Genomic DNA, 72,089 nt, shown 5'->3' with positions numbered 1-72,089 from the left:
GCTGACATTGCTGACGGTGTAAGATATCTATGGGAGCTATATCCAAACCTGAACCGATCTTGATACAATTTGGCAGAGATATTTCTGTTCTGTATGTGATATCTAATACCAAATATCATTCTTGTGGAGTGCATATTACGCATGTGAGGTACTTAAACACCAAATCGAATGAGACATTCAGGGTGAGATGAAAAAACTGCAACCAACTTCAGACTGCTGTCATTTCTAAGTCACTTGTCCGACAGCTGCTAAAATTATTCCAGTGACAGCTCATTATATTGTTTACAAGCGTTCAAAAGCATTTAGGTGAGAATTTTCCAGAGAAAAATTATCCGTGATGGAATTCAAGGGTAATAGTGTTATTTCCTTATATTTGGCTGGAAAACAACAGGTGACTATCGTTAGAGCATTCCAGCATTTAAATGTGAATAAATCTTTCATACCATCAGTCGTTACCGTGATACTGGTAGCGTAGCCCGACGTCAAGGAAGTGGACGGAAGAAAACAGCAACAGCAGCAGAAATGGTTCGAAAAGTAAAGAAGCGACTTGATCGAAACCCGCGTCGCAGTAGCCAAAGAATGGCTCGTGATCTAAATATTTCGCAATATTTCATTCGGCAAATATTGAAGAATGAGCTCGGAGTAACGCCATTGAAATTCCAAAAAGTGCAAGAACTTACACCACAACAGAAAGAAAATAGACTCAAAAGAGCTAAAGCGAATTTGGTTTTCTCCGATGAGAAAACGTCGTTGTCCCGCAATTTGTAAACAAACAAAATGATCGTCTTTACTTGCCAAAGAGGTCAGCTGAAAATGTGCACCTTCGCTTGGCCACCAGAACTCAAGCGACGGCCATGGTGATGGTATGGGCGGCCGCCATAACAGCCGATGGTCGCTCTCCGCTCGTATTAATCAACCGTGGCATCAGAATAAATGCCGAATATTATCGCGAAAATATTCTGGGTGGTGTATTAAAGCCTTAATCACGCAAACATTTTGGCCGCAGACCTTGGACATTCCAACAGAACTCAGCAACATCGCACTCAGCAGGAGCCACCCAAGAATGGTTACAAAATGAGTTTCCTAGCTTCATTCCCAACGTAGTTTCCTAGCTTCATTCCCAAAATCTCCGTATACCAATCTGTTGGGCTATTGTGTCTGGAGTATTTTGAAAAGCAAAGTTGGCACTAACAGATTCCAAAGTGTCGATCACCTCAAGCAAGCGCTTCGTCGGGAATGGGCCAAAATACCGCAGAGCACCATTCGGGCAGCGTGTGACGGTTTCATTGGCCGTTGAAGGCCATAATTCGTGCCAAAGGTGACCAATTCGAACAAATCTATACTTATTCTAAAATTTGATGCTATTTCCGACATTTTTTTCTTTCATTCAATAATATTTAAAAAAAAAAAATAAAAATAATGGCTTTTGACTTTGTTGCAGATTTTTTTTTATCTCACACTGTACATATATCTGGCATGTCCTTAAAAAATATTTTCTGTACTTTCCCTCTTTTCCAAAAAAAAAAAAATAAATAAATAAAAAATCCAGGACTTGCACAAAAAATTCAAAATTACATAAAAACAAGTAAGCAAAGGCTACAGTCGAGCGGGGCCGACCGTTGAATACCCTACAACACTATAATAAATGATACAGTTTATATAGGCCATATACTCGAAAGAATTCCACAAGATATTGTGACAAATAATAAAAGAAAACCATCAGGTTTCGTTCTCTAATTTTCGAATAATAGCAACTTAAACTAATTTACTCATTTCCAATTTATTGGTAGATGTTGCACGTAAATGGTCTTCCTAGATCTGGAACCAATATTTCCCAAAGACCTATAATCTCTCAGAAGTGGCATCTATATGAGATACAGACATTTGACTATATTCTTCAACGAAATCATCGTTAACGAAATAGTCGGAAGTGCGTCTTTCCTGTATTTGTGAATTCTCCAAAAAGTCACTGGAATGGACATTTTCGTATTTTGTCTACAAAAGTTGGCAAACTATTTCACACATTGAATATTTTTGGATGGCCATCCAAAACTATTTGGCTTTTGCAATGTCCGGTGACCCCCATAATTACAACCTGTTGACAATTTTGCAGTTTTTTTGTTCATTTCAACCCCTAAATATATGGCGATCATCTCCAAAAAGAGTAGGCTTCTATTCTGACCCTCATCTTATCCCCATGCAAAATTTCATAAGGATCGGGTCATAAATGCGATCTGTATATGATATCCTGATATCCTAACTACTTAGTTTTGTGAGCTGTAGAAATATTACCAAATGTTTAATTCAAAATGAAAATATGCCAAAAATATGACAAAATTGAAAAAATATGAGAAAATTTTACAAAATCAATATTTTCTTCTTTAGAGAGATATTTTTATGCAATTTTTTATGCGTTTTTTCTTTCCTGCGAAGAGGCCATTCTGAATTAATGAGAACTGTCGAAATCAGTTCAGCCGTTCTCGACATATAAGAGATCTTTCAAGCATATCTTCTTTGGTAGACATATATATCGCACATATTTTGCTATATATCCGATTTGTTGGATGTTAACATCAATGTAAAGGTCAGAAGTAACCTTGTCATGGCTTTTGATTTCGCCGGGATTTAAAATATTCGCGGTTTAATGAAAAATTTTGATTTTTTTCAACACAAAAGATATGGTCTATTTTACCCGCTAAATATTATCCGATGACCACCCAAATTGGTAGGCTTCTTCCCCGCCATAAACTCTAGCTACATGCGCAATTCCGCGTCGATTGGTCTATAATTGCGACCTGTAGAGCAACTGCAAAATCAGGAATTTTTTCAGTTTTTGGTCCATTTCAACCCCTAAATATTATGCGATCATCTCCAAAAGAAATAGGGTCCTATTCTGACCTTAGCCCCACCTACATTCTAAATTTCGTGAAGATCGGGCCATAATTGCGACCTGTAGAGTGATTACAAATTAACATGGACAGACGGACGGACGGACATACATAGCTAGATCGACTCAGTTCGGCGAGCTATATGGGAAACCAATATTTCGAGGTGTGACATAAATTCTGGCCCCATCAAACTTATAATACCCCCAACACATAGTGTTGTAGGGTATAAATATCCACTAGACCGAACTTGTAGAAAAAAATTAATAAATCTATCCTTTTTGTAAAATTGTTAAAAATGTGTTTAAAAAACACGATTTTTTAGAAAATAATCTTCCAAATTCTTAGAACCTAGGGAAATGCTGCCAATGGTATAGAGATATGCAGCAAAATTTGACGAAATCGAATATATCATTCGCACTCTACAAGACTCATACCTTTAATTAAGGTCCGACCTTGCGCTCGAACAATTATTTAATTTGTTAGAAGAAGAAAGGTAGAAAAATGTACTTATAATTGAAAATTCATTCATACCTTTTCCATAGTTTAACATTCTGTGGGAAATTATGCAAAAGAAATAGGTCTGCGTTTTTAATTTTTATAAACACCGACGAAAATTTTGCCGATAATATTATGATGTTCTAACTTTAGACGGATATGGTTCATATGGAACATAATATTCATGTAAAAATCGTACAAAATTGGACCAAATTTCAAATTTTTTGTTATTGTCCAAAATGTTGAACTTTTGCGATCAATATTGCCCATTTCGCGCCTGTCCTGAGCCTGACCTAAAATATTAATGTAGTTGTTATGATCATTTTCATGTATATATATGCTGACTCTTAGACTCACAAATATCCTGAAATTTTCAATTATACAAAACTCTTAGAAATATGTTTGAAGGTTTCGAAATTAGCCTTCCAGAGTTTTAAATCACACCAATAAATAACTTTTATTGTAATATTTATATAATACGCCTGATCATTTCAAAAATAATTTTAAAATATGTTTTAACAAAGGCAGCCACACCAAATATGATGATGTCTCAACTATGAATGACACACCATGCGACAACCCTGTGAAACGGTACAAAATCCCTTTGTACTTCGGTGTTATCACCAAAACTGTAACCGCCTACTTAAGATTGATGGAAACCGTTTGAACGGAGATGACTGAGATAACATTCTTCATAAAACTCCACCGAAAGATGTAGGTGGTACTGTGTGTCTCGACTACCTTTACGCCCAACAACAAGAAATATCCAGCTATTTTTATGAGGGTATCACCCAGACCTTCAAAAAGGACTCGTGAGAAACATTTGTTTAACCAGTTTAAGAATTGATTTGTCAACTGAAGGAGACAAGTTAATTTAACTCTGTGTGGCAGGCGTAACTGTTGTCCAGACACAGTACCTCCTTTGGCTACTTGTCGATTTGATTTTTTTATTAAACATTTTTTGTGGCATTTTTGTAACATGACATTTCATTGACAGATTTTGTCTAGCCGATTGTTATCTAATATTAAAGATCGTTAGATATTTTATTTGATATATTGACATTTTTGTGGATACTGGTTGATACAGGTGCAGTGAATCTGATTTGTATGTCAAAAAAATTAATTAGGATTTTAACCCTTTACCATGGATACAAGATGACATTGAGGTATAGAAATAAGTCATATGAGAAGACCTGTAACTCGACTATGAGAAGACCTGTAGCTCATTTATGAGAAGACTTTCTGGCCTTCTACTGAAGACCCCCTGGTCTTCCATGAGAAGACCTACTGGCCTTCTATGAGAAGACCTTCTGGCTTTCTATGAGAAGACCTTCTGGCCTTCTATGAGAAGACCTTCTGGCCTTATATGAGAAGACCTTCTGGCCTTATATGAGAAGACCTTCTCTTCTATGAGAAGACCTTCTGGCCTTCTATGAGAAGACCTTCTGGCCTTCTATGAGAAGACCTTCTGGCCTTCTATGAGAAGACCTTCTGGCCTTCTATGAGAAGACCTTCTGGCCTTCTATGAGAAGACCTTCTGGCCTTCTATGAGAAGACCTTCTGGCCTTCTATGAGAAGACCTTCTGGCCTTCTATGAGAAGACCTTCTGGCCTTCTATGAGAAGACCTTCTGGCCTTCTATGAGAAGACCTTCTGGCCTTCTATGAGAAGACCTTCTGGCCTTCTATGAGAAGACCTTCTGGCCTTCTATGAGAAGACCTTCTGGCCTTCTATGAGAAGACCTTCTGGCCTTCTATGAGAAGACCTTCTGGCCTTCTATGAGAAGACCTTCTGGCCTTCTATAAGAAGACCTCCTGGCCTTCTATGAGAAGACCTTCTGGCCTTCTATGAGAAGACCTTCTGACCTTCTATGAGAAGACCTTCTGGCCTCCTATGAGAAGACCTTCTGGCCTTCTATGAGAAGACCTTCTGGCCTTCTATGAGAAGACCTTCTGGCCTTCTATGAGAAGACCTTCTGGCCTTCTATGAGAAGACCTTCTGGCCTTCTATGAGAAGACCTTCTGGCCTTCTATGAGAAGACCTTCTGGCCTTCTATGAGAAGACCTTCTGGCCTTCTATGAGAAGACCTTCTGGCCTTCTATGAGAAGAGCTTCTGGCCTTCTATGAGAAGACCTTCTGGCCTTCTATGAGAAGACCTTCTGGCCTTCTACGGAAGACCCCCTGGTCTTCCATGAGAAGACCCTCTGGCCTTCTATGAGAAGACCCTCTGGCCTTCTATGAGAAGACCCTCTGGTCTTCTATGGGAAGACTCTCTGGCCTTCTATGAGAAGACCCTTTGGCCTTCTATGAGAAGACCTTCTGGCCTTCTATGAGAAGACCCTTTGGCCTTCTATGAGAAGTCCATCTGGCCTTCTATGAGATGACCCTCTGGCTTTTTATGAGAAGACCCTCTGGCCTTCTACGAGAAGACCTTCTGGCCTTCTACGAGAAGACCTTCTGGCCTTCTACGAGAAGACCTTCTGGACTTCTACGAGAAGACCTTCTGGCCTTCTACGAGAAGACCTTCTGGCCTTTTACAAGAAGACCTTCTGGCCTTCCACGAGAAGACCTTCTGGCCTTCTACGAGAAGACTTTCTGGCCTTCTATGAGAGGACTTTCTGGCCTTCTATGAGAGGACCTTCTGGCCTTCTAAGAGAGGACCTTCTGGCCTTTTATGAGAAGAAGTTCTGGCCTTCTATGAGAAGACCTTCTGGCCTTCTATGAGAAGATCTTCTGGCCTAAATGACAACATGTAACGATCTTTAGATTTCTTACGAATATTGGCAGATTTGTCTTCCTATGAGAGGAACATTTCCGATTATTTTATAATTTTCGCAGTTTTTGTTTATGTGAAGTTGATTTTGAATTTATTCTGTCACCTGACATTGACATCTGCACCCAAATGTCAATAGGTTGTTTAAATTTGATGTTGTTTTCAAACAAATTTACAAATTACGTCTTTCACCTGCCGCATTTCTTACGATTATAATCAATTTGTAAAGAAGACCACAAGCAATTTCTTCTATGTCATATATCATTGAAACAATAAATAAAACAACTACAACGATGGAAATTTTAAAAAGTAATAAATATAAATGTCTGTTCATTTGTAAACATTCATTTATGACCTAATTAAAACGCCAAAATAAAAAAACTCCTCGAATTGAGATCGCAGCAGATGCCAGAAAATTGAAACATGCGGACATAGAGTGGAAGGCAAACAGCAATAGCTGCTAAATCAGTTAAAAGAGAGACATTTAACCAAACTTGCTAACAAATCCACATTGGCTACAAAAAATTATATGAGCATTGGTAGTGAACTCTACCCAGAGTTGAAACAACTGGAGCTCCAATGTTACGTACGCACAAAAAAATGTATTTAAAATTATTTTCAGTCATATTTCAATATTGACATAAGAAACAATATTTGACTTCATATTATTGCCCGCATCAAATAAATATTTTCGTTGGTGACTAGATCTGGCAAAACATAATATTTAATCAAGAAACAGGTAAATTAAACAAACACAATTTGAATTGGGTTAAAATAAAAAGACCATAAGTAATCATCACAACATCAATTCAAAACAGATAGAACTGAAATTAAAACGAAATTAGAATTATTATTTAATTATTCGAATAAAGGCACCGGAAAGCTTTCACAGCTGAAATCGAATTTTGGCAAAGTCAATAAAAATTTATTGATAGAGTGTGGCAATTGACGTAATAGGTTGTGTATACATAATCTCACTAAAAGGAAGGAGAGTCGTGCTGAGCAAGAGATGGGGGTGGGGGCTATAGTTGAGCTGAAAAGGGAAGTCTGGAAATATTCATATAGACAGGAAATTGCACATAGACAAGCTACAGGAGGAAGTCTTCAACTGGATGAGCTGAAGGAAAGTCTTTAAGAAGAGAGCTAAACATAGCTAGTCTTTATAAAAATAAGTAGAACTAAACGAGTTTTACAAATGACAAAAGACCAGAGGTTATTTTCCTAGAAGACCAGACAGCACACCGAACACCAGAAGGTCTTCCGATAGAAGAACAGAAGGTCTTCCGATAGAAGAACAGAAGGTCTTCTCCTAGAAGACCAGGAGGTCTTCTCATAGAAGGCCAGAAGGTCTTCTCACAGAATACCAGTAGGTCTTATCATAGAAGACCAGAAGGTCTTCTCATAGACGGCCACAAGGTCTTCTCATAGAAGGCCACAAGGTCTTCTCATAGAAGTGCTAAAGATCCTTCATAAAAGGCCAGAAAATCTTCTCATAAAAGGTCAGAAGGTCTTTTCATAGAAGGCCACAGGGTCTTCTCGTAGAAGGCCACAGGGTTTTCTCATAGAAGTCCAGAAGGTCTTCTCAAAGAAGGCCAGTAGGTCTTTTTATAGAAGACCGAAAGGTCTTCTCATAGAAGGTCAGAAGGTCTTTTCATAGAAGGTCATAAGGTCTTCTCGTAGAAGACCAGGAGGTCTTCTCATAGAAGGCCAGAAGGTCTTCTTATAGAAGGCCAGAAGGTCTGCTCATAGAAGCCCAGAAGGTCTTCTCAAAGAAAGCCAGAAGGTCTTTTTATAGAAGGCCGAAAGGTATTCTCATAGAAGGTCAGAAGGTCTTTCATAGAAGGTCTTCTTATAGAAGAACAGAAGGTCTTCTCGTAGAAGACCAGGAGGTCTTCTCATAGAAGGCCAGAAGGTCTTCTCACAGAAGACCAGAAGGTCTTCTCATAGAAGGCCAGAAGGTCTTCTCACAGAAGACCAGAAGGTCTTCTCATAGAAGGCCAGAAGGTCTTCTCATAGAAGGCCAGAAGGTCTTCTCATAGAAGGCCAGAAGGTCTTCTAGACCGAAAGGTATTCTCATAGAAGGTCAGAAGGTCTTTTCACAGAAGGTCAGAAGGTCTTTTCACAGAATGTCATAAGGTATTCTCATAGAAGGCCAGAAGGTCTTCTCACAGAAGACCAGAAGGTCTTCTCACAGAAGACCAGAAGGTCTTCTCACAGAAGGCCAGAAAGTCTTCTCATAGAAGGCCAGAAAGTCTTCTCATATAAGGTCTTCTCATAAGGTCTTCTCATATAAGGTCAGAAGGTCTTTTCATAAGAGGCCAGAAGGTCTTCTCATAGAAGGTCGGAAGGTCTTCTCATAGGAGGCCAGAAGGCCTTCTCATAGAAGGCCGGAAGGTCTTCTCATAGAAGGCTGGAAGGTCCTCAATTAGAAAACCCTCTAGTCTTCTAAGAGGAGACCCATGAGAAGACCAAAGTTCCTGAATTCTTTTGCAATTTTGCCAATTTTAAGCTATTCTGAAAATCTGAAGTTTCTGGAATAACTTTGTGGTGGTGAGGGGTATTGAGACTTCTTTCAATTATTTTTAATTTTGTTAAAATCTCCATGCTACACATGTCCACATGAGAGTTCCATATTCCATCGATTAGCTTCTTAATTCGAATAATGATGACATCCATTATTAATAAAACACCAACAAAGCAACAACGTTCCTTTCATCCCGCACCACTGTAAATCGAATGTACCTGTTCTGCGTCTTATCATTTATCAGCGGCCCATATCGTTGCCACTGACGACGATGATGACGATGCGGATGATTATTATAATTTTGTTTTCCACTTAATTTTATCCGATTCCCTTGCGAGAGTTATGTTCTCTTATCGGGAATTGGGTGTTTAGAGTGTTTGTTCTTCATTTGTTCGCTGGTGTGCAACTCGAAGTAATGATGACTGGGCAACAACACCGCGTAGCACACACAACTGCCTGCCAACCAGTCAGCGGGACAGCAACACGCCAAGGATACGGTAGCACTCTTCAGGTTGTGTAATATTCCAGTTGACATTTTTAATGATCTGATAATCTGATGTAATGAGAGATAAGATTTTCGAATACGAAAACACACACACAGAGAGAAAAGCGAACGAGAAAAAAATGATGTGGACAGACGGCAGAGAGAGCGGTAAGTAAACACAGCTAATGAAGATATTAATTTTATTTTGTTAGTAGGCCATTAAAAAAGGGTCGGACTGCTCATGGGCATAACAACAAACAACCTGGCGACCCACACCCAAACGCTTCTGTTTTTCTTGCTTATTAGTCGTAATTCCTCCAGGGATATCAGTCAAGATCAATTTATGATGTAATTCGTTATAATTTTCCGTTTTTTGTTTTCCTTCTTCTTTGTCAGATCTTAAGGGTTAACACGCTGATGAACTGAATTTTTATGATCTTATTAAATTATGGTAAGCAGATACGCATTTGAAAGGGGTGTTACCTCTGGGGAATAACCCAAATTCCAGAAACATTTTGTGGCATTCATTTTTTTGAATTGTAAAATGTTATATATGTTATGTGTAATTATACGCTCAGCCATTTGGCTACAGAGGGTATTTATCATTGATACGGCCAAAACATGCCTCATGAAAATAACGGTTTTAGACCCTAGGTTTCTTTGGATTAAATCCGTTTCAGGATATTTGGAGTCGATCTAGTGATGTCCGTCCGTCCGTCTGGGTGGTACGCACGATAACTCTAGAAGGGAGTATCCACTTCGGTTCAAATTTGCTACATCGTAATATTATTATCAAACTTAGATCGAGTTCGGAGATGGGCAATATCGGTCTACTCCTTCTTGGAGCACAGAAAGAAAATCCGATTTTGCTCCAACTTTATAAAATCCTAAAATTTGCATTAGTGGTAGGTCATGAGAGAAAATAGGCAATATTAATGCACTCCAGCAAGGGCCAACATTTTGAACAATTATAACTCTCATAAAATGTGATGTAATGGTCCGATTGCCTTCAAATTACACACATAACAATATTTTCATTAATCCAAGGTAAGATCTAAAGATGAAATATATCGGTCCACTCCTTGTGGTATCTCCCCCGCAAAGGGTCAAAATTGTGAATATACATGAAGCTCATAAAACACAAAATGAACATCCGATTCCATTCAGACTTGGGGCATCTTAATATTTCTGTCGACAAAACATCTATTATAAAGATGGTAGAGAACGGGCCATTCCTTCTGGTACCTCCCCCACAAACGGTCGCAGTTTTGAATAACCAAAACGATCATAAAATCCAAAATAAACATCCGGTTCTCTTCAAATTACACAAATCCCAATTTTTTTTATTAAGCAAAGCTCAGGTGTGAAAATGGAGTATATTGACCCACTCCTTCTGGTGCATCATCCACAATGGGTCAACATTTTGAATATCCATGAAGCTCATAAAACACGAAATAAACATCCGATTCCCTTCAGACTTGGCACATCTCAATATTTCTATCAACACAAGATCTTTTATAAAGATGGTGGAGATCGGACCATTCCTTCCGGTACCTCCTCCGCAATGGGTCTAAGGTTTGAATAACCAGTTGATCATAAAATACGAAATAAGCATCCGGTTATCTCCATATTTCACACACTATTTCCTCTAATACAAGATCTGCTGTGAATATGGGACATATCGCCTTCCACACCTTCTGGAAACCAAATAATTTTATTGAACAATTTAATAGAAATTGCACCGATACTTTAGACTAAACGGTAAATTGAAATTTAGAAAGGTCTAAGGATTATGAATAGAAACAAGTAAAAAAGTAGCCGGGCCGAACATATTATACCATCCATCATTTGGAAGAAACTTGAAATTTTTCAAAAAAAATTCCGTCGAAAAATGCCGCTCAAATAAAAACCGTTATATGGAGGCTATACGAAGACGTGGTCTTGCAAAAATAATTTGTGTCATAGTCTGCAGTAACGGTTCCGAACTTTATATATGAAATTTGAAACAATTCCGGTGAACAATGTCGCAAAAATCATGAAAATACCGAATATCTGGGGGTACCATTATATAGGCGCTATACCAAAACGTTGACCTATTTAGACAATTCTCACAAGGAACTCCTTATGTGAATTTTCAGACAATTTCGTTGAAAAATGTCGCTAAAATCATAAAGAAACCGAATATAGGGGGGTACCTTTATATGGGGGCTATACGATATCATGGACCTATATAGAAAATTATATTTCAGGGGGTAAGGTACTGACAAAAACTCCTTGTGTAGAATTTCGGACAATTCAATTGAAAATGTGGCTAAAATCATGCAAAAACCGAATATCTGGAGGTACCGTTATATGGGGGATATACGATATCGTGGAATTATATAGATAATTCTCTACCAGGGGATAAAATATTCACAAGGAACTTCTTATGTGAATTTTCAAACAATTCCTTTGAAAAATGTGGCTAAAATCATCAAAATACCGAATATCAGGGGGTACCGTTATATGGGGACTATACCATATCGTGGACCGATATAGCCATCTTCCAACTTGACCTGCCTGCAGACAAAAGGCAGATCTGTGCAAAATTTTAGCTTCCTATCATAAATCGTTTTGACTGCAGCGTGATTACAACAGACGGACGGACAGGGCTAAATCGTCTTAGAATTTTACGCTGATCAAGAATATATAGACTTTGTTGGGGCTAAAATTATTATTTCGATGAGTTACAAACGGAATGACGAACTTAATATACCCTCCATACTATGAAGTATAAAAATGGACGTATTGGTATGTTCCACATATAAACGGCTTAAAGATTTTTCCCCAAATCGACACAATCTGAAATCTCTTGAAATTTATTTCACACTGCCCCACATAAATAGTTCTTAGTCATATCGTTTCACTAAACTAAAGGACGCTATCGATTTTTCTTGGAAACTTATCAAAATTATATAACAATTAAATTTTCATGCATTTTTATTCAATATTTATTATCAAATAAAATAATGGTCCTTGAGCACATAAAAGAGATTACAACATAATCCGACCAATTGCTTAATAAATTAAAACCAATAGCCCAAAAAAAATACAAAAAATCAATGAACAAAAAATGAAAAAAAAATGTCATTCATTGAAGATTTATTTTAAGATCTCAATGAAATTTCAAAACAATTAAAAACAAGGCAAATCAAAGAATTTAGTTATGGATTTTTGCACTTGAAAGAACAAAAACCCAATTTTTATTAGGTGTTACAACACAAGGACACACAACTTGTTTGAAAAAAAAAAACTCAAAAGGAGATGAATGGCCTGGTCGAGAATACAAGGATATGAATGAATTGATTTCATTCATAGTTTGTGGAACAATTGATCCGAAATTGAAATAAATGCTGCGTTATTGTTTTCGATATTTTTTTACAATTAATAAAAGAAATCAGTGCAACATTGAGTGGTCTTGTGTGAAATTCTTGAGAAATCAAACGCACAAACAAGAGAATGACCAATTAAATGAAGTCCTCAAATCTTTCCCATATCAAGGTTGAATGGGTGTTCTTTTCCCTGCTTTTCATGGCTTGTTTCTTTTGTGAACAATTTCTTTCTCTCACCGTCTGGTAATCAATGGACAACCTGCTTCTCAACTGACTGTGGGCAATAATCTTTGAAACACTATGTGACAAAAGTACCGAACTTTAAACGTTATGCGTGCCAAAAGGCTAGATAAGACAGGTACCACTTGTGTAATCTGTGTCACAGAGAGATAGTGAAAACGTATTTCTTTCACGCAGGTCTTTGTAATTATCGTGTTCATAGCTCGTAAAAATTCCATGCTTTCGAGATAAAGACCACCGGAGAGTTTTTCTTTAGTTGGAACACTTTCGAATTTTAATAAGTTCAAGTGTTAGAAGTAATCGAATTTTAGAAGTAATTCGAAGCTTAGCTATAATATTGACCTTTTATTAAACATTTTGCCTACATATTTTAAGCATTTTGAAGTTTTAAGAAGCATTTTCCAATAAAATTAGTATTTAAACACTTCAGGTTTTCAGAGAATATAAATCTATATAAAATGACCGCTACATAGCAGTATCTATTGATTTTGGATATTTTGGGTTCAGATAGGATGGAAACTTTCCATATCAAAGTGGTTGGATAGAACTCCATTTAGATGTGTTGGTCGATTTAGGAGCGGAGTCACTAATTTGATTTTCTATACTCAATCAGAACAAAAAACATTACTGTAAAAATTGAAAATAAATGACAAGTAAGCAAAGACTATAGTCGTGCGGGGTCGACTATGTGATACCCTACAAAACTACAATATGAAAGAAGCCCCCTTATGTCCAAATCCATATTGGAAGATTTCGCTTTTGAAATTAGGATTTTGACTAAGGACATTTGCCCAATATTTCTGCACTCCGTCGGGCTGTTAGTTGTTGTAGTCCATTTTACAGCTAAATATAATCAAATGGTCATCCAAAATTCTAGAATTCTTCCCTGTTCTTAACTCTCTTCACAGGCGTGTCGATTGGCTTCAATTGTGTGATCGGAAAAACATTTCTGTTTTGTGGTTAATTTGAACCCCTAAATATTTTGCAATCATCTCCAAAAGCAAGAAGCCCATCCGTATCTTTATTTAGATTCATCTATATGATTTGGTTGTCTACTATATTTCTATATTTGTCAACGTAATCAGCATAAATACGCCAGAAGTTCGCCTTTTGTGTATTTCAGATATCGCCCTTAAGTAATGCTGGTATTATTCGCATTGATTTGCATTTGTTCCCGTACAAAATTCAATTGACGCAAAGAATGTTCCCTGCGGATAAGCAACCGCAACCTGTACGTTGTACATATTTCGCTATATATCCGATATATTTACTATCGGCATCTACGTAACAGTCAGAATTGATCTGTTCGTCTATTTATGATTTCGCCGGCATTAAAAATATTCGCGATTTAATGGAAATTTTGACTTTTATTTAACACAAATGTTGTGGTCTATTTAAAATTTTTTGAAAATGTTAAAATGTGAGTGAGCTACCAGATACAGGGTGAGATAAAAAAAACTGCAACATAGTCAAACGCTATAATTTTTATATTTTTTTAAACTTTATTGAATGAAAACAAAAAATATCTGACAAAAACATAAAATTTTAGAATAAGTTTAGATTTGTTCTAATTGGACACCTTTGGCACGAATTATGGCCTTCAAACGGCCAATGAATCTGTCACACGGGTTTTTGGCCCATTCCCGTCGAAGCGCTGCTTGAAGTGACATTGGCATTTTTTGCCTTGCCACCCTTGCTCTCCAAAATACACAAGACACAATAGTGCAACGGATTGGTATCCGGAGATTTTGGTGGCCATTGTGCGCTGGAAATGAAGCGAGGAACCTCATTTTGTAACCATTCTTGGGTGGCGCGTGCTGAGTGCGATGGTGCTGAGTCTCGTTGGAATGTCCAAGGTCTGCGGCCAAAAATTTTTTGCGTGCCCAAGGCTTTAATACACCCTCCAGAATATTTTCGCGATAATATTCAGCATTTATTCTGATGCCACGGTCGAACAATACGAGCGGAGAGCGACCATCGGCTGTTTTGGCGGCCCACACCATCACCGTGGCCGGCGCTTGAGTTCTGGTGGCCAACCGAAGGTGCACATTTTCAGCTGACCTCTTTGGCAAACTGCTGGACAACGAATGTTTTCTCATCGGAGAAAACCAAATTCGGCAGTTCACCACTTTAGGCCAAGCGAAGCAACTCTTTAGCTCTTTTGATTCTATTTTCTTTCTGTTGCGGTGTAGGTTCTTGCACTTTTTGAAATTTCAATGGCTTTACCCCGAGCTCATTTTTCAACATTTGCCGAATGGAATATTGCGATATATTCAGCTGACGAGCCATTATTGGCCATTTGGCCGACTCGTTTCGCAAGTTATGACAGTTATTTCGCTTTATTTGAGCGTTTTGTTTTCCAAAATCATGAACACTATGTGGGGGAGGTACTACGAGAAATTGTCCGATCTCTACCATCATTATATTAGATCTTTTGTTGATAGAAATATTGAGGTGTACCTAGTCTGAATAATATTCAAAATGTTGACCCTTTGTGGGGAGGTACCAGAAGGAGTGGACCGGTATATCCCATCTTCACAGCAGATCTTGTGTTTGTAGAATTACTGGGATGTGTGAACCATGAAGAAAACCGGATGCTTTTTTTGTATTTAATAATCGGTTGGTTATTCAAAACTGTAATCCTTTGTGGGGAAGGTACCAGAAGAAATGATCCGATCTCTACCATCTTTATATCAGATCTTGTTTTGACAGAAATATTGAGATATGGCAAGTCTGAATGGAATCCGATCTAAATATAGTGTTATATGAGCTTCATGGATATTCAAAATGTTTACTCGTTTGTGGGAGAGGAACCAGAAGGAGAAAACCAATATATTCCATCTTCAAACCAGACCTTGAGATAATAAAAATATTGTGATGTGTGAAATTTGAAGGCAATCGGACAGATACATCTCATTTTATAAGATTTATAATTATTCAACATTTTGACCCTTTGTGGGTGAGGTACTTCGTGGAGGGGACCGATATTCTCCATTTTCGCACCTTACCCACCAATGATGAAAATATTAGGATTTGTGAAGTTGGAGAAAAATCGGATTGTCCTTTCTTTTTCCGTGCAGAAAACATTTATTTATTTATTTTTTTATTTTTTGAAAATATCGACCTTTTTGGGGAAGGTACCAGATGGGGTGGACCGATATATTCCATCTTACTACCAGACCTTGGGTTAATAAAATTATTCGGATGTGTGTAAAGACAATCGGACACTTACATCACTTCTCACTTACATCATCGACTCCAAATGTCCTGAAACGGATTTGGTCCAAAGGGAGCTAGAACCGTTATTTCGATGAGGCACGTTTTAGCCATATCAAATGATATATACTCTCTCTAGCTATTTGGCTGTGTGTATAAACAGCCAAATTCTTCGGCATGAAACATATATTCTTAGAAGAAAACTATATTATTACATTTTAATTAAAATATCTTGGAAAATTATATAACATATTTTCTTGTGTATTGAAAACTACACAATTTCATTGGGAAGTTCGATTCATAAAAGAAAGGTCAGTTTTATGGGGTGTTAAAATTTCGGGCAGGTCAATTAACACCACCACTCGAGTGGACAATTCAATTTAAACAATTCATTGAGAGAATACATGAATGAATCCAATTCATTCATTCAATACTCGAGTATTGTTGGTTATTATATTGAAAACAATTGTCAAAATATGGAACAAATGATTGGATTTTTATTATTATTTGTTTAAACAATGATAATAGAAATCAAAAACAATAAAACTGGACACTAAGGAAAAATTCCTGGGAAATCAAAAACGCACAAATTTCTATAAATGATCAATGGGAAAAGGCCAATCATTTCAATTGAGTCATCACAAGAAAATGTTCAAATAGTTTGTTCTCTTTCTTTGCCTTATTGTATCTCTCCTACTTTGTTCGATTCTAACCAATTAACCTGTGTCCTAGTAGCTAGCAATGCGAGCGCCTAATCTTTGAAATTGTGTGACAAAAACACCGAACTTTAAACGTTATGCGTGCCAAAAAAAAGAGACATTGAGATAAGACAAAAAGAAGGATAAGAAGAAGTCATAGAGTGTGTGTGCGTGTGTTCGTTGTGTATTTGTAATCTATGTCATGTACTGCCGAATGTCTAATAATTGATTTACAACCCGAACATGGTACAATGTCGTACGATAGACAAAACGTTTAAACGTCAGCTATGTCGGGCCTTAGTAATTAACTTGTTCATAGCTCGTAAAAATGTCAGGTTAGATTGAGTCATAAAAGAGTGAAACGATTAATATCACGAGAGAGATATCATTGGTAAAGAAATGAATGTAGTCTTTTTATGGCGGCAGTTATGCATGCACGAGTGTGCATTTGTCAACCGAGTACACCTTGCATTTGCGTGAATGTTTTGAAGGAGCCATGGAAGGTCACCTGTCCTGAAACATTTTGTAGAAAGTTCACAGAATATCTGTAGAAGATTTTCCATTCATGCAAGAGGGGAAGATCTTCAATTTATAGAAAACTTGCAAAAGCTTTCAGGGTGAGATGAAAACGCTGCAACCAACTTCAGGCTGCAGTCATTTCTAAGCCTATAGTCCGACTGCTGTTGAAATAATTCCAGTGACAGCTCTTTATATTGTATTTATTCCATTCGGCAAATATTTAAAAATGAGCTCGGGGTAAAGCCATTGAAATTCCAAAAAGTGCAAGAGCTTACACCGCAACAGAAAGAAAATAGACTCAAAAGAACTAAAGAGTTGCTTCGCTTGGCCGAAAGTGGTGAACTGCCGAAATTGGTTTCCTCCGATGAGAAAACATTCGTTGTCTAGCAGTTTGTAAACAAACAAAATAATCGTGTTTACTTGCCAAAGAGGTCAGCTGAAAATATGTACCTTCGGTTGGCCACCAGAAATCAAGCGCCGGCCATGGTAATGGTGTGGGCCGCTATAACAGCCGATGGTCGCGCTCCGCTCATATTAATCGACCGTGGCATCAAAAAAAATACCGAATATTATAGCGAAAATATTCTGGAGGGTGTATTTAAGACTTGGGCACGCAAGCATTTTGGCCGCAGACCTTGGACATTCCAACAGGACTCAGCATCATTGCACTCAGCATGAGCAACCCAAGAATGGTTACAAAATGAGGTTCATCGCCCATTATTTCTAGCACACAATAGCCACCAAAATCTCCGGATACCAATCCGTTGGTCTGGAGTATTTTTGAAAGCAAGGTTGACACTAAAAAAAAAAAAACAAAAGTGCCGATTACCTCAAGCAAGCGCTTTGCCGGGAATGGGCCAAAATACTGCAGAACAACACTCGGGCAGCGTGTGACGATTTCATTGGCCGTTTAAAGGCCATAATTCGTGTTAAAGGTGACCAACTCGAACAAATCTAAACTTATTCTAAAATTTGATGCAATTTCCGACATTTTTTGCTTTCATTCAATAAAATTTAAAAAAATTTAAAAATTATGGTGTTTGACTTTGTTGCAGTTTTTTGTCTCACCCTGTATATAAGGTCCATACAAGCTAATCGGTCCATAGATGGCATGTAAAAGATCTAAAAGAAGACCTTTTTACCTGTGGAAGACACCTTTGTTTAGGTTACTTTGCGCTGTAAACTTTCAAAATAAATTAAATGAATGTTTCGACCTATTATAAAAGAAAGTACAAATATATTATACCCACCACACACATTATGCTAAAGTTTTTTTTTAAATTGTACAGAAAGTACCGATAATACTTTCAAATGTACAAGGCACTAAAAATATAACCCTCAATACACAAATACTCTTTCTCTCTCTCTCTCTCTCTATCTGCCTCTCTCTCTCATTGCAGCACCTTGCATTTTACACATAATTAATAGTGAAAATCATAAAATTACATGATTTTTCTTTAATGATAATAACATTTCCAATTATCCTTTGATCTCATAGACGAAAAAAAGATATCAAAGACAAACAGGTAGCTATGGTAGTCGGTGACAGTTACCGCCCTCATACAAATTTACAGCATCCCAAATTGAAGCCAAGACAGTTTAACCCTCTGAAGATCTAACATCTCATCATAGGGGTGGTCACTGGTTTTGATAACATTACTACCACCAACCACTGTTTTATTGTCGGCCTTCTATATTGAGTTTCATTGATAGGACTGACGTCGTATTTTGTCCACCACTTGTTTTGATTTAAGAGACATTCTCTTCAAAAAAATGTAGAGGTAACCACCCACAATGTAATAAATAGTTTTTGATGTAGCGCGTATGTACATGTATCCTTTTCATAGTAAGAGAGTCGACAATCCACTGGTTTATTATCTGATTATTGGTATAATTTTTATAATTTTATTTGTTAAAGCATGAAGCTGTACGATTAATATATTACAATAAAATGTTAAACATCACATATTTTATTATTTTAACTATAATTTTTCTGTTCAACAAAATAACTTAATGTGTTGTACATTTTACTTTTCACAGTTTTCACGTTTCAATGTATTTTTAGTTATCGATACACGAATCGATAACACATCATTCAGCGCCACCATACGTTCATAGGAATGACTAACATCCCAATTTAGTACAATGAGACATTTTAGTATAGAACACAACCAACGGAATTAAAAACAATAGTGCCATTAAGAAAAACTATTATACGAAACAAATCTAGATGGAACCTGTAAAAGTCAATCAACATCTTTAAATACGTTTATACCAACATGAACATCATGTTTAAGTGCTGCAAACGTCCATGGTAGAAAAATACAGGTAGATGCATCAACGCTTGGGAACATTGATATGACAAAATTTTAAAATTGTTTTGCCAAAAATTAGTAGATTTTTATATAATTTAACGATGCAAATCGGAAGTTGTTAAAATATGAATTTCTCAACAATTTTTACAAATTTCAATAATTTTTCATTCAACATTTTCATTTCCAAAATCGATTTGACAGTTCATTGTCCCAGCAGCTGTGTCGAAGCGACTACCTGTATTTTTCTACCATGCAAAAGTCGTTTGCTGAAAACATTTACAATACAATAATTATATTTTGCAATAAATTGCCCATGGTAGAAAAATACAGGTAACAGCAAGTATTTTGTACAACAATCGTAAAAACAACCACATACAGATTTGTTTTTGTACGTAATACAAGTGTCAGAGTTATGTCCAAAAATGTACACAAAATAATTAGTTTTCAATAAATTATTTTAATATCAAAAATATACATTTTTTGGAATTTAGATTATAAAAGTGAAAATGCAGAAGAATATTTCTTAAAATATTTAATTTGAACGCTTTCACATCATTCCCCTGAATGTAAAGTTTTTAGCTGTTGGTCCTAATCTATCAACACTTCCAGCAATTGCTAGAAAATCGCGGAAAAGGAAACATCACTTTCAAGTTGAAACCAAACAGCATACATACATAAGGTATTCTACATTTTGCAATTTAAGGAAACATGAAATATACGAATATATTATCTAACGTGGTATCGCTGTTTCTTAATAGCAAAAAAGTCTCCGAACCGTCGCCTTTGGCGTTTTGTTAAGTACAACGGCGATTTTTTTCTATTATTAGGCAAAATATATGTTCACATTGCCCTGCAGTGAAATTTTATATCAAAAAAGGGTATACCTATCGTATATCAAGAAATGGAATTAAATCGCAAACGTCATATCGAGTTTGACACTAGTATTACTATAGAGTCAAATCAGCTGGGACTTGCTGTTATCTGTAATAATTATACCATGTAAATTACCCTATTTTGAATACGAAAACATTTGAGAGATTTCACTAGGAAGCGAAACTTACAAGCAAGTTTTTTTATGTGGGAACGCGTCCGAAATACCACTCTTTGAAAAATTACATTAGGAAACGAAACTCTCAAAATAAAACAACAGTTTGTTAAAAAAATTGTTTTTGTATGCGCCAAAAAAACTGATTTTAAAGTTGATTCCATCCGACATGTTTTACAATTTTTAATTAAATTTTGGTCCTTTTTGACCACGCTGTGCAATTTAAGAGATCATCATAAAAGTCCCTTTTGACGCGAAAAAACCGGGACCTTCGGCAAATTTTCTAAAACAAAACACATATGAGTCTTCCTCTACTTTAGTTTGATCATCTTCAACCTTTTTCTGATAGGTCATAACGTCTTGGAATTGTGTTTTAATCATTTATTATCATGGTAGAAGAATACGGGTAGTCGCATCGACACAGCTGCTGGGACAATGAACTGTCAATGATTCAAATTTGTTAAATTTGTTAAAAAAAAAAATCATATTATAACAACTTCCGATGGGCTTCATATAAGAATAGGAATACATATACAAATCTACTTATTTTTGAAAAAAACAATTTTTGATTTTTTTTTTTTTGAATTTTTGATGTCAATTTTTTCAAGCGTTGATGCATCCACCTGTATTCTTCTGCCATGTCCATTACGCTATGGCCGTTCTTAAATCTTTCCTTTATAGTCCACTTTTGTTATCCATTACTTTAGGAAAAGTGAAGTATAAAGTTCACACTATCGGTTTCTTATTATTACATCTTTCCTTTAAAATATATGCATTTCTTACAGAGATATGACAAGGTTTTTATAAAAGTAACTAGCGTTCACTACATTTTTTTCACAATGGCATCTTCATTTTATTTTAAAAATAATAAACAAAATGCGAATTTGTAATTATTTTCGTGAAATAAATTTATAGTTCAATTCTTCAATGTAAAATAAACGATTTGCGTTGTCCATTATTTTATTTAAATAATTTTTGCTGTTATTGCCATATTATAAAATATATCACTGTTTCTAGGTGTCACAAAATACTTTACACAAATCACACGTTCTTGTAAAACTCATAGGCCTGTTCTTATATCTTTCCTTTATAGTCCACTTTTGTTATCCCTTACTTTAGGAAAAGGGAAGGATAAAGTTCACATTATTACATACTTCCTTTAAAATATATGCATTTTTTACAGAGATATGGTAAGCTTTTTGTAAAAGTAGCTGGAGTCACAGCATTTTTTTCACAATGGCATCTTCATTTTAGTTTTGAGTGTTGTCTGATTCTACTGCAACAAATCATCAAAAACATGTAAATCCATGGCTCAATAAGAAAGGTTGCTTAACTTCAAAGAAAGTAGAAAAGTTCAACTCTGTGCTGGAGTCTTATAGTGTCAAATAGACTTTTTGTGATATATTATAGAGGGATGCCAATGTCGCTGTCGAATCCTGCCGACGTTTTTCCTTTTATTTTGGAATTAATATGCTTAACCATGATGCTAAATTGCTTATTTTCTCACCTTAAGAAATTTGCATTTATTTCCGACCGAATATTTAATCATTACATACCGTCCATGGCTCAAGAAGAAAGGTTGATCAACTTCAAGGAAACTAGCAAAATTCAACTCTGTACTGGAGTCTTATTATATAACACTATGGCCCGTTCTCATATCTTCCCTTTATAGTCCACTTTTGTTATCCCTTACTTTAGGAAAATTGAAGGATAAAGTTCACATTATCGGATTATCATTATTACATCTTTCCTTTAAAGTACAGGGTTGCCCATATTCGACGGACCCATCTGGCAACGCCAAAACTTTTGACAGATATGTGACATCGCTTAATGACATACCGCGTCCAGTCGCTACTCAACAACTGTTGATGCTAGACTGCGCTTTTACTTTCGTTTCGCTTTGCGTTGCAAAAACAACATATACACAAAAACATATCAACAAAACGAACACAAACACACTTTTGTTTTGCTGAATATACGACATTTTAAAATCATTTTTTTTTCTCATTGAAAACTAATTTAAAAGCCATTTAAATATAGTGCTTCAAAAATGGATGCGGATGGGGATCCGCCACCCCAACCAAAACCACTTTGGGACCCCAACAAACGCCGTGCAAATATAATTGCAAATTTAAACAAAAAATTTATAAACAATGATGGTGAACCTATTAGTACAAATATGTCTCAGGCTTCATCCAATGAGTCGGAATCTTCCCAAAAGTTTGAATCAAACTATAATGCCATGAAGGCAAACACTTTTTACCCACAACACCACCCAGGGCCTTTTTACGTTATGGTCACGTCAGAGACTCCTATAAGTTCCAGGAGGAAAAACTGTGAACTACATTTATATGTCCTTTTGCAAAAAATTAATATGCCAACTACATATGTTTGCAAAAACGTTGGCTACAATACTTTCCGTCTTACCTTCAACAACTGCAATTTGGCAAATTCATTTGCACAAAACAAAAGACTGCAAGAAGTTGGCCTGAAAGCCGAAATTCCTGAGAGATTTATCCAAAAATTTTACGTAATCAAAAATGTTCCTAAGTCAATTGATGGTATAACCATTAAAAATTCTATTGAAGAGAATAATGATATAGATGTGATATCGGTCTACCGTTTTACCAGAAAAAACGAAAATGATTCAATCGAAGAAACTGAAACCATAAAAGTAGGAATCATATGCGATGGTGTTCCTCAGTACATTTTTATGTGTGGTACTAGAGTCATACCCGATCTATATGTTCCCCCCGTACGTCTGTGCAAAAATTGTGGTCGTCTTGGTCACATTGCTGTGCGTTGCAAGTCTACCAAACGTTGCCTTGACTGTGGCAAGTTAATTATTTGCCCAAATCAATGCAAGGAGCAAAAATGTAAGGAATGCCTTTCTACGATTAAATGCAAAGAAGTATGTGACTCAACCAAATGCATTTTATGCAATAGTGTTGATCACAACGCTATGGATGACAAAATATGTCCAAGATGGAAAACCGAAAGGAGTATTAAATCAATTATGACTCTTTCTAATTTGAGTAGGAAAGAAGTTATACAAAAGTATCCCGAAACCCAAAACTTTTACGCAATTTTGGCAGATAAGAAGTATAATTCAGATTTTCCTCCATTAAAAAAAGCTGCTAATCAATCAAAAATAAATTTTAATGATGAAATAAACAAAAGGATCACAAAAATTAAATACAGTAAAGTAGCTGCTCCTCGGATCAAATCTAATCATCCGGTTGCTAGTCCCATTACTATTACGCCTTCAGTTCCAGTGTATGAACAGCCATCCTTCTCTAAAGTGTCTGAGCTGGAAAAAGCTATGTCAGCATTTACAAACCAAATGTCTCAACTACTCACCTCCTTAAACTGCGCGGAAGGTTTAGACATCCTAGAAACCTTCAGAAAAACAGTCTTATCTCGTACTGAAAAAAATATAAAAAAGATAAACAATGATCATGAAAACAGTGAAATCCCAATATCAAGCTCTTCCTTACAAAACTAAAACTATAAAAAGCATTCATGAATATCTTACAATATAATATACAGAGCCTTAATAAGAACAAGCATTACCTTGAATTTTACTTAAATAAATTCAATATAGATATCTGTGTCTTAAGTGAAATTTTCAACATAGATGAATCTCAAAACAACACAAATATATATAATTATAATATAGTGTCAAAAAAGAGAACAGACAACTACGGTGGAGTTGCCATCCTTTTTAAAAAGAACATCAAGTTCAAAAAAATAAAATTTCAAACACCATTGGATATAATTATCTGCCAAACAACAAATATCTCAAACAATTTGACAATAGCGTCTGTATATTTCCCTCATTCCATTAAAGCCAGCGAAATAAAACATGAACTTGAAAAACTGCTATCATTTCTTGAATCACGATCCGATGTACTAATTTGCGGCGATTTTAATGCAAGACACACATTTTATGGCGATTCTTTTGACTCATATCGAGGTAACATCGTAAAAAGTTTCTTTGATCCATCTAACTTCTATCATCTCAATAATGGACATTTTACTTTTAAAAAACGTCTCAATGATAACACTGGTTCTGTGCTGGACCTGTCCTTTACAAACACGGCTTTAGATACCACTTGGAAAGTACAACCGTACACTATTGGGGGTAGCCACCATTACCCCATAGTCATAAGTATTGGCAACAGTAAGGTCAAAAATCAAAAGTTTCTAGCTAAAAAGAAACTGTTAAAATCGCTCAATAACACCACTTTTACCGACTCATTTGATGAAATGCACGCAACTTTCAATGATGAAATTAAGAAATCTACGTACATCATAAATCCCAATAAATCACCCAAAGTGTGGTGGGATCCCATTGTGGAAAAAACACACAGACTTCAAGTTGCAGCACAAAAGACGTATGACATGTTCAACAACAACATCAACGCCTCAAATCTCATTAACGCTAAAAAAGCCTTCCAAAATGCTGTTAAATTTGCCAAAAACAAAGCATTCAAAACGAGAATTCATGATCTCAACAGGGAACCAAATTCAAAATCACTCTTTAAATTTGTTAGAGGATGCAAAAACTCTTCAACAACGATCTATCAAACCAAATGGTCCTCCGATAATGATAAACAATTCTTAATACATCTAAGGGACCAAGTCCCAAATAATTCCCCTATACTGCTCCCGCTTACCAGTTCCAATACACCGGACTCTTTTTCCTATGATGAATTTAACAATGTTCTAAACAAAAAGAAGAAACCATCTGCAGCAGGCACAGACGGGGTAACATATGAAATGATCAACCATTTGTCAGAAATGGCCAAAAAAAATTTGCTAAAAGCCATGAACAATGCGTGGAAAAAGTGCAATTTTATGATGGAATGGAGGAAAATCAAAATTGTTCCTATCCCAAAAAGAGGTAAAGACTTGGAAATCTTTACAAACCACAGGCCAATTGCATTGATATCGGTTTTCGCCAAAATTATTAACCTGATGGTGAAGGAAAGACTTCAGGATTTTCTAGACCAAAACAGAATTTATCCACAAAACACATATGCATATAGAAAAAACCTATCTGCCTCTATGTGCATAAACGATTTGTTACATACAATTAACTGTCAAAAAGAGCAAGGTGATAAAGTCATCATTGTATCATTAGACATCAACAAGGCGTATGAGTGTGTCAAAATAGAATTACTTTTCCGAATTTTAAATGAGCTCTCCTGTCCTAAAGAAATTTCTATGTGGATCATAAATTTTCTAAAACAAAGGACTCTAGTCATGGGCAAAGAAAGTCTGGAAATTTACAATGGTCTCCCTCAAGGCAGCTGTCTAAGTCCCACACTCTTTAATATATACACACTCGGTTTACATGGCATAAACAATCAACATACGAAAACATTTCAGTTTGCAGATGACTTTATAATTCTGTCAACACATAAAGATTTTAATATCGCCAATGATAACCTTCAGATAAAAATGGATGAATTTTGTGGTATTCTTAACAAGTTAAATCTTTCAGTCAACATCGATAAAACAGCGGTAATGTATATTGCTAAGGGTGCTAGAAAAATACCAAAAATTACACTTCAAGGGACTTTAATAAACGCAGTGGAAAAGATAAAATTTTTAGGAAGACACATCAAAAATAGTCTGACTATTAAAAATCATTACGATGAAGTAATCAAGTCTTGCAACACAACTTTAAATGCTCTAAAAATGATAAATTCTCTCAAAGGTGGAATTCATCCCAAAATATCAATAAATCTGGCAAAATCACTCCTCTTCTCTAAATTGGAATACTCTATTTCATCTATGGCACACATGCCTAATCATGTCAATAAAAAACTGAAAACATGTCAAAACCAAATTTTAAGGAAAAGCCTAGGATTAACGCCTTCAACACCTATTCATGTAATATACGCCTTGGCAATTGTTCTGCCTCCAGAATTTCGCTCGCAATACCTTGCCGCCAAAGAGCTTCTAAAATTCAAAATATTTCAACAGGAAACATATCAAAAATTCACGTCAAACCCATCGAATAAATCTAGTCTTGGTATGATATACAACAAATTCAAAAACGTGTTTGACAATACTATGATATGTCCGTCCGAATCCCCAGGGGAGAAAGTTTCATTTGTTATGAACATGTTTAATGCCCCAAAACAATCACAAGCTAAAGAGTTCTTCAATAGCATATATCTTCAACATCTCAGCCAATTCAAATCAAATGGAACATCAGTTTGGGCAACCGATGCCTCGGTCATTGGCAACAAAACTGGCTGCGGAGTTTGCAACATTTCATCGAATGAAAACTTTCTTTTCAAAATAAACTCTAAATGTTCCTCCCTGATGGGTGAGCTTAACGCCATTAACAAAGCCGTTGACCTCATGATTGAAGACGGCATACAAAAAGCAGTAATCTTCACCGACAGTAAAAATGCCTGTTTGCTACTAAAGAACAACACATCACACAATTACTTAGTCAACATAATCAACAAAAAAGTTAACTCCTCAAACTTAAATCATCTTACCCTGGTGTGGGTCCCATCACACGTTGGAATCTCCTCAAATGAGCGTGCTGATTACTTTGCTAAGCAAGCCGCTGATGTTGGATGTGTTATTCCATCCAGTCTAGCTATCAAAGACGCCTGTTCGACAATTTACGATGCCCTATGGAATGAATGGGTTAACAAATACAGATTACTATCAATTTCAAAAGGCACTTACTTTGCGCAATTTTTTCCATCGCCTCCCAAAAGGTACTGGCATTCTGATTGGCACTTAGAACCTGGAGAAATAAAACTAATTAATCGCTTACTTGCTGGTCACACATACTCAAAAGTATACCTTCACCAAATAAAAGCAGCAGACACAAATCTCTGTCCAGTTTGCAGTGTTCCTGAAACGGAAAATCATTCAATATTTATATGCAAGAAATATGACCACCTGAGAAGTGAATTCAATTTTTTCAACAATTACAACAACTTACCTGATCTTCTGAAAAACCTCACCAAAAATATTATCAACGAACTTTGCAACTTTATCCACTCAGCACATTTAGAATTGTAAACAAACCAATACGTCATCACTCTTCTCAAATCATCAATCAATATATTCACAAAGTGAACCAACATGATTACTCATTTTGTAATACTCACATAACCAAAATAACCAGCCTTGGTACATAGGTACTACGGGTACCTATCCATCAATCAACCAAAATCCAAAAAAAAAAAAAAAAGACATACCGCGTTTGAAGCGTCAGTCCAAGCAGATTTTTACCATGAACCAATACACGCAGTTGGGCATGGCTCGGTCCACTTTACAACGGATTATTCGCATTGATTTGCATTTGTTCCCGTACAAAATTCAATTGACGCAAAGAATGTTGCCTGCGGACAAGCCTCGTCGATTGGAATGGGCCCAAAGGTCCGTCGAATATGGGCAACCCTGTATATGCATTTCTTACAGAGATATGGCAAGCTTTCTGTAAAAGTAACTGGTAGTCACAGACTTTTTTCACTATGGCTTCTTCATTTTAGGTTTAAAATAATAAACAAAACGAATTTGTAATTAATTTCGTGAAATAAATTTATAATTCAGTACTTCAATATAAATAATTGATTTGCGTTATCCATTTCTTTATTTAAATATATTTTGCTGTTATTGTCATATTATCAATATAAAATATGGCAACATGAATTCAGTAAACTTTATGTTAAAAGATAAAGGGAAGATGGTCTGGCCTTTTGCTCATCGGACAGTTTTTTATTTAAATGAGACTTGTAATAACGAAAAACGATTTATGTGTCCAACAACATCACTTTTTTATCTATCGGAAAGATGTAATAACCGGCCATAGACTTTTTAAACATGCAACAATTTACATTTTATTGAACATTTTTCACAAAATATTTATATTGCAAAAAAAAAAAAACATAATACATGAATGGAATATTGGGCTTCCACCACAAAATTGAATCTAAAATAGACGGACAACATTGTTTTATCCCAAAATTATATATTTTGTTACCCGTTAACGTGTAAAATATGCATTTCTGCTGTCACTAATTTGAAATAATTTTAATTTTTTTCCTTTTTATTCAAAACAATGCACACATGCAAGCTGTGTATATGTTTTGACAGAATAATAGCACCTTCTGTAGTTGTGCCATGATACCGTCTATCAAGGGAGAATATAATTTTAATCAGAAAACTTAAATATTAGCCCGATAAGTTATGGGGACTTGATTATGGTTTAATTTTGCTTTGAAGTATAATTTTGCTGCAGCTAAGACAAATATAAGAATTGACAATATCGCGAATTGTTTACTGATAGAAGATTGGCATCTCTCATTTTCGGTCGAATTGGCATTAACTTCATCAAAAGTCGTTGAAGACTTTGGTATTTTTCGGCTGCTTTTTCTGGGGTTCTGATCCGAGAAATTTATCTTAAGATGAAGGATATAAAATCTCCATTTTTTTAAGTCATAAGCTCAAGAAGAGATAAAAATTAGGTATTTTTTAGACTGTTGTTTGTTTGAAAAGGGTTGCCATATTTGATTTTGTGACATATCATAAAGGGATGCCAGAGCCTTAATATCATTGTTTAAAATAACATACAAAGTAATTTTGAAACTTCCATATTTTGTTGAGATTTTGAGAGAAAATAATTGTTAGCGTTTTATAATGCAAAAAGTATGTAATTATATTAAAAATTCGATACTCTGAAAAATCCGTGAAGTTCCACATATTTCGATTTTCTCTTATGTTAAAATAGTTTGAGAATGGTGTCGAATGAAAAAATGTAATTTTTACTATTTGAGATGTGTTTTTAAACCCTCTTTTATAATAGTAACATGAAATTAAATATCTCAGAAAATGACGCAATATTTATACTCAATGACCTTATATAGAAAATATATAGGGGCATTTTGAAAATTGTACGTAAAACAGATAAAATTGTGAAACATTTAAAGTATGTGTTCTCAAACGAAACATGTGAACATGACATTAGACGGACATTGCACATTTGACGCCGTTCACAATCGTGGTTGCCGACTTAGACATCGCACAATTGTAGCCAATACTTGGTATAGTATTATGGCTCGGTTCTTTGCTGAAAAATCGAATTGGGTAGAATTAATAATAGTAGAAAATTTTGCAATTTTTCCTTGAATTTAACCAAAAATTCCTTATCAGTGTGTGCAAAATATAGAATAAATGTGCGGGAAGACAACTGTGTAGAGTACAGAGAAAAAATCGCAAGAAATCTGGTCGCAAATTTGGACCACAGAAACGTTTTGCAAGAAAAGAAGAAAAAAGGCAAGTTCCAAAAGTGTAATAACACAATAGAAGCAGAAATACGTTTCGTTCGCAGTATTCATTGTTGTATTGTGTGTTCGGTGTTATTATTACTATAAAATAAGCAGAGGAGTCTCGTTCTTTGTGTAAAATTAACAATTCCGTAAGAATATCCAGAAGCAAATGTTTACATTTGCCCTACAAGCCAGCCAACCGACCAGCAGCTAAAAATTAACCCGCAGCAAGCGAGCGAGCCTATCAAACGGTGGTGAACATAACCAACAAAATTCTTTCTTTTGGCTGAAGTGATTCGCGTAGTTTGTGTGTGCGTTCATTAGAAGTTCGCAATCCCTTCGTTCTGTCGGTGTATTGTGCTGTTGTTTGACGTTAGAACGAATGAAATATGCAATTATTGGTATAAAAAACGTTTTTCAATACCGTTCTGGAAGGAGCGGGCATATTGTTTATGTTTTGTGCGCCTTGACGATGATGATGAGTTTTGCTCTTGGACTAAGAAAAATATAATTTGTTTGTTCAGAAAGAAATTGCGATGTTTGAATGTGTGGTTGCTGGTGTATGTGTGTCATTGCTCCGTTTATACGTTTTTGTGTTGGTTGTCTGTGGAAGAGATGGGGGTCATCAAGAACAAGGGGGGCAAATGTTTTGGGAACACTGCTGCTGCTGCCGCCGTAGTTGCCTCTCAGTGTATACAAATATATAATAGAAAATATTCCTTGCAAAACAATGCAATTTTGTGTATGTTGTCATTATTTTTTTCTAATTTTAGAATGACTTTTCTGCAATGATGCTAATGTAGCTGTTTTTAGAGTGGGAACGATACCTTGTAGCGTCGTTGGCGTTTAATATTGAAGAGGCATACCTATTTGGTTTGTACAGTGCTTAAAATAAGCGAAGTTTGCGAATTTTTTATACCCTCCATCATAGTATGGAGCGTATATTAAGTTTATCATTCCGTTTGTAACACCTTGAAATATACATTTTAGACCCCACAATGTATATATATTCTTGATCAGCATAAAATTCTATGTCGATTTAGCAATGTCTATCCGTCTGTGGAAATCACTCTAGCTTCCGATAGAAGTGAAGTAGAATGATAAAATTTTACCCAAATGTCTGCAGGACTTTTGGTATTGAAAATGGGCCATGTATGCCCACGTTTTGGTATGGCCCCCATATAATATTACCTCCCGATAGTCGGTATTTTGATGATTCACCGACTCACCGGAATTGTTTCAAATTTGGTATTTGAAGTTCGTAATGGATACTACAGCCTAAAATAGAAAATTGTCTGTGCAGGCCCACGTCTTCGTATAACCCCCATCTCCCGATATTCGGTATTTTGATGACAATGTTCACCGGAATTGTTTCAAGTTTGGTATTTGAAGTTTGTAATGAATACTACAGCCTAAGACAGAAAATTGTCTGTGCAGGTCCACGTCTTCGTATAGCCCCCATATAACCTTCCGATATTCCGTATTTTTATGAATTTATAGACACTCATATAACAGCTACATACGGAATTTTTAAGATTTTAACCGAAATTTTAACGGATTTTATTGTTTTTGAGAACTGCTAAATCCGTTTCAAATGGTGGAGGGTATTCAAAGTTCGACCCGGACGAACTTACAGATTTTTTACTTGTTTTTTTTTATAAATTTTTTCATGGCACAATCTGATCATCTAGATGAGTTGTCAAAAGAAAAAGAATCTAGACTTCTCATATGATCCGCCATGAGATGTTCAACCATCATTAAAACATATTTTATATAGAGTGGAAATATCCATGACTATATCTTGAGGATGTGGAGATTTTACCGCGTCGGGTAATATTTTTGCATTTTTCATGTTTTTCTAAAATTTTTATTTTATTATTAGTATTTTTAAAAAGCTATAGAGTTGGAGATTATTTCATACAACTTTCCCTAACTTGTCATACCTTGTCTTCATTTGACCATGGTATGGGCAAATTGACCAAAATTGTCTTCATTGTATCATGGTTTGGACCATCTACGTTCATTACGTTTATATCGTGTAGCCTTGAGGCATTTGACCAGCAGGTATATATATCGACCGGCTACAAGAGACGTCAGAAATGTGGTACACCTCTTTTAATTGAACTCTAGGAATTAGTTTTCCCGTTGTTGAGAAAGTAAGGTGTTCGGGTATGAAATCTATTATATCTACTTATATAGTGGAATATGTGGAGATGGCCGACACTGAAAAAAAACTTATCATAGGTTAAATCGATTTTGCGCTATATATTTTTGGTTGAAAAGTCAATTTTTACAAGGCCGTTGTATTGTTACGAAACAGTGTATTTCGCATCTTGATAAAAATGTTAAATTTTTTAAGCTATAAAAAAAGAAATTTAATTTCCTGTAATGAAAAATGTTTTCATGGTGATTTTTGAACGTTTTTGTGTTATATTCGTAAAGATAAAATATCTCTTTTTTGACTCTGTGTAAGCTGCTTTAAAAGAAGTAGGTGAAGTGCAACTTCATTTTGAACCATGTTGCCGTAAGATGTTTTATTTTCTCGTACTCGATTTGAATGCAATAATTTCAAATACTTTCTTCACTGATACAGATTTGATGTGTTTCGCGTCAATCCGGTACGGTAGAAACCACAGACCCACTTGTTACCAAAATTGCCGTCGTTTTTGCCTTGATGTTATCCCATTTCTTTATCTTTTCTAATACCTGTTTCTAGGATGTGTATATTATCAGGATATTTTATTTGTGTTAAAATTTGTATTATATAGTATCACGGTTTAAATCTGAACCGATGTTATCAGATATATATATATTTAAACCAAATAATGATTTATACGTTTATAGTAAATGCATGATGCAGATAAGGATCTATATCTGTATATTTATATATGACGTTGACATCACTGTTTTTCATTGAGTTCATCTCGGTCTCTGTCTCTCGCTCTCGGTTGTTTTATTTTACCCAGAGAGCCTGCTGGTGGCAACGCTCTTCATTGCAAACGTTATTTGGCGGTTTTTTTGTTTTGCTCACTTGCATTTTCTTAACTGTCACTCTCGTTTGTCTCGTTTTATTTCAATTTGTTAATTTTCTTTCCTTTTTCCCGTTCAATGGCGCTAATTTCAAAACAATTTCGATGACGCAAAGTTTATAATTTAATACCACTGAGACTACAATAGCAGCGATACTGTTGTTGTGACCGACCAAAACAAAGGCGAAAATCTTCAATTACATAGAGTTTTGAAATGTCGTCGTTTCATGACTAAACAAATTGCTTCGTATAGAACAGAATTACGCGCGCGCCCGTTCGCTTTAAAACAATGCAAACAAAATAAAATATTACTTTGTGATTCACACAAGTCCAAATTTGGGATACCCACTAAAAACAAACAATAACAAATACAATATATATACACACTATAAACTACAACAAAATATCTACTTTGTTTTTATTATTAGGTGGTTTTTGTTGTAGTTGTTCTTGTTGTACTTAGTACTCTGATAGTGAATAAATAAAATCAATTGATAGAAAGGTAAATATTGCAAAAATAATGCTTTAAGCATTTTATTTTTCTAGGAAAAATTTTTAAGTTTTATTAATGTATATTGTGTTCATAACAATTATGGTTTATCTTCAGTTGTGAACGATTGGATTTAGAGTGAATTGGGCGAGGGTTAAAGGGGGTAAGGAGAATATAAAGAATAATAATGAAAACATTCAGAATTTGGTAATGTATATAAAAATAAAGCTTACTTCCAAGATAGAAGTAAGTGGAAATTTTAAAATTGTAGTGTTCTAAAAGAGTGACATAGTTATAAAGTTTTCCGAATCAAACATGTTATTTTTGTTTACATTTCACATTTTTTCCCTTTTTATTGTGTGTTTCACAGTGTGTAATTAAAATTTTGCAGTTCATATCGATTTACCCCTCACCCAAGATTTGTCATTTGTTTTGACCTTAAATTTAAGGATAGACTCAGGTCCTGAAGCATTAGGAGAAAATTGGTGTAATGAAACGATTTAAAGGAATCTGAAAAAATCGATTTAAGAATGTGTTTTATAGAGAATTAACAATCAAATTCCAATGTTCATACAATATCAGAATTGTGGGGTAAGATATTTTTTAAGATAATCAGATAATCTGACGTTTAGCTTTAGTGGAGAAAGATGATAATATTTACCAGGAGTTATTTTAAAATAACTCCTATGACCAAATTTTTTACCCAAGTGAAGATTACATAAACTTGGTAGAAGAGGAACCAAAGAGTTATATTGAAATAATATTCTTTTGGTATTTCTTCTAAATCTTAAAACCGCACTTATAAACATTTTCCTCTTTCTCCACTTGTTATGCTTTCATTGGCCTGAACGAAGTAGCATAACCATACCTTACCTCCAGGTAAACGTTACCATCTTACTCCAGCAATAAATAAAGTTATTTGTATAAAACCAGTAAGGAAAAGTCAAATATCGATAGCGTCTACGACTATATGATACCCCACACCACTAAGCATATTTAATAGAGCTTCCGTAACAAAAGAATTTATATTGAACTTTAGACTTACCAACCTTTGGCTTAACCCATTAGTGGGCAGTGTCCCTTATAAGGGACTCTCACATTTTGCACTGTAGCACTTTCCAATACTCGCTTTTTTTGTAAACAAGTAGGCTATGCCGTTACTGACACTCCAACGAATTATGTTCTATCCCATTAATTTAATTTCTTGCGAGTTGTGTGTTGTATTTTGTGCAAAATATGGAAAACCAATTTGTGAAAAAACAAAAATCTCGAGCTGGGCAAATAAAATTTCAATAAAGTTATGATTCTGTGAATATTTATGATTGTGTTTGTATTGTTATTTGTAAGTTAGTGTAATATACTAGTTTATGCCCAAAAAATAAAATAAATTGTTGTGACACGTGCATAAAGTGACTATGAATGCAACGTCCCCTAAGAGGGACACTGCGCCCGTAGTACAATTGTAATCCACTGATTGAGTAATGAATCTTATATGTGCAGACTTACAGTTTCTGAAATACTGACTGAATTGGATGTTATTGGCGATAATGAGTTGCACGACATTGAAATTTACGCGATCCCACCAATAGATGGTGCAGATACTGATGAAGATACTGATGGTGGTGGCTCATATTTGCATATTTGCTTGATGGTCAGTAGTGAATGCATGGTTGTTAATGAAGAAGTTACATCCCAATGATGCGGCATGTTCAACTCTTCTAAATTGCAACATCATATCTGGAATCGTATGGTACCCCAGCATCAAGAGGTTTGCGCAATAGCAATGTCACTGCAGATACAAGATATGATGGCAGAAACCACATTATTGAATATTCAAAAACAGATAAACGCTGTGGATTATGCGGCAAAAAGTCTAACTTTACTTGTAAGAAGTGTGACAAAGGTCTCCACCCTAAAAATTGCTTTAAGGAATATCATAAGCCAAGTGTACCCAATGCGCAGCGTCCCTTATAAGGGACGGTCCATAACTCCAAAACCATAAGCTTTTTTGAATAAATTATTTTTAAAACAAATTAACTAGACCATTTTTATTTGTAATTGGTGTAAATCGCTTAAAGATAGTGCTCAGGGGACTTCGTCCACTAATGGGTTAAGAGAGGGGACTAATATATGGGAAGCATATCCAATTCTGAATCGATTTTAACCAAATTTGACGGAAACATGTTTACCTTTTATACAAAATAACGTTGCTATGCAGGGTTAGATAAAAAACTGCAACAAAGTTAAACGACATAATTTTTACATTTTTTTAAATTTTATTGAATAAAAGCAAAGTATGTCGGAAATAGCATTAAATTTTAGAAAAAGTTAAGTTTTGTTCGGATTGGGCACCTTTGGGACAAATTATGGCCTTCAAATGGGCAATGAAACCGTCACACGCTGCCTTAATGTTGCTTTGCGGTACTTTGGTCCATTCCCGGCGAAGCGCTTGCTTGAAATGATCGACACTTTGGTATTTTTCAGTTAAAACCTTGCTTGCACTTCAGACACAATAGTCCAGCGGATTGGTCTCCGGAGATTTTGGTGACCATTGTGCGCCAAATGAAGCGAGAAACTCCATTTTGTAACCATTCATGGGTGGCGCGTGCTGAGTGCGATAGTGCTGAGTCTTGTTGGAATGTCCAAGGTCTGTGGCCAAAATGTTTGCGTGCACAAGGCTTTAATACACCCTCCTGATTATTTTCGCGATAATATTCGGCATTTATTCTGATGCCACGGTCGATTAATACGAGCGGAGAGCGACCATCGGCTGTTATGGCGACCCGCACCACCATCACCATGGCCGGCGCTTTAGTTCTGGTGGCCAACCGAAGGTGCACATTTTCAGCTGACCTCTTTGGCAAGTAAACACGATCATTTTATGTGTTTACAAACTGCTGGACAACGAATGTTATCTCGTCGGAGAAAAACAAATTCGGCAGTTTACCACTTTCGGCCAAACGAAGCAAGTCTTTAGCTCTTTGGAGTCTATTTTTTTCTGTGGCGGTGTAAGCTCTTGCGCTTTTTGGAATTTCAATGGCTTTACCCCTAACTCATTTTTCAATATTTGCCGAATGGAATATTGCGATATGTTCAGCTCACGAGCCATTTTTCGGTCACTGCGACGCGGATCGCTTCTTTACTTTTCGAACCATTTCTGTTGATGTTGCTCTTTTCTTCCATCCACTTCCTTGACGTCGGGCTACGCTACCAGTATCACGGCAACGAGCGATGCTACGAGACACAAACGATTTATTCACATTTAGATGCTGGAGTGCTTTAGCGATAGCCACTTGTGGTTTTCCAGCCAAATATAAAAAGAAATCACGCTATCATGAATGAATTCCATCACGAATAACTTTTTTTTTTCTAGAAAATTCTCACCAAAATGCTTTTGTACGTTTGTAAACAATATAATGAGCTGTCACTGGTATCATTTTAAAAGCTGTCGGGCGAGTGGCTTAGAAATTTGAAAGTTTGAATTTGGTTGAAGTATTTTCATCTTACCCTGTATAGTGCGAGAAGGGTTATATTACCACCACCAAATAGAAACGAACATTTGAAATTCAGACCACTTGGGCTGATATTAGCCGTTATTTACACAATAAAGCTGAAATCGCAATAACGATATATATGGGAGCTATAAATTCTCGATAAAATTTGCCAAAGGTATTTTTGAGCTCTATAAGATATCTGGTACCAAATATCATTGTTGTGGAGCGCATATTACACATGTGAGGGACTTAAAACACCAAATTGAATGAAACATATATATGGGAGCTATAGCTATATCTGAACCGATTTTCACCAAATTTCACGACTCAGAAAGTGATTCTATGAAGATCCTTAAAAGTAACAATGGGTCTATCTCGCTTCCTGCTCCATGTTACAAACAAATGCACAAATACATAATACCCTTACCACTATGTGGGGTAGGGTGAGTATAAACAACAACAAAGGGATTAAGCCTGACTATTTTGCAACAACAGAAATAATTAATTATTTTTTTTATTTTCGGCGTTTCATATCTTAGGAATACCAAGCCTATTAATCTGTACTTGAAACTAAACATATAAATATGAAGATTTTAGTTCTTGTGTAGGCTTCGAATGAGGTTTTACTTTATGCCAATTCGACTAAAAATGAGGGAAGACAATCTTTTTGAAGTATTTAAGCAAACAATGCGTTATATTGTCTTTCCACTTATCCTAAGCGAAACCATATTCAACCATATTCTTACGTATCAGACTTTTATTTTATTTTTCTCTTTTAGGTCATATTCTTCCTCGGCTTATATACAATCCAAAAGTCGTGAAAATAACAAAATATTTAGTCTGAAATAAATGCGAAATTATTGCCAACTGCACGCCCATAAAAAGGGACATCAAATAAAAAAATTGTAATTGTGTGATATCAATAGATTACCTTGGTAATTGGACCATGAGTTTGGATCGTATATGTGAATAAAAATTTAACTCATTTTAAAAATGAAGATAAATGTCAAATAAAAAGTTGCATTTAATTTTAAATAATTCTGACAGGAAGCTACATAGCCTCAGAGCTGCATTTCTGTAGTTTTGCGAAACTGTTCTATCTCTTTATTGTACCATGATATAACAGCTGTTCTAAGCACCATGCGTTGCAAAACCATCAAATTTAAAATACCTTTCATCCCTTATTTAATTTGTCTTGGCAACCCTGCGTTAAAGTAGCCTTTGTATTTTTGTGTTCGCTCTTTGACACATTCCTCTTCTCATATCTCACCTAGAGAGAGCGCGAGCATTGTTTTGTTTATCTTCTTATTTTTTTATATTTTGGTCCGTTTCAATTGTCAAAATTCTACTGATTGCTTGCCTTTTAGTACCAAAAGAAGAAATATACAACAAAAAGGTATCCAACAGCCGACGACGACGGTGAAGAAGAATTATTTGCTCGTTGCTCCTCTTTAAGTATTTGCGCTGTTTTATTTTTCGTTGCTGATTTTGTGGTGTACAAATAATTTCGATTTCATTAAAATAGAATAAAAAAATCCATTTTATAATCAAGTAAAGAAATTTAAACAGACTGTGTGACGCTTCAACGGCGGAGAGTGGAGTCTATGCAAAAAAGAAGTAAAGGTATTACACGAGTAAATTGCTTAAGTGAAAATGAAAAAAAGTTTGTTATTTTGCAAGAACATTCATCAGCAAGTTGTGATATAATCCGTCCATACATCTATCCTTTGTGGAATTGGCAAACTTTTGTGGTGTTTAGCAGGGTTGTGTGAAATAATAAATTTGCAATCTTTGCTAGTGTTATCCTAGAGGTACACATAATACAGAACAAGGATAATTGGCAAATATTGGCATACACATGTGCGGGTGTTTGTGTTGTTTTGTGGCAAAAAAAAAACTTAACATACAATATTAAACAATTCGTAGAACAATATTTATAAAAAAGTCCTGAGTTTTGTATGCCCCTTGTACGTATAATATATTTCATCACAGGATACCACAGCTGATTTCTTTTTTTTCCATCCTTATCTGACCAAATGAAGTATTCAGTCATCATCATTTCACCTCTTGGCTTTTTCATTCAGAAATTGTAATTCATTCTGTCATTTCAAGCAAGCAAGAAGGTATTTTACTTGCTTCTTTTCAATTGGTGTTTGTTTCATGAAAACATCCTTGTTCTGTCCGCCCATCTCCCCTCGGCACTGTTCACCCCTTTCACATTATTTGGCACAAATTTTTGCGTCTGCGTTCCGTGCCAATTTCATTGATTTTTCTCATACACAAATGTATGCTGCTTCTTGTTGTCATTTGTTTTTCAATCTCCCTTTTGTGGTTCCCATTCGCAAACGCGCCGCAACTGGTTGTTTTTACCCTTACCGCCGAAAGTTGTGAGTTTCTGTTCTGTCATGTGGTCGTCCCGTCCTGTGTTTATTGTGCATTTAAATGGGAGGATGGGAGATAAGATAGGGAGAGAATATTACAAAGGATTGCCATATCTTTTGTAGCTTCTGAAAATAACTCGCCATAACACCATATTATAATGGAAATATCGAAAACCTTTAGTTCGAACCCCAAACAACATTAATTTTTGTTTTGAACTTGAAGCCATGTATATTGCCATATATATTGAAGTTGTTCCAAACCCAAGCGTATGTATTTTTATACCCTACATCATACCTGATATGGATGCTATATTGAGTTTGTCATATATATTCTTAATCAGCATAAGATTCGATGTCGATTTTTGCCATATCCGTCCGTTTGTGGAAATCACTCTAGCTTTCGAACGGAATGAATTATGTATACAAACTATTACTCAGATGTAAGTAAATAGCAGTGAACCGCGTTATTTGCGGACATTATCCCGCTTTTGGAAGGCAATAAAAACCTGGTACTAGGGGATTTTTAATACCCACTCCGTCACGACACTCCGCCCTAGGAACTTATTGTTGTTGTTGTTGTAGCAGTAGTACATGTGTGTGTTTGTGTTCTGCTAATCTGGTTCCAGCTCCAGGTTTAGAAATTCGGCTACTTTAACGGGCTGTAGCCAGAGATCCTCTGGAGTGAGTTGGGTAGGTTTGGCTGAGCAATTAAAAAGGTGTAGCGTATTGTGCGGGCCTGTATCACACGCCGGGCAGGCGTCACGCACATCTTCATCAATTCGTGCCCAGTACGAATTGAGGCGACTACACCATCCTGAACGTAATTGCGCCAAAACTACCCTGGTTTGTCTAGGCAGCTGACGTTCTTCGGCTGCAATGGATGGGGGGTGGACTCCGAGGACGGCATTCACTTTATAAATGCTAATAGCATCCGCGACTGCATCGGTGTGAATGCCACTCAGACCTGCCTGATAGGCTTCTTGATCTAGAGGCTCTCTCTTGTAGCGCTGGACCTCCCTCTCTAGATCATGTATGTCCTTCCTGACACGCCTGGGTGGGGGAGAGTTATCCACCATATGATGGTTGGGATGGCTCTCACGGTAACACCCAAGCAGGTACTGCAACGAAAGCATATGATTATGCTGACGTAAGGGAAGGACTTTCGCCTCCTCATGTAGATGGTCCACTGGTGTCATGAGGAGGCACCCTGTCGCAGTTCTCAGGGCAGCGTTCTGGCAGGTCTGGATATTCTTCCACTGCGTAGCACTAGTATTCGCAGACCACACTGGAGCCGCATAGTTGACCACAGACCGACCTATCGCGTTATAAGAGGTCAACAAGGTTTCTTTGTCCGCGCCCCAAGAGCTGCCGGCTAGCGCCTTGAGGACCTTGTTCCTACTTTTCATCTTGTCGCAGATAGCTGTGGCTTGCGCGGACGACTTGAACATGCTGTCGAACGTTACCCCAAGAATCTTGGGGTAGTTCGTGGTCGGTATTAAATTCCCCTCGACCTGAACATTCAGCTGTGTTCTCATCTCCGCAGACCATGTGGTAAAGAGTGTGGCCGTTGATTTCGTGGCGGATATTTTCATATTCCTCGCGTGGAAGTATGCGGCAAGCTCCGCGAGATAGGGGTTCAACCTCTCGCATATGTCATCGACCACTGGACCCGACGCCATGATCGTACAATCATCCGCATACGTTACGATCTCAATGCCGTCTGGAGGGCGAGGAATTCCGGAAAGGTAGAGGTTAAACAGTTCCGGAGATATCACCCCACCTTGGGGAACTCCCTGTTTCACTCTACGGGCTTTGGACTTCTTGTTCCGGAATTCCACGTACGACTGGCGTCCACACATATAGTTGATTATCCAACGTTTCAAACTTGGCCGGAGGGTAGTTCTCTGTACGTCCTCAAACAGTGTGGCATGATTGACCGTATCAAATGCCTTTGATAGGTCAAGGGCTACCAACACTGTTCTGTCACACGGCCTGTTCTGGTTTAGTCCTCTACTAATATGTGTGGAAATGGCGTGTAATGCTGTTGTGGTACTATGTTGTGGACGGAATCCGTGCTGGTGGTTGGCAACTGCATAGCTTCCTCTAATGCTGGGGAGGAGTAAAGCCTCAAGAGTCTTTGCTACTGGCGACAAGAGCGAAATCGGCCTGTACGATTCGCCTTTACTGGCATCCTTGCCTGGCTTCAGTAGCGGGACCACCCGGCCCATTTTCCAGGTTTCGGGCACTATGTGGGTGGCTAGCGACAAATTGAGAACTTTCGTTAAGTACTCGACTCCCGGCGTATCCAGCTGCTTCAACATTACCATTGAGATTCCGTCCGGGCCCAACGCTTTGGATGACTTAGCGTTACGGATGACATTTGCAACATCACCCATCGTAAACTGTGGTGGTTCCTCCTCGGCGGGAAGAGATCTGATACGACGTAGTACTCTTCGCTTCGCCCTATCACTCTCGGGGTGCTCGACAAATTGTCGGTTAAAATATTCCGCGCACCTCTTCGGATCAGTCACCGTTACGTCGTTAAAAGTGACTGAGGTCCTATCATCCTTTTTTCCAGGGTTCGAGAGCGACTTAACCGTTACCCACAGCTTACTCATATCGGTTCTAATGTTGCAGCACTTCAGATGGTCTAGCCACTTTTTCCTCTTATGCTCCTGTACCAACCGGTTGACTTCCACTGTCAAATCACTGATTCTAGGATCAGTAGGGTTGGTACGACGGAGATCATCACGCTCGTTTGCTAATCCCGCTGCCTCTGCTGGGAAGTTTGGTCTTATCTCGGGTATTCGGCCAGCAGGTATATAGCGAGCGGCTGCAGCTCTGATGATGTTTCGGAAAATCCTTTCTGCTACCCGAACATCAGAAGGGTTGGGCAGTTCTCTGAAGCGGCGGTTGGTGAATTCTCTGAACTCTGGCCAGTGAGCTTTCTCATGGTTAAGGAAAGTGCGGCGTTCAGAGGTTATGAAATCGGGCGACCTGCTTATGGAGACGATTATCGGGAGATGGTCTGAGCCAAGAGAGATGACGGGTTGCCAAGTCACGTCATTTATCAGACCGGGTGACACTATGGTTAAGTCTGGCGAACTGTGACACTCTCCTCTTATTCGGGTGGGGGCATCCTCGTTAACCGTGCAGAATGTGGAGCAGTCAATCTGCTCTGCCAGCGCTGATCCCCTCTGGTCATTACCTAGGACGGAATGCCACAACTCATGGTGGGCATTAAAATCCCCTAGTACCAGGCGGTTATTGCCTACCAATAATGGGCTAATATCAGGCAAATAACGCGGTTCACAGCTATTAATCGGCGGGATATACACATTAAGCACCTCTACCTCGGCAGTTCCACACTTGACTGCTACCCCCATACATTCCATGTATGGGTCACTAGAGACTAGCTCAAGCGAGATAGGTCTGTACTGAACAGAATGGTGTAACAGGAACGCTAATCCCCCACCTCCACTTCTGGTGCGATCCTTCCTTAGTACGTTGTAACCATAACAACGTTGTAGGCTGCAATTTTCATTCAGCTTGGTTTCCTGCACCGCTGCGATCTTAATATTCCTCCGACTCATAAATTCCACTATCTCATCTATTTTGCCTCGAAGTCCGTTGCAATTGAATTGCAAGAATGATGCACAATCCGGAGTTGGAACAGCAACATGTGGCGTTAGGTGCTGCGGTGTTGGTTGCTGTTCTGGAGACTGCGGTGGAGTGCCATACTCCGACGACGAAGAAGAGGACTCGCTGGGGACTACGTTACTACAGCAAGTCGCAACATAATCCCTTTCGCTGTAGTCTCGCAAACGCCTTAATCCGGAACAGTTCTTGAAGTGCACCCACTCTCTGCATCCATTACATCGCACCGAGACAGATCTGTGGTGGATGACGTTCTGACAAACCGAGCAGAACCAAGGTCCGGGGTTTTCCTCAATCCCGGCACGGACCAATAAAATCCGGAGCAAGCATTCCGGGATATGCTGCTCCCAATGCAGAAAAATAAACAAACACAAACATGTACATACTGGGTTGGCAGCCGCTGGCCGAAACTGGAATCTTGTTGTTTCGGGTCAATCCGGTGTCGTAGAACCCGCTGCCGTGGGATTGTAGGAACTTATTAGGCTTACCTGGTGTCACCAGGCCTGATAAATGACGTGCCTGGACAACCCGTCATTTCTCTTAGATCACATCATTTTCCGATCCTCATCTTCATTACCAGGTCGCCCGATATCATAACCTCAGTGCGTTGAACTTTCCTTAGCTATGAAAGAGTTGACTGACCAGAACCCACAAAATTCACCATACTTTGCTTCAGGGAACTGTCCAAACCCTGTGATGTTTGGATAGCCGAAAGGATTTTCTGGTACATAATCAAAGGCGCTTTCTATATACCAGCTGATCGAATACCCAGAATTCCATGAAATTTACCCAGAATCAGTAAAAAAGGATGTAACGGTAACTGATCCCAAGCGGTGCGATAATTTGTTGGGCCCCCTATATTTTGAGAGCGACAGGATGAAACGAAGAGTACTACTTCGTATCAGAGTTCTTCCCTCCGTGGAGACACAACCGTACTTTGCAATGGCTGATATTGCAAATGTCATCCGGAACGCCAATCATCTAAAGCGTTGGGCCCTAATGGAGTCTCAGTGGTAATGTTGAAGCAACTGGAGTTGAATATCTGACAACAGTGTTAAACATGTCGTTAGCCACCCAACTTGAATTTGAGGCATCTTCAAACTTCCCCTTTGGAAAAAGCTATCCAATTGTCGATCATAAACCCGGATTAGTCGAGGACTAAACCTTCACCTATCAAAGGCATTTGATATAGTCTACCATGTTACGCTGCTTTAGGATGTCGAGAAAATTACCATCCGGCAAAGTTTGAAACGATGGATAACCAACAATATGTGTGTAAGCTAGTCGTACGTGGAATTCTGCAACAAGAAGACCAAGCCGTCTTCTTTCACGCGAGAAATATGAAAATATCCGCCACTAGGTCGACGGTCTCAATCTTTACAACAGGGTCTGCGGAGATGAGAACAGAGCTGAATGTGCTGACAGACATTTAATTCCAAACAGAAACTACGCATAGATCCCAAAGCTGATATTCGACTAAAGTTCAAGTCGTCCGCATAAGCCACTGCTATCAGCGATAAATCGAAAAACAGAAAAAGGTTATTTTTTATCTCTCATAACGCGATCCTTATGACACCACCTTAAGACACCAATATTGCATCAAAATGAGGAGATAAAGATTATTTGCGTAAAGGCTTTCATCGGGGTACCTGATTGGGTGTTGGGCTGGGAGTCACCGAAACTCTCATATGGTGGATTAATCTTCTCCAACCAGCCGTGTGAGGATAATCCTAGAGACGGAGCTCCAACGTTATAAGAGAGGGCCTCTAGATCAGGAAGGATATATGTCGTACTCAGAGTTCACTCCCCATTATTGCAGCTGCAGAACGTTGGTTGCCCAAAACAAAACAGGGTAATTTGGCCCAACTATATTGAAGTTGGTGCAGTTGTCTTAATTCGTATTGGACTTGAATTATTTAAAACGTCTCACACTTTTGCTAGGCATATAAAGGTGGTTCAATATCTATAAATGTTGGATTTAGAGCAAAACCATAGTAGCAGAAAAACTATCCTGATCGACCATAGTTTAATTTTCACCTTTGTCATTTTTGAATTTTTCGTTGACTTATTGGTGGATATTGTCGTATTCTCTTATGAAAAAGGTTGGTTGGCTTAATTATTCAGCCGACAGCATGTGGTACCAGCTGTAAGAATCAACAACCAACAATTTGAGAGATACCCCACTCTGGGGAATCCCCAGTTCCATATTTCGCGTGTCTTCATTTTCTATCAAAATTTCACGAGCGATTATCGTTGATCGTTTCAAACCTTTTCCAGGAATCGGGTACTATTTATGTATGTGGGTTAATGAACATTTTAGGTTCTTGGCCAACAAGAAAAATAACTAATTGGCTCATATTTAAGGGAGAACTACTTTAGCCAGATGCTTTAATTATGCATGTTTTGACTTTCGGACATTATTGGAAGAATATTTTATTTTGGGGCTGATGAATCAATCCACTTGGCTCTCACAAATACGTTCTGATGTGAATTCTCATCAAACTTGTTAAATTTTTAATTCTTTACTAACGTTTCTATTCTGTGCTTTCTTTTTTCTTACAGAATTCTATAATTGAGCAACTCCTAAAACTTCGATAGAAACACTAAAGAAGTTACAACCTTAAGAAACCCCCACATCTCAGCCTATTAGCTGAATTCCACTTCAGTTGAGCATCCGCCGGAAACTCATTTTCTACCCCGCAGCGTTGAGCACAGCATGAAAAGACGTGATGGGAGCGTTCCTGGATAAACCGAGAACGAACAAGCACAATGACAGCGGTGAGGGAAACAAATTGCTCTTCGGCGTTAGCTCTATGCAGGGTTGGCGCTGTGAAATGGAAGATGCATACTATGCCCGAGCTGGTCTTGGCAATGGTTTGGACGATTGGTCTTTCTTTGCTGTGTTCGATGGACATGCCGGTTACAAAGTGTCCGAGCATTGTGCCAAGCACTTGCTCGACAGCATTGTTAGCACAAAAGAATTTCAGAGCGGTAATCATGTGAAAGGCATACGTAAAGGTTTCCTAGATATAGACGAAGATATGCGTACGCTGCCCGAGCTAAATGAGAATGCGGCAAAATGCGGTGGCACCACAGTGGTTTGTGCTTTTGTCTCACCCACACAGGTGTTTATAGCGAACTGTGGCGATTCACGAGCGGTCTTGTGCCGCCAGGGAGCACCCGTATTTGCCACACAGGATCACAAACCCATATTGCCAGAGGAAAAGGAGCGTATACACAATGCCGGCGGTAGTGTAATGATAAAACGTGTCAACGGTACACTGGCGGTTTCAAGAGCTTTGGGCGATTACGATTTCAAGAATGTTGAAAACAAAGGTCAATGTGAGCAGCTGGTTTCACCCGAGCCGGAAATCTTTTGTCAGCCCCGCCAAGATACAGATGAGTTTCTAGTTTTAGCCTGTGACGGCATCTGGGATGTTATGAGCAACGAAGATGTCTGCAGTTTTGTACATTCGAGGCTGAAAATATCCAGTGATTTGGTGAATATAGCAAACGAAGTCGTTGACACATGTTTGCACAAGGTGAGCTGGGGATAGTTAAATAAGTTGGAAACAAATTAATTTTGTTGAATTTTTCTTACAGGGCAGCCGAGATAATATGAGCATCATTATAATAGCCTTTCCTGGAGCACCTAAACCTACCGAAGAAGCTTTAGCAAGCGATAGACGGTTGGACAAACAAATTGAAAAGATTGCAAGAGGTTGTTTTAAATGCATTTTATGTTTTTAAATGTGGCGTTTAATACTAACAAATTATTTATGATATTAACTAATATCGTTAGCCTATATTCCAATTCGTTCGCAACAAAAAATAATGTTTCAAAATAATATAACAAAACTATTTCCATTAGTTATAAAAAATATTTAACATTATTCTATTTATGTACCTGTTTTGCCAAAGAGAAAAGTATTATTTGTTTGTTTAAAAAAAAAACATATTGTTAAAAAGTATTAATTATATCGCACACGATTTGAGTCTGATATTTCGAGAAATGAAAGAAAATCTTATGAAAACAATTCCAAATTCGTAACAAAAAACGGAATAACGTAACAATCTAAAAAAATGTAAATTAAACACCAAACAATTTAAATATGTACCTACTACTATTATTAGACTTTTATACAATTACATATTATAATATAATGCTAGATCATAGTAAACTTTGCCTTATGCTCACCACATTTATGTGCTATATAATCAATCCAGAACTAAATCTGAACTATACGAAAATCACATGCTTGGACAAAAATTAACTTTACACTAATTTTAACCCCCCTATTTCAAAGTCAACAGTTTATCTTTACTAATTTACATGCCTTCAATGAGACTTACGTACCAAAAATCCAATACAAGGCTTTCTATTTTAAATTTAACAAAACAAAACAAATTAATCATCATTTGGAGTCTTTGTGTGCCTTTCTTAAACCTTTGAGATTGACTATTTTTTATATCTAGAGAATGTGTGAAGAATTGTGTTCAAATGTGAGCATAAGGTACGTTTAATTTAGTTTTAAATTAAATACAATCTAATTTTCACATTATTGTCTTGAATGTTGTTATAGTTTTGAAGGCTAATGCATGACAGCAGTATATTTCTTGAATATTGAGTAATACAATGACCACAACAGTTTCAGTACCTAAGTAAACTGCTTATATTTATCTATATTTTCACATATGTATTTAAAATTCTATTTATCACCGATATTTTACACACTTTATATATTTTTGTTTACCACACTAAATTTAAAGCAATTTTAAATCCTGTTTTCGTGAGAGAATTCTGTAAAAGTCGTAAAAATTAATTTATCCATTTCCCAGACTCTAGACAACATAGAGATTTAACAATCCATTTCACATAACTAGAGCATCCAAAAATTCTGCTTCATTAAACGCGCTCTCCATACGTTCTCAACGATCAGAAATTTAAGCAATCAAATTCGATTCGAATAATTTATTTTTCCAAAAAACAGGCGATTTGTATTGCAAATTTAAAGTTTCTTAGATCTTTTTTTGTAATTAATTGTAAAACAGTTTTCTTGTAAGCATTAGTGTTTATATTCATATTTCTATAGGTTATAGATATATATCATTATATTCATATATCTATAGATTGTATAACCAATTTTATTAGAAAAAAAGTCGAGCATGGTTGTAAGGAATAAAATTAAAAACAAATAATACACGAAAGGAAAATTTTGTAATATAGGTATTTTTGTATTATTTTATTTATACGATAATGACGTTATTTCATGAACACCTTCTTTATAATCGTGTTCGACTATATTTTTAAAACACAGAATCAAATAATATTTTTTTAAGTAGTTTGCTAATTGAAAACACTTTATTACTATAATTATCTTTATCTTTTTTTTTAAAAGCCCCTTATTAATGTGTTTCTATGTCTTTTTATTGCAGAGGAAATTGAAAGTAATGATATCACATGTTGTGGCGAACTATTGGAAGCTTTACAAAGTAAAAATATAGAGGGTCTTCCACCAGGTGGCGGTCTACATTCAAAGTAAGTATCTTTGATTTAAATAAACTTATATTATGTTGCTTCATAGGAAATAAACATAAGCAATTAATTATGTTCCACATTAATTGGCTTAGACGTAGATGGACAAATGACAAATGTTGTGATGAAAATGTGGAGACAGAAATGACAACTCTTTCGGTACCGGGGACAATTTTTTTCTGTAGGAATTAAGGACGCCCAATGACTGTAATCACATGAGGATATTACTTATTCCATTATTATGTGAAGATTGGGAAAATATTGCAAAAAATAAGATCTGTTTAGTCAAGAATGATCTGACTGCATTCGTCTTTTGAGAAGTAATCTCATTCTAACGGCGGTGCATTTTATTCAGGGCTTCATCTAAAAGTTTCGACGTCAATATCGTCGTAGGTAATGGTCATGGAAAAACAGCGCTGACAAAGCAAATCTATTGTTTCACGCTTATTGAGGATGCTGTCAGTGGGATAAAGGATAAGGAGTAATCTTGTTAGCAACTTCAATATACAGGGTGAGATAAAAAACTGCAACAAAGTCAAACTCCATAATTTTTACATTTTTTCTAAATTTTATTGAATGAAAGCAAAAAATGTCGGAAATAGCATCAAATTTTAGAAAAAGTTTATATTTATTCGAATTGGTCACCTTTGGCACGAATTATAACCATCACACGCTGCCCTAATATTGATCTGCTTGAAGTGATCGACTTTGGTATTTTTTAGTGCCAACCTTGCTTTCCAAAACACTCCAGAAACAATAGTCCAACGGATTGGTATCCGAAAATTTTGGTGGCCATTGTGCGCTGGAAATAAAGCGAGAAACCTCATTTTGTAACCTTTCTTGAGTGGCGCGTGCTGAGTGCGATAGTGCTGAGTCCTGTTGGAATGTCCAAGGTCTGCGGCCAAAATATTTGCGTGCACAAGGTTTTAATACACCCTTCAGAATATTTTCGCGATAATATTCGGCATTTATTCCGATGCCACGGTTGGAGAGCGACCATCGGCTGTTATGGCAGCCCACAACCGAAGGTGCACATTTTCAGTTGACCTCTTTGGAAAGTAAACACGATCATTTTGTTTGTTTACAAACTGCTGGAATGTGTTGTCATCGGAGAAAACCAAAGTTCACTACTTTCGACCAAGCGAAGCAACTCTTTATCTCTTTTGAGTCTATTTTCTTTGTGTTGCTGTGTAAGTTTTTGAACTTCGATTTTGAAACTCCGTATTTACCTTAACCATGGGTAATCGCACTGTCCAGAATTCAGTTAGTTCACAAACAATCGCTACATAGAGGCTTTCCGAGACACAATTCGGCTGAATATCTAAGCAAAGGCAGCAGGACTAGCGAATATATGTGATGAGCTCCGTCGTTACAACTCTACTGAAGTAGAGTAAACTATGCGGTTCCAATGTGATCTGTCAACGTAAGAGCTACACAATAGGAAAACATTCCGTCATGCCGGGAAGTCGCCTTAGAAGCGAAATTGAACAAACACAAGTGTTGTGAAAAATGTGGAGACAGAAATTACATGTCTTTCGATATTGGGAGCAATTTTTTTCTGACGCTCAATGACTGTAAACACATGAGGATATTGCCTATTCCAAGATTATGTGAAGGTTGGGAAAATATTGCAAAAAAAATCTGTTTAGTCAAGAGTGATCTGAATGCATTCGTCTTTTGAGAAGTAATCTCATTCTAACGGGAGCATGTTAAAATCGGTGCATTTTATTCAGGGCCTCATCCAAAAGTTTCGACGTCAATATCTTCATAGGTAATGGCAATGGAGAAACAGCGCTGACAAAGCAAATCTATTGTTTCACACTTCCTGAGGAAGCTGTCAGTAGGATAAAGGATAAGTAGTAATCTCGTTAGCAACTTCAATATACAGGGTGAGATAAAAAAACTGCAACAAAGTCAAACGCCATAATTTTTAAATTTTTTTTAAATTTTATTAAATGAAAGCCAAAAATGTCGGAAATAGCATCAAATTTTAAAATAAGTTTAGATTTGTTCGAATTTGTTACATTTGGCACGAATCATGGCCTTAAAGCGGCCAATGAAACCATCACACGCTGTCCGAATGTTGATCTGCGGTATTTTTGGCCTTTCCCGGCGAAGCGCTTGCTTGAGGTGATCGACACTTTGGTATTTTTTAGTGCCAACCTTGCTTTCCAAACTTTAATGGCCATTATGCGCTGGGAATGAAGCGAGGAACCTCATTTTGTAACTATTTTTGGGTGGTGCATGATTGGATGAATGTCCAGGTCTGCGGTCAAAATGTTTGCATGCCCAAGGCTTTAATACACTCTCCAGAATATTTTCGCGATAATATTCTGTATATATTCTGATGCCACGGTCGATTAATACGAGTGGAGAGCGACCATCGGCTGTTATGGCGGCCCACACTATCACCATGACCGGGGCTTGAGTTCTGGTGGCCAACCGAAGGTGCACATTTTCTGCTGACCTCTTTGGCAAGGAAACACGATCATTTTGTTTGTTTACAAACTGCTGAACAACGAATGTTTTCTCATCGGAGAAAACCAAATTCGGCAGTTAACTACTTTCGACCAAGCGAAACAACCTTTAGCTCATTTGAGTCTATTTTCTTTCTTTTGGAATTACAAATACTTTACCCAGTGCTCATTTTTCAACATTTGCCGAATGGAATATTGCGATATGTTCAGCTCACAAGCCATTTTTCAGCCAATGCGACGCGGGTTTTGATCAAGTCGCTTCTTTACTTTTCGAACCATTTCTTCTGATGTTGATTATTATCCTCCTCATTCTAAGAAGATTGCATCGTAGATATTAGCGTATTTGTTGTACAATTCTGTCCTATCTGGCTTGACCTAGTTTCTAGAGTCTCGGGCATAGAATACATGGGGAAAGCAGTCAAAAAATGGAACTGCCAAGGTAGTTATAAAAGTAAACTGTGGGAAATGTTTAAATCACTCTCGAACCCTCGGAAAATGATAGGATATCAGTCAGGTTTACCGACATAATTGGAAGGTGCGATGTTGCGAAGTTTAGCGTATTCGAAATCCACATGGTGAGACTACAATACATTGGCAAGGCTTCGTTAAAATTCATTTGGAGGCCCTTTTGCCAACCAAAACTTGAACTACCAAATAGCCTATGTCTCCTGTATGATAGCAAGGGACATCTGCATAGTAGGAGTTTAATTGTCTCTACCTCTTCTTCATTAGTCTTCAGTCGTCTGGACCTCTTTTATCCCCTTTGAGATTTTAAATAATTATTTAACTTATATTAAATGCGATGTAAGAGTCAGATTGTATTCAAACCATAATATTTTTTATTATTTATTGTGGTATGAAGATGGGATCGGACCACTCCCTCTGACATTGGCTCATTTCTTCTGAACCTACTTCATAGAGGGTCAACAATTTGAATAATCATAACAGAAGTGGAAATATATTTAAATAATCGAACATTGGCTGAGGGTATACATCTGTCGGCAAAACCGACTGACACTTTTTAAATTGTTTTTCAAAAAAATTAAATGATATCATTTCTTTCAAAACAATTTTTTTTTTATAAAATTTAACTTTTTCTTTTCTTGCAGGTATCACATAATAGAGCGAATATTTAAGGAAATGTTTCCCGAAGACCAATGTGAAGTACGCAATATTTTTTATAATATGTAAAATTATTATTATTGTTGTTCTGCTAATGCTTTTTAACAATATAGCAATACTGCAGTTTAATTCTCTTTTCTTTTTGATTTAAGCCTTTGTTTATTAAAAGAAATGAAGTAAAGGTTATGGAAACTTTTTTAAAAATGTTATTATTTTACAATTGTATGATGTATCATCACATCAATTGTGTTAATTTTTTATGCTTATTTTTGTTCTTTTTTTGTGAATCTTCCTAGCAATTTGTTTAAAGATCTGTTTCTGTATGACGACACAAAATTGATTGTGGAATGTGTTTGTTAAATTTGTATTATCTGAAAAAATCCATACTTTTTTTATCGTCATACAGAAACAGATCATATGTATTTAAAGATGAGGTTCCAAATGCATGATTTACCTTGCCTTAAAATTGATTTTTTCAATTATTGCGACGACTACAATTGTCTAATATAAATCCTTACATGTCATATTAACAACTTATGTTTTTTTTCCTTTTTTTTTTCCCAAATTGTGTGTACGTGATGTGTGTGTGTGTGTTCCTGCAATTCTTAGACGGCGCCACATTGAAATCAGGATAAAACAGACTTTTATAAATGATAAAGTGCAAATTTAATAAAAAAATTAATCTACAGCAGCATCAACAACAACACAACAACCAAAAAATAACATAAAAGGCCGAAAAGAGCAGAATCGCCAAAATAACAACAAGAACACTGTTTTTTACATTCAACAGAAAAGTAAGAAAGAAAAAATAACAACCACAAAACAAAGATTTTTATAAAATTTCCAAGTTTTCATACCAAAACCAACGACGAGCCTATAGTGTCATCCCAAATAAAACAGTAACAAAAACAGTTTTTTTTATAAAAATCCCCCCATCTACACATTGTTATTTTTACAATAATTTACTAAATACAATTAATTTTTGTTTATGTTTTTAATGATTTGATGATAATAATTTTAGCCTCTATGTAAAATACAAAGACCGTTGAAACCTAATGATTTTTAAATAGAACAAAACAATGTCTTTTACATTATTTTTAACAGTAATTTGTTTAGTCAGTCCATTATCAATCAACACCACCACCACTGAAACCTTCGCCCCAAAATCTGTGAAAGTTAATATACATATACTTAAAACAAGAAAGAAACTAATATTTAAGTTGATCTAAAGCAAAACAAAACAAGAAAACAAATCCGAAACAAAACAATACATTTTTTATATTCAAATATGTAAACAAAATAAAAAAAAATACACGTAGAAAAATCCTTCGATACATAAAAGTCATACCCCCCACGCACAACATAAATCCACACAAAAACACTTTACTATTTTGCAACACCGGATACCCTTCTACTACTCTACTACTACTACAACTACTACATCAACTACATACAATAAAAAATATCACACATACATCAAATGGAAAAAAGGACATACTACAAAAATATGGCCGTAGCAGTTAAACAATAAGACGATGTAAGTTTTTAATAATAGGAATTATATACATATATAAAATGAAAAAGAAAACAGAAAATAATATCTAAAACGAGAAAGGGAAACATACACAAAATATATATAGATATATATAAAGAAAAGAAAAAAAAAAACAACATACAAATGTAATGTTTGCACACAAACACAGGGATTCCTTAATGTTATTATTATTATTATCATTATTTTTTGGTGTTTTTAAATCACACTAATATTTGACTTGTGGGAAATATAAAATATTTTATTTTATTCGTGTATTCTTTATTTTCTATTACTATATTTATTTTCAATTGATAACTAGTAACCTATCCCATTTTATTAAAAATAACTAAAATTCCTTCAATTTATAACGAAATTTTTTTCATGCTCTCCGAACATCTGTTGGAAATCTGAACGATGTCTTGCCTAAAAAAATAACTAAAATTCTGTTAATTTATAACGAAAATTTTTTCATGCTCTCCAAACATCTGTTGGAAATCTGAACGATTTCTTGTTTCGAAAAGAAGCACCAAGGTTTGAACAAACTGAATAACATTTTGATAACATTTTAAGCATAATTTTTAATCCATTAACCATGACCATGAAATTAATTAAAATGTGGTGGTGGTCCGAAACGCTAAGTCAATCAAAGCGTTGAGCCCAGACAGAATATCAATGGTATTGCTGACAGAGCCATATTCTCCGGCAGTTGTGTACCTGAAAAAGTCCTCAACCTGCCTCTCCTGAAGGAATTCCGGAGCAAAAAGTCCAAATCCCGTAGAGTGAAATGAAGAGCTCCTCACGGGTGGGTGATATCTTTGGAACCGTTTCAGACAAAATATAAGTCGTAACCTATGCGGATTATTGTGCGATCTTGATGCTGATGACATTTGTGCAAGGCTGAAGATCTACCGCCTTTTTCCATGCGAGGAATAATGAAAACCCTCCACTAAGTCAACGACAACCCTCTTAACCACATGGTCTGCAGACACATCTGAATGCGCAGATCGAGAAAAAAAAAATAATTCCAACCATGAGCTACCCCAAGATTCTAGTTCAAGTCAATCCACTTCTATATGCGATGAATTGAAAATCTGGAAAAAGATCATGTGTTCGCGAATATTAATGCTATCCATGAGAAGGCAAAATATCTTCCCGTACATTAGCACAACCGCATACTTTCGTTGCAGTATCTGCTTGGGTGTTATCTGCAAGTCATTCAAAACATCATGGTGGATAAAAAAAACGTGGGCTGCCTAGACAAACAAAGTCAGTTTTGACTCGACTATTTTGAGGACGATGCCTTAAATTAAATTTATTTTAGAAAGCAATACGCCACATATATTTAACATGAAATTGGGATCTCCTTGACCAGAACCCGACAACAATTTCTGATTATTCTCTAGTCTTTATTCATGGTTATGCTAGAGAATTGAGCACACAAAGAGGTGGTTTCATTACGTCTTTTGGAGTTTTCGCGGACTTGACCTGCGTCTGGAGTTGCAGCTTAGGCGTTAACAACACCTTGCGAGGTGTTCTTGACCACCGAATAGATAGGTTTCTCTGTAAACAATTTGTCCAAACACGTGTTGGTCTGTTGGGAAATAGAGATTACCAAAACCAAGTTTATTTGTAACTGCAGAGAATGTTTCGAATTATCAGAAGAAATTTAAGCAAAGATCTTTGTCCTCTCGGCTATAGCGGGACCGTTCTAAGATAAACAACTTTGCCTCAATCTTAATTGCGACTCCTAGCTTCTTGTTGAGAAAGGAGGCATTTTTGTTTAATCGTGTTATTTGAAGAGCATGATATTCATTCTTGCTGATCTATTTCCGTCACATGAGTGGATTGCAGCATTTTCTGACGGGTGTCTTTCGGGGAGATTTTCCATCTATGTTCAAAGAAGATCGGATGACTGTTACAAGCATTTCATCATATTCTGCTTCAGACATCGAAGATATAGAGTAATCTTCGATGTCTGGAAGATTAAGTCTCTGAGATATTATTTTTTTAAGAAGGGCAGCTATCTGGTTGCTCTGCCAGTTTAAAGTGTTGTTGAATGAGTTAAAGCTTTACGTAGAAATGTCAGCCACGCCAAAGATTGCCATTATTACGAACACATGTTTGTCAAGGCTTTAGGGTTTTGAAAAGCCTGGCCGGCAATCTTAAGAAAATGAACTGATCCCTTTTATAAATTATTAGGTCAAATCTAAGAATTGCGGTAGGCATTCTGACGGGCCACTGCGGTATCAGATAAATGAAACACTGTAGAAAATGTGCGGATGAAGAAGATGTGGACTCTTAACACCTACTATGCAGATGTCCCATGTTATTCTCTTCTGTTCTTAAGTGGATTGTTATTCTCCATAGGAGTAAGAAATGTACATAACAACTAACTTTTAGGGATCAGTTAAGGAAAATGTAAGTGTTGTTCAACTTAAGAACGCCAATCTAAGATACTTAGGGTCCGGTGCTACCTGAATTCGTCGACAGAAAAAAATATTGGCAATACACTGGTAAATTTTAAAAAAGGTCATGAAAACACTAAATGGTCGTTTTGATTTTTTAGAGTATTTTGATGTCGAAAACTCTCTTGTTGTGGATTTATCTTCCGGTTCAGCACAACATGGAAACAGATACAGGAGATTTTATGACACACTTCAGGCTCACAAGCAAAGCATTTTTATATAACTTGGATAATATATTCAACAATGTTTTTTATTTCAAAAATTTCGGTCTACAGAAATCAATTTTACTTTCTATATTTTCTTTCCGAACAATTTTCCATTCTCAACAAGTTTTATATTTTCTACAAGTCAAACAAAAGTAAATCAACATTATATCATTACATATGAATTAATTTAATTATTTTTTATTTTTCTCTTTTTTTTTTCTAGTAATGAAATCTATGTTCAGCTTTAATTTTGTGCGAAAGGAGTTCCATTTTAATTTAGAAAAGTATTTATTTTTTAGTGCCGCAACTAATTCCTATCTACCAAACCAATCAACCAACCAACCCACGCTCCTCCTCATCAACAACTCAAATGAAGTCTTATTTTGTATTGTTTTATTCGTTTTGTTTTTTTTTTTTTAATAGCTAACGTAACAGTGTGTATTTTTTAATTTCCTTGTATTAAAATTGAATTGTTTTATTCATAAGTGTATAATTATTTTATTTTTTTATATAACATAAAACAAAAATACCTTTGTCTTTAAGTCTTTTTGTTGCTTTCTTACCTACTTTTCTATTTTTTTTTCTAAATAAAATGTTTGTTATATCATTCAATTTTCCTAAAAAAAAACAACAACAACATGAAACACAAACAAGAAATGTCATTTACTTTTTTAATGATTAATATTTAATTTCAAATTTTCTATTTTTAATATAAGCCTTATTACAAAGAAAACAAAAAAGAAAGAAAATAATAAAAACCACAACTTATATTCCTAAAAAGAAGTAAAAATAAAAAACTAAAAATATATATAGAAAGAAAAAATAAAACAAAAAACAAAAATTGAAGGTGAAAAATAATTTTACACTTTTTTCCAACCTAAGCTAAAAAGAAAGAAAAAAATAAACAAACAAAAAACCAAGAAAACTATTTGTAAATTAAACAGAAAACAACAGCAAACAAAAGAAAACGGAGAAGAAAAACACAAAATGAAAAAAATGATTAAAAAATATATGCTCGAGTTTGTAGTAAATGTTGAAAATAAAAAACGCATGACTTGTTTTATTTTAACAAATGGGTAAGTTAAAATTAAGATATGGTGATGGGACAATTACAGCGCCTCTCTTTGATGAATATGGCAGCTTTTAAAACAATACTATCCAGCCATGTTTAGAAAATCTTGAAAAATTTTCGATATATGTTCCTGTTTTCTGTGGCACCCCATTTATGTTACCTCAATTTATATATTTATTTATATTTTATTTAAATAAACTTTTAATTTTTGATTTATTGTAGAGCTGCCAATTGTCAGGCACATGGTGATATTTTTTTACTCATTTTTCATATCCACCATATACCAGTCATATCATCTCCATAAACGACAGGTATTGTCTTTCGATGCAGTCAGAATTATATCGCCATTGTAACTGAAGGCACAGGAGAATACTTCCGCTTCATGTCCGGCCAACACTTGTGAACACAGACCGGACTCAATTAACCACAATCGGGCAGTATGATCAGCTGAAGCAGTCATTAGAAGGTTACCAGGTGGACTAAAGCAAACCTGAAATAGGAAGCATAAAAAGGACTAATAAAATTTTTTTTTAAAGAAAAAAGAAAGGCCTATCTGTGTAAAATATGTGTTTCAAATCAAATGAAGGAAATCATATTATTTAAATACAATTATTAAAAATTTGTCGAAAAAATACGAAATAAAAAGTTGGTCCAGACGGCATAAACATAACAAATAGCGGAAAATTATCATGCATTTACCTCAAAATATTGGAGTCGCTTTATGTATGGAGAAGGCTACATAAAGATCTTAAAAAGATTGACCAGGAAACCGAAGCTATTTTGATGTGTTGATCTACAAACCGAATACTAATAAATCTACTTAGAATTCATCACAACCAAGACAGCGAAGTTATAATAATAAAAAAATGTTTCAGAAAATATTCAAATTCGGACGTTTTCCAAATTCTCTTTGCAACATATGCATCGATAAAATCTACAGATTTTGCAGCGAAATAAACCTTTAGAGATATATAGAACCTGATTTTGAAAAGACATTTTGATCATTCATTCAGTTTCCGCGGGTCTTAATTATTTATGCAAAATCAACGCAACAGGTTGTTTGTTTGTTAATTGTTTTTATAGTAATTCAGACATTGCAAGCCAAACAGGTAGGCCTCTATATTCGCAATTTTTTTCAAAGTTAGCCTACCTTGTCTTCATTGTACCATGCCTAGACATACGGTTTATTCCGAGATTTATAGTGAAATTTTGTGTTGAATATTTCATTTGGCACTTTCTTGTCACACTTTCGGGGTAGAATGCAATTTTTCGATACTTAAATGCATCAACTCGAAGAACCCAAAACGAAAAAAACATCGAGGAAAAAGTTGATAATAAAAAACAGTAAGGAAAAGTCAAAAGTCTGGCGGGGCCGACTTATGATACCCTATACCACTGTGTATATTTAGTAGAGCCCCCGTAATTAAATAATTTATTGGAAGTAGATCATATCACCTATCAACATTTGGCTTTAGAGCAGTTATAATTTGGTTTCAAAGGGAACTAATCGATTTTCGCAAAATTTGGCGGAGACATTTTTATCTTTTATACCAAAAAATATTTCTTTGAGAAGGATTATATTAAAAATATATATATCGGAATATACATCCACCAAATGGGCTGATATTAGCCATTATTAGCACAATAAACCTGAAATCGGATTGAGGATATATATGTGAGCTATCTCCAAATTTTAGCCGATCTCAATAAAATAGGCAAGGGGTTTTCCGAGCTCTGTAAGATATCTGGTACCAAATATCATAGATGTCGAATGCATATTACGAATGTGAGGAACTTAAACATCAAATCCGATGAAACATATATGTGGAAGCCATAGCTATATTAACCGATTTTCCCCAAATTTAATGTACTTGCTTCTAGACTGAATTCGGTCGGATATCCAAAAATTCAGGTCATTTGGACTGATATTGACCATTTGTTGCACAATTAACCCGAAAACGGTTGAAGATATATATGGGTGCTATATCTAAATTTGAACCGATTCTCACCAATTTCAGTAGGGTTCGTCCTTGGGCCAAACAAATATTGTTTTTGGTCTATCTCAATCTATATTTTCTTCATGTAACAAACAAATACACAAAGACATAACACCCTTACCACTATGTTGTGTAGGGTATAAAAACAGAAAATATTTTTGAGTTGCTGCTTATATTTTCTTGATATGTAACGAAAATAGATTACTTTTCCTTAGTGACTTACAATGACATTTCATGCAAAATAACTTGTCTTTGACGTCATCCCTTTGCATAAACTCACATGGAGTACGGTTTTAACCCTATTTTTCAACAGATATGAATCCCTGTTGGTTAGGTAAGATTTGGACTTTTAATGTCTTCTGGGACTCATTGTGTTTGTTCAAAATTTTGCAGTAAAAACAAATCATACCTTTGACACTTCTTCCGAGTGACCCACCATAACAGATAACAATTCCAAGTCCCCGGCAACATTCCAAACTCTTGCCGTGCAATCATTACTAGCTGTGGCCAAACGACGGCCGCTACAATCAAAAGCCACATCCAAAATCTCATCTGTATGTTCTTTAATAGAAAACAAAGGCTCCCCAGTTTTCCTTACATCCCATATACAAGCTGTGCTATCCAAAGATCCAGTGGCAATCAGATCACAGGAAAAATTCCACACAGCATTACTAAGTTCAGCCGAATGTCCACGTAGTTGGGCTATCAATCTGTAATACAGCATTTAATTAAAATGAGTAAAGTTATAAATTTCAACTGCACCTCTTTGATCGAATATCCCACAGGCTAGCCGTTCTATCGAATGATCCCGTCAGCAACATATTACCATCTCTACTGAAACGACAATTGATAACTTCAGCACCGTGGTGAGCTAATGTCTGCAACTCCTGTGTCGATTCTATGTGAAAGAGGCGTGCCGTTCCATCCATCGAAGCTGTACATATTGTCTCGCTGTTAATGGGTTGAAATTCAGCCGAAACAATTTCAGCTGTGTGACCGATAAGCGTGCTGCGACAAAGTCCCGAAGCTGGACACCAGACCTTCGCCGTACTATCGAAGGAACCCGTAACAATGCGATCACTAAAAGCAAATAATTCGAAATTAGAAATTAAAAAAAAATGCTCTGAATAACAAATGGAAATCTCGAATTATAATTTAAATATTATGAATAAAAAGTTAAAAGGAAGAAAGTTTGGTCGGGACATTTTCAAAAAAATAAAATCCGATAGAAATTCTGTTAAAATCTTAAAAATACCGAATATAGGGAGGTACCGCTATATGGGGGCTATGCAAAGACCTACATAGACAATTTTCTGTCACAGGCTGTAGTACCTATTATGAAATTCAAATACGAAATTTCAAACAATTTCGGTGAATATTGTACCAAAAAAAGTCAAAATACCTAATATTGGGAGGTACTGGTATATGTAGGTTATACAAAGACGTAGGCCTGCATACGGAATTTTTTGTCATAGACTGTAGTACCCATTATGAATTCTAAATACGAAATTTGAAATAACTCCTGTGAATAATGTCCCTAAAATCGTCAAAATATCGAATATCGGGGGGTACCGTTGTATATGGGCTTTAAGCTTCCAGGGGTAAAGTGCTTAGAAAGAACTTGTAGTGCGGATTTTTAGACAATTCTATCAAAAAATTATGTTAAGTTCATTAAAACGCCGAATGTAGGTAGGTACCGTTATATAGGGGGATATACGATATCGTGGACCTATATAGACAACACTGTTCAGAACGAACTTCTTTTATGGATTTTCAGACAATTTCATTGAAGAATTTGGCTACAATCATCAAAATACCGAATTTCAGGGGGTAACGGTTATATGGGAGCTATACGATATCGTGGACCGATATAGCCCATCTTCGAACTCGATCTGCCTGCAGACAAAAGACTGATCTGTGCAAAATTTTAGCTTCCTATCATGATTCGTGTTTACAACAGACGGACGGACAGGGATAAATCATCTTAGAATTTTACACTGATCAAGAATATATATACTTTGTTATGTCTAAAATTAGTCGGCCCTATTACCGTTGTAGTTGCAAAAAGAAGTCGAGGCGACAACAACGGTATTAAGGTTGTCATTTTTTGTCGATAGCGATGAATGCTTGCTATTATCATTAACGATGATAGATATTCTCTAAAAATGACATCGACGTAAAGTCATTTTTAGAGAATATCTGTCTCCGTAAAAATTGTGACGACATTGTATTTTTTAGTCGACGTTGATATTTTAACCATTTTGTATTTGATATTTGACCATGAAAATAACAACAGCAAAACAATTTGGAAATATTGAAGCCATTTCCGATACTGTGGTCTAATTACCGCATACGATATAGAGAAGTTACGATATCGTAATCTTATTTTTGGATGACGGCGTTCGATATCGAGTACTTGACATGGAAGTGTCGAATGTAACGACAATACGACAATTTAAAGTGTTATAATTCTGATTGGAGCATAATTTGTGCTTTAATTCAAAAACAAATAGTAAGTTTCTTTAAAAATATTAAATAATTGAATAATTATAATGATTTCAAATGTTGTAGGTCAAACTCAAACAAAATAAACTTCCAACAAAAAATTATTTTGGCCGATTTCATGACAGACCATCCTGGTTTGGTCAAGAACAAACATTCAAATTGTTCACAAGCAAGAGCGACGGTAAGTCGGTTTCGGAACAGTTTAACGACGTGAAAGTTATCTTTTAACAAAACTTCCAAGAAGGAAACCGGTGGGGGACCTTTAAAGGAAAAACTTGTTACATTCGGCCTACTCGGCGTTATGGTGGGGTTCCGCACTAGCTCAGGAGGGAGCGGTTAATCCAGGGGGTTCTCAACCCTGCCACCATCAACCCTAGGGAATGAACACTTAAAGAATTGTACTGGAATAAACACAAACACAGAAAATCTGAAAACAAACATACACCTATGACACAGGAGCTTGATATTATTGCTCCCCCACTATGCCCACCCATCCTTGACCCTTTAGTCCAAATACACTCAAAAAAAAAATTTAAAAAGGGCCCCAAAAAGCCACACACACTCACTTACAACGCCTAACCTCCTCTCTCACAAATAAAATTTAGCACAACATATTATTTCTTTAGACAATTAGACATTAAGCTTATTTATTAGAATCATCATCGTTCTCTTAAAACTAATTTCAACACGAACACATAAAAAAAAAACTGGATTATTAATACCCGAACGAAAAACAAAAATTGTGAGTCAATACTCAGATTACCTTTTTTATTACCCTGCTAGAAGCGCCAATTCTGGCCAATACAAGTACTTTAAATTTCTGCCTAAAGGATCTCACTTAGACAAATCTTTTGGGCATTTCAAATCCTTGTCCCAAACAGAAAAATCGAAATTTTCTAGCTGTAAAATTTTGAGGCAACCCTACACTCACTAACAATAAGATTTAATGGGCATTAATTTTCCTCACATTTGTATCTTAAGCACTATTTATCTAACTACAAACAATACGTTTAATTTATATACTAAACTACACACTAACAAACAAATATTTTTTATAGCTTCTTTTTTTTCTTTTTTTTCAGTGGTGTTTCCGTCAAAGGAAAAGGAACTTCATGTGACTTTTTTCAGCGGGATTTGGCTTTCTTTCTTTTCTTTGGTAAGTAACTTAAATTTTGAATTACATTACCTTCACAACGGCATACTTAGGCCACTTTTTATCTTCTTTTTACAGATTTTTAGGTGGGATCTACTGGTTAGCTTCCCGGATTGGTAATGTTGCCTGTTCCAAGGGTTATCCACTGGCAGTTTGCCAGGTCTTTTGGCCGTTTCCAGAACCTTTTCGTTGCCTGGAACCCCTGTGCCGCACCTGGCGATACAAAAATAATTGTTGGGGATGCCCGCTTCTTTTTCGTCCAAGTCGGATGGCGTTGTCCAATTGTGGATTTATGCGCGGCGTTATTCCTAAATAGAACACAAAAACTTAACACAACACATCCGACATAACATCACTTACAAATCAACACTTACAAATTGTTTAGATACGCCACACAAATAAAACAATAAAACACACAAATTGTAACTGCCAATTTAGTATTTCCTTTTTTTATTCACAAAAAAAAAACATTTAAAAATTGACTGAACTGTTTCTGTTCCACACCACTTTGAAATAATGGCGCTCTTAGCCCTGTCTGTGCTTTATATACGGCCACCAAGGACGCTCAACCAAACTTTCCCTCTTTTCCAAGATTTTCCCACAATTTCCCTGACATTTATTATTTACCTTTATCAGGTGTTCTACCTACCCACTATTATCCCCAGTGTTGTATTTTTGCAACACGTCTCTCATGTTGTCAATAAACAACATGAAACTTGGCATCACTTTTTAAAATTTAGCCGGCCGCCCTGCGTATCCGGTTCTCTTTTTTGGCTGGCGTTCAGCACGTTCGGTGCATTAAATTGCACATTATAAAAATTTTACAATGAGGATGAACGCAACAAACTGTTAAGTGCTGCCGAAGAGCAAATAGTTGAGGCTGTTGGATTAACTACCGCAGTATCTCAACGGATAAAACGTTCGGTACATCAATGAATATCGACGAAATCCTAGAGAATATATTGGAAGACTCAAACCATGAATACGAGAATGTGGCTTCCACAGAAAAAGATGATTTCATAGATTTTACTCCAAGCACGAGTGCACCTCGAAAAAAAATGACAAAAATCAAAAAAACAACACTCTTTGAAAGAAGTGTGGAACAAAATGAAGAATTATTAATTTCAATTCGTGATATAAAAGAGAGAGAACTTAAGATTAAGGAGGAAGAACATACTTTGAATCAAAAATTGTATCGTTTCAAAAAGGATGAATATTCACTTCGTTTAAAAGAACATAAAATGAGAGCAGAAAGCATGCCTCAAGAATAAGTGGATCTAGAAATAAAATCCTCATTCATTTTTGCAAAATTTCACTTTTTCACTAAATAAATAACAACATGCTTTGTTTATTCCATGGTAAAAATATCCAGGTAGTCGCATCGACACAGCTGCTGGGACAATGAACTGTCAAACCGATTTTGGAATTGAAAATGTTGAATGAAAAATTTTTTAAATTTGTAAAAATAGTTAAAAAAATCATATTGTAACAACCAACGATTTGCGTCGTATAAAAAAAATTAAAAATATACTTATTTTTGATTAAACATTAAAAAAAAATTGACATATCAATGTTCCCAAGGGTTGATGCATCTACCTATATTCTTCTACCATGGTTTATTCTTAAAGATGGCAAATTTGACATTTTCAAATGTAACAAAATCGATAAATTCGAAACTAAATTACGATTGAATGTAATCATCCAAACAATAAAATCGAGTCGTAATTCATTTCGATACGATTCTGTATTCGATAGCGGATGCCGTAATTAGGCTCCTGGTCTAATAAGATCCTAGCGCTAAAAACCTCAATGCTGTGGCCAATTGGAAAAATTCTATTTTAATAAAACCTCTTCGATTTTTTTTTAAAAAAAAATTTCCAGATGTAGTTATTTTTGCTCTGATTCCGGGAAACTGATTTCTGATCATTTACCTAATATAGGCAATATAGGTATCGTTTGAAAACGTATACCTGGTACGGATTTCAAAAAATTGAAGAGGTTGTGGAAATGTCTATTAGCACATGCTGAAAGAAGTCCTTTGCTGCCTTAGCACTCGCCGATGCTAACACATTCTCCTCTTCCTCCTTACTTGAACTTACGATATGTAACCGATTTATAATATTCATTTTTCACTAACTAACAAGGGAGTGTTGCCGACGTTTTATAAGTTATTTTACTTAAACTATCTTCTATGTCTTACTGTAATGCCATTTTTGAATCGAAGCGACGGCGAGGGCTGCTTGCACATAACGTCGACGACGACTATAGTAACGACAACCGTAATTGGGCCGATTATTTCGATGAGTTACAAACGGAATGACGAACCTAATATATCCTCCATACCATGTATGGTGGAGGGTATTAAAAAAGGAATTCTAGAATTTCAAATAATATTATTCGAATTACCTCTGAAATAGGTTTAGTCACATTTTCTACCTTAATGGTTTCAAAGAAGCTATTGAAAGTATGTAATAATTGTTTTAAATCCCATTTATTTATGAAAATTTTGATATTAAATCGTGTAAATTACAGATATAGGGTAAGTGTACCAGTAGTCGGCACTTTTAGGCTCTTCAATATTTCAATCTTTCGACATTCTGAGTGAAATCTTTCAATTGCAGAAAAATAAAGTTGTTCAGATTCCATATTTTGTTTAGTTTTCGAAATAATAAACAACAATTGAATTTGTTTTTATTAAATTGGCAAAATTTGCAATTTTACCAAAATAGTAGTTTTTTGCCAGTAGGCGGCACCATTTTCCAATGCTCGGCATTTGCCAGTAGTCGGCATATGCTATTTCATTAAAAAAAATATTATTTTGTATATTTTTTTTTATTTCAAATAGTGTAAAACAATGCTGTAATACTAATTCATAGTTTAATTAACTAATTTCCTTTTTAAATAGTGTTTTATTTAATTATCATTCTAAACCAAATATAGGTAGAAAATCAAGAATAGTATGGATTTTCAATTAAAATAAAAATGAGATTAAATAAAAAAGTACCTTTCTTATGTTTGGAATTTATGAATTGATATTTTTCCTTTACATAGCCAACATTTGTTTCAAAAATGCCACCGCTATCTAAAGCGTCAAATAGCTGATTTAAAAAACCTACTTAATTTAGAAAAGTTGGTCAAAAAGCACAAATAAAAGCAACTGCCGACTCAAAACTATTTTTTTATTTGAGTAGTTTTTGGATTATTATTTAATACTTTTCTCAAGTTTTGGTGAAATAGGTCAAAAATGATTTTTTTTCTAGTAATCGGCACCCCCTGCCCATTATTGGCAAATCTCTTTTTTTCTATTCCTAATGTCGGCATTAAATAATATAAGAGAAAAATGCTTGATTATGTATGTTTTTTAAGTTATAAAATGATCTTTAGACTGTTATTTACTATTATACAATATTTCTGATTCCAAAAGTATTAAATTTAATTTACTTAAATCGATTATTAAGTTGACGCCAACACTAATTTTGTCTTTACAAACAAGCACTATCGCACGCGTTAGAAGACACTCACTGACGAAAACCGTTATTCTCTCGTAATAAATGATCGGATCTCATTGTTCTTTTTTACAGAAAGAGAGCAGAGAACACTGTTGACGATTTTTTGCAATTATATCATTATTTGGTCAATTTCATTTTTAGTTATTTAAGTTTAAATTTTAAAACTGCCGACTACTGGGACATGCCGAACTTAGGCGCACTTACCCTATATGACTCTCGAATATTGGTTTTGACACTCATTAAAATATTTTTAAAAGCTGTACTTCCACTCCCAATGGTGTTGGATATAAAAAAAAGGTTCAGCAACGCAGAACTTAACTGTTTTTATACCCTACACCACAAGGTGGTCAGGGTATTATGTCTTTGTGCATTTGTTTGTAACAGGCAGTAGGAAACGAGATAGACCCATAGTTCCTTTTGATGATCTGCATAGAATCACATTCTGAGTCGATTTATGCATGTCCGTCCGTCCGTCTGTCCATGTATTTTTGTAAACAAAGTACAGGCCGCATTTATTGCCCGATCCAGATGAAATTTTGCACAGATCATTTGTTTGGCCCAAGGACGAACCCTATGGAAATTGGAAATAATCGGTCAAAATTTAGATATAGCTCCCATATATATCTTCGTCCGATTTGCCTTTTATTGTGCACCAAACGTGTAATATCAGCCCGAATTGTATGGAATTTTGCATATACACCCAAATTAGGTCTGAAAATATGTATGCCAAATTTGATTGAAATCGGTTCAGATATAGCTATAGCTCCCATATATATTGTTCATCCGATTTGTTATTTTTGTCCATCGCCGCCGTAATATGCACTCTGCAACAACAATATTTGGGGAAATATGTCGAATACAGCTCAGAAATACACTTGCTAAATTTTATCGGGATCGGTTCAGATTTGGATATAGCTCTCATATATAACTTCGTCCGATTTACCTTTTATTGTGCACCAAACGTCTAATATATTTGTCCAAATGGGATGGAGTTTGGCACTTACGACCGAATCAGGTCTAGAAGGTAGTATGTCAAATTTGGTGATGATCGGTTCAGATATAGCTATAGGTCCCATATATATTGTTCATCCGATTTGTCATATTTGTTACCCACAGCCGTAATATGCACTCCGTAACAACAATATTTGGAGAAATATATCAAATGCAGCTCAGAAATACCTTTGCCAAATTTTATCGAGATCGGTTCAGATTTGGATATAGCTCCCATATATATATTTATCCGATTTCAAATTAATTGTGCACCAAATGGGCAATACAATTCCGAATTTAAAAGATACAAATGCTTCGGCATATTTAGTCCTTTGAACTTTAAATTATAATTATAATTATAATCATAGCGTATATGTTTGAATTCTCCCATAAAAACTTTTATTTGTTATGTCGAGCTCTACTAAATTAGCAAAGTGGTGGAGGGTATCATAAAGTCGGCCCAGCCCGACTTTAAGACTTTATTTACTGCTTTTAGCTTGCTTTTGCTTTTTTTAATTTCAGCCTTAATAATATATATTTTTAGCCTAATTGCTTGCCATCTACACTTCTTGGTTAATTGGAGTATTTCCCTAGTTGATACAAATTATAATTCTCAGTTACATTACATTTGCATTTGTTCTATTTTTAGGATAAACTTAGTTCCCATTTAATCTTACTTATATCCTTTTCCGGAACATTATACCAAATACCGTTACAAACATACCCACACATATGTGTATTCCTTTCTCAGAACTTACCATTTGGGAAAATTGTAGGCAACCGAAAAGACCACATTATCGTGTTCGGCTAGAACATGCTCGACACTGCCATCGTGTGTGCTGATGATGCGGCACGTTCTATCATAACTTCCGGTTATACAGCGTTCACCGTTCCTGTCGAAGCTAATGTTCGTCAACGGCAGGATGTGCGTGTCGAGACGTGTATGGAGATAGAATTTCTTTTTGGTGGGTTCCTGCAATTTGCGCTGCAACTTGGCAATGGCCTTACGCACGGCACCATAGATGACAGTGCTTTCGGCATTTGTGCCGTTAGCATTGTGACTACTGTTTCTATGTCGGTTATCCGGAGTAGTGTCACCTTCGTTGGCATGTGTTTTTTGTTTGGTTACGGTTTCACATGTTTGATCTTCGTGCGGAGGAAGATGATGACGGTGTTGTTGTTCGTTTGTTTGCAACGAATGTCCTTGTTGGTTGTCACGGTCCATCAAACGTTGTAGCACACTACGTGCCACATCGTTGGGGTTTGAACTGCAAAGAAAGCAGGAAAAAAACATATGTGTATGTGTTTACGGAATTGATGGTGTTTTGTTAACTTGATTTAGGAAAAGTTGTCGAAATTTCTCTTTACCTGGAAATAACTATTTACTCACTTGATATTCAAATCCAATAAGTCAATATGCTGTAAATACTCCTCGCCATCGCTGTATTGGAGATTTAAAGCAATGCCTAAAATAAAAAAGACGTTATCAGGAATGAGTAAAATATCGTAGAAAAATAATTATGGTTCTTGTCAAAATTTCTAATTTTTGAAAATAAATTGAATTCAAATTCCATCCCATGCTCGCTGTTTTTAATGCATACTAATAGCCTACCTGGTGGATAATAACGCAAAAATATTTTATTTAAGGACATTTCGATTAGAATATTTTTCCTCCTGATGTAAAGGAATGTATTTTGTTTATTCACGAAACTAGCACAACTGTTTTGATGTTAAGGAATTTTTCAACGTCAAGGTGTTTGGTATTGGGGGAGTGTTTTGGTTCGTTGTCAAGGATTTTTGCCTCCTGTTTGTTTGTTCAATAATTGGGAACAGATTGCGGGTTTACTAGATTTATTGTTAATTTTTGTAGACAACGTTGTCATATTTGTAACAATTTTTATTTAAATTTTTTTTTTGAAATTAACAGTTTTTTTCTAAAAATATATATTTATAAAAACAATAACATGTGTGTCGCTGTTCAAAAAGTGGCTGCACAGGCCAATGAAAAGCTTTTGTCTGCAATGAAAGCTTTTTGTACTAAAAGCTCCCACTTTAAACTGAAATACTGGGAATAGTGTTGCATAGATTTGTTTCGGCGGATAATACCAAACCGATTTTTATACCCTCCACCATACTATGGAGGGTATATTAACTTTGTCATTCTGTTTGTAACTCCTCGAAATACTCATGTCAGACCCAACAAAGTATATATACAGGGTTGCCTACATTAGACGGACCCATCTGGCAACGCCATAACTTTTGACAGAGATGTCACATCGCTTAATGACAAACCGCCTTTGAAGCGTCAGTGCAAGCAGATTTTTACCATGAACCAATACATGCCACGCGAGCGCTCTGAAATAGTTGAAATTTACAAGAAGTCAATTGTGAAAACTCAACCTGCTTTTAAAACATTAAAAAATGTTCTAAGAACACCATTAAGCGTTTATACGAAAAATTTTCGACTGATAAGGTTCTTTCTAATCCGAAGAGGCCATATAAAAGTCGACCAAGGCGATCGGCCGATAATATCGCTGCCGTACGAGCCAGTGTTGAGAGGTCCCCAAGAACATCCCACTTTACAACGGATTATTCGCATTGATTTGCATTTGTTCCCGTAAACCCTGTATTCTTGATCAGCGTAAAATTCTATGTCGATTTAGCGATGTCCGTCTGTCTGTCCGTCTGTTGTAATCCCGCTATCTTTCGAACGAATTGAGATAGATGGCTACAATTTTGCACACATGATTTTTTTGCCAGTAGGCAGGCTAAGTTCGTAAATGGGTCATGTAGGTCCACGTTTTCATATAGCCCCCATATAACGGTACCTCTCGATATTCGGTATTTTGATGATTTTAGCGACATTATTCACCGGAATTGTTTCAAATTTGGTATTTGAAATTCGTAATGGATACTGCACCCTAGGACAGAAAATTGTATGTGCAGGTCCACGTCTTCGTATAGGCTCCATATAACAGTACCTCCCTATATTTGGTATTTTGATGATTTTAGCAACATTATTCACCGGAATTGTGTCAAATTTGGTATATGAAGTTCGAGAGGGATATTACAGCCTAAGACAGAAAATTGTCTGTGCAAGTCCATGTCTTTGTATAGCCCCATATAACGGTACCTCCCAATATTTGGTATTTTGATGATTTTAGAGACATTTTTCACAGGAATTGTTTCAAATTTGGCATTTAAAGTTCGTAATGGATGCCACAGCCTAAGACAGAAAATTTTCTCTGCAGGTCCAGGTCTTCGTAAAGGCCCCATATATCAGTACCTCCCTATATTCGGTATTTTGACGATTTTAGGTACAATGCTCATTGAAATTGTTTGAGATGTCGTATTTGAAGTTCGTAATAAATGCTGTGAATAAACCTGTGACAGAGAATAGTCTATGCAGGTCCAGGTCTTCATATAGCTCCGTTATAACGATAGCTATATTATTCACCGTTTATTTCACGTTTCGAATTTGAATATGGTAATGGCTTATGACAAACAATGCTTATGTAGGTCCACGTCGCATAGACCCCAATATAACGGCTATATTTGGTATTTTTAAGATTTTAACAGAACTTTTAACGGATTTTATTTTTTAAAAATTTCCAAATTTGTTCCATATGGTGGAGGGTATTCCAAGTTCGGCCCGGCCGAACCTACTGCTTTTTAACTAGTTTTGGCTATTTTTATTGTGTAATCTTATATAGATTGTAATCTCATATAGACGATTAGAAAGAGAAAATAACAAGTAAAATAGTATCGGTCGCTTCTGCCGACAGATGTATACCCCCAAGCCTGGAGTTATGATTATGCAAACTGTTGACCTTCCATGGGGGAGGTTCCGAAGCAGTAGCCAATATCGACCATTTCATATCTTACCTAGGACTGATATAAATATTACAACGTGCCAGATTTGGACTATATCGGCAACTTCCTATACTTTACATGAATTTACAAATTTTTGGAAAATGTGGAAATACGGGTGAGGTTTCAGATTTAGCGGATCGAAGTATTCAATTTGCATACCACATTTAATACAAATAAAAATATTGGTGTGTTCAAAAATTGAAGGAAATCGAACATTTATATCCAATTCTATGCGAAATAATAAATTCCAAATTCATCTCAGGTTTCTGTTTAAGAGAAATATTTAGATATATCAATTTGTAAAGAATCGGTGACTTGTTTCGCAAGTTATGATAGATAATAGTATTGAAAATTGTGATTTGAGGTACCAGAAAGGGGTTAACGGGTTAATATATCATCTTCACGACTGATCTTGCCTTAGCAAATATATTTGTATGTGTGAAATTTGATGAGAGTTTGATGCTTATTTCCCTATATTTGAGCATTTTTTCAAAAGCCTATGTGGCGGAGGTGCCAGACAGACAGATCTTGTAAAATGAAATCGGAAATAAATTTCGCGTTTTATGAGCTTCACGAATATTTAAAATGTTGACCCTTTGTGAGGGAGGTAAAAGAAGCAGTGGATCAATAGATTCCATCTTCACACCAGACCATGGGTTAATAAAAATAATGTGATGTGTGTAATTTGAAGTTTACCGCATGTTTATTTCGGATTTTATGATCG

At 36.0% G+C, this 72,089-nt stretch overlaps 2 protein-coding genes and 2 long non-coding RNA genes across 5 annotated transcripts; 3 read left to right on the top strand and 1 right to left on the bottom strand.

Moving 5' to 3' along the window:
* The first annotated feature begins 38,269 nt into the window (after positions 1-38,269).
* On the top strand, positions 38,270-57,024 carry LOC101894991 (protein phosphatase 1B). 2 transcript variants are annotated; one of them, XM_059118562.1, is made up of 7 exons: positions 38,273-38,511; positions 45,489-46,468; positions 46,530-46,647; positions 48,363-48,465; positions 52,049-52,103; positions 52,671-53,598; positions 56,490-57,024. In XM_059118562.1, the coding sequence occupies exons 2-6, from the start codon at positions 45,656-45,658 to the stop codon at positions 52,683-52,685; spliced, it is 1,104 nt and encodes a 367-aa protein (XP_058974545.1). In that variant the 5' UTR covers positions 38,273-38,511; positions 45,489-45,655; the 3' UTR covers positions 52,686-53,598; positions 56,490-57,024. The 2 variants fall into 2 exon arrangements, with proteins under 2 accessions (XP_005187908.1, XP_058974545.1); XM_005187851.4 differs by lacking the exons at positions 52,671-53,598; positions 56,490-57,024 and having other exon boundaries at positions 38,270-38,511; positions 52,049-52,257.
* Positions 57,025-57,244: 220 nt separating this feature from the next.
* LOC101895568 (dynein assembly factor with WDR repeat domains 1) lies at positions 57,245-69,300 on the bottom strand. Its single transcript, XM_059118552.1, has 6 exons — positions 69,105-69,300; positions 68,883-68,958; positions 68,251-68,760; positions 60,098-60,415; positions 59,745-60,045; positions 57,245-57,828 (listed from the first exon to the last, which is right to left on the bottom strand). Exons 1-6 carry the CDS (start codon positions 69,142-69,144, stop codon positions 57,631-57,633), a joined length of 1,443 nt encoding a protein of 480 aa, XP_058974535.1. The 5' UTR covers positions 69,145-69,300; the 3' UTR covers positions 57,245-57,630.
* On the top strand, positions 59,537-60,249 carry LOC131800824 (uncharacterized). Its single transcript, XR_009341602.1, has 3 exons — positions 59,537-59,669; positions 59,729-60,047; positions 60,121-60,249. It is a non-coding gene; the product is annotated as an uncharacterized LOC131800824 (long non-coding RNA).
* Positions 61,973-63,426, top strand: LOC109613465 (uncharacterized). Its single transcript, XR_002194997.2, has 2 exons — positions 61,973-62,996; positions 63,072-63,426. It is a non-coding gene; the product is annotated as an uncharacterized LOC109613465 (long non-coding RNA).
* Positions 69,301-72,089: the final 2,789 nt, after the last annotated feature.

This window comes from Musca domestica, unplaced genomic scaffold (genome assembly GCF_030504385.1).
Source record: "Musca domestica strain aabys unplaced genomic scaffold, Musca_domestica.polishedcontigs.V.1.1 1, whole genome shotgun sequence".
NCBI lineage: Eukaryota > Metazoa > Arthropoda > Insecta > Diptera > Muscidae > Musca > Musca domestica.
This window is presented reverse-complemented; position numbering and strand designations above follow the sequence as displayed.

What these genes read in the sequence shown, in the direction of transcription:
- LOC101894991 (XM_005187851.4), top strand. Translation starts at nt 45,656, where the DNA reads ATGGGAGCGTTCCTGGATAAACCGAGAACGAACAAGCACAATGACAGC. An exon ending in AATTGAAAAGATTGCAAGAG is followed by an intron (nt 46,648 to 48,362) that starts GTTGTTTTAAAT and finishes TTTTTATTGCAG; the next exon opens with AGGAAATTGAAAGTAATGAT. An exon ending in GGTGGCGGTCTACATTCAAA is followed by an intron (nt 48,466 to 52,048) that starts GTAAGTATCTTT and finishes CTTTTCTTGCAG; the next exon opens with GTATCACATAATAGAGCGAA.
- LOC101895568 (XM_059118552.1), bottom strand. Translation starts at nt 69,144, where the DNA reads ATGTCCTTAAATAAAATATTTTTGCGTTATTATCCACCAG. An exon ending in TGGGATATTCGATCAAAGAG is followed by an intron (nt 60,046 to 60,097) that starts GTGCAGTTGAAA and finishes GCTGTATTACAG; the next exon opens with ATTGATAGCCCAACTACGTG. An exon ending in ACTCGGAAGAAGTGTCAAAG is followed by an intron (nt 57,829 to 59,744) that starts GTATGATTTGTT and finishes TTCCTATTTCAG; the next exon opens with GTTTGCTTTAGTCCACCTGG.